Source organism: Aulostomus chinensis, chromosome 3, assembly GCF_037954235.1.
Source record: "Aulostomus chinensis isolate RoL2024-O1b breed Wild chromosome 3, RoL_Achi_v1.0, whole genome shotgun sequence".
Lineage (NCBI taxonomy): Eukaryota > Metazoa > Chordata > Actinopteri > Syngnathiformes > Aulostomidae > Aulostomus > Aulostomus chinensis.
The window spans coordinates 22,004,517-22,076,605 of NC_141322.1; the positions used below are offsets into that span (position 1 = coordinate 22,004,517).

A 72,089-nucleotide genomic window follows, 5' to 3' on the forward strand; every position below is an offset into this window, starting at 1 on the left:
AAAAGCTGAAAACCCACCATATCCTCCTTCACGTTTGGACACAGAGGGGCTGATAAGTTGGATGCACTCTACAACTTCACCACAAGATGCCACTAAATCCTACACACTGGTCCTTTAGCAAAGTTGGAAAAAAAACAACACACTTTTAAGGACAAATACTTCCAATATTCTGTTAGTCATTTAGTCCCAGACATGTTCGTGCATGCTTCAGGGAAATCTGTTTATCTGCCATTTACCGTAGGTGAAACCCGTAGACTGAACACCCGGTAGCAACACAGGGATTATTCTGTTTGCAGCTGTGATGCCCTTTTTGAGGACACTGACACTAAACCACGAGCTTCCTCATCTTAGGGACATGGTAGGCGGCCATGACTAGTTCTACACCATATAAAATGTTGCATTATCTCAAAGCGTTTGTGCCAGTCTGAGGCGAATCATCAAAGACACGAGATCCGCGGTCGACTCTGACATGGTATCTTGTTTATGCTCAACTCAGTGTAGCAGCCATCGAATTCCACTCTTACCACCATCCAACGGCATCCATAAACACACAGTTTGTTATGTTCATGTTAAACAAACTGCTGTTGTATTTGAAGTAGAAGACAGTGCGTGATTTCATGTGACAGCAACAAAGAACGAAGCGCTTTATTGGTTTTTCAGTTGCGTTTAATGGAAGAGGACAGGTGAGCTCTGCTGAGGGGTGATAAGAGCCTCGGGATGTACAGACCACAGGTTTCTTTACATATTGTTTATGGAGGATAAAGGAGCACTGTTTCCCAGATGCTGACGAGACAACCGCCATTATCAGTGCTTTTTCATGTGCCTTGTATTTTCTGCTTATTAGTTTCTGCTTCCTTCTGACTGCTTCATGTGAGATCACTCTCATTTGCAGACTTTAGTTTGTCTGCTGTAGGCTGGAGGAAGGTAAACTGTCCACCATCTCTATGCTGCTGGGACACGAGCCAGGTTCTGATCAATCGGGTCTGGGTCGCGTGAAGGCCCGTTACATCTGAGGAACTCAGGAAAACATCACTGATGATGCGTCCACAGGTTTGCAATCTGTCCTCGGTGATCGAGCTAGATTTATCCTCATTCTTTCCATCACTTTCTCCGGTGTCATGTCACTAGTTTGTGTTTGTATCCAGCGATGTTGTTACTAAAGATACACAGAATCCATGGCAGTGTGACAGGGATGTCACCCACTCTGCCTCAGATCAATCCCCACCATCTCCACCTCAACCATGTCACCCACAATTGTGCCTTCAGCAGAAGCCTGTTGATGGTGCAAGGAATGCAAATACCTTTTTATTTATCGAGCACCTTCTCATACGGAGGTCCATCAAAGTGCTTTTCGAGCCACACATACGAAAGCAGAGCTTTGAATAATGAAATATGCACTTAAATGCGGCTGTAAAATGGATACAATCTGGGCACCACACAACAGCCGCGAAATGACTCGTTTCATTCGGAATTTGATCCATTCCGTCTGATAACATTGAGATATTCTAGAAGAGCCACATGATTAAATGATTTATCCACATTCAGAGGGCTAACCGGAAGTAACCAGCAGAAGTGTCTGGGAATGTCACCGCGGCACAAACTCCATGCACTGTGAAATTCTGTAAGATTTATCTTGCAGCCATGAGCTAATGAGCATTTGTGAGAACTTGTTTGGCGAAGGTTTGACTAAATGAGAGTACAGACAGGTTCAAATCAAAGTAAAATTGAAAACAGATTCATGAAATCCTGTAGGAATTGTTTTGGTTTTTTGTTAAACATAGTTACATTATAAGAACGTCCAAAGGGAGCTGATCCAGAAGTTTGCAGTATAATGACTGAAAGTCACTGTTTGGTTTTAACTATCGGCATCGGCAGCTTACCGGTCCTTGCTGATCTATCTCTGATAGACCAGTAGGGCGATTCCATTCTCTCCACAACTGGAGGTCATTGCAGCAATCTAAGACCTCAGTAAAGAGGAAACGTTCACCGTTACTTCTCTCTGACCAATGGAACTGTCCTGCTGTCGTTTTTAAAATCACAATTCTGTTTTATTATTATTATTTTTTTACCTCTTCCCGTCGTCCTTGAGCAGCTCGCCCTCCCTCTGATACCTCTGATCTCCTTGTGAATCCAGAGGGAGCTGCCCTCTCTAAGTGGCCTTTGGCTGCGTTTGATCACGGGGCTGAGTTATAGACGTCTCCGTGACTCATAACTCAGATGCAGATGTCAACATAACATATGTTGTTTTTCCTCTCCCCTGCCACACATTGTGTGCGAAAAATTCATGATATAGGAGATACTAAACTTATGTGATGTCTTGTGCTCCAAAATAGTGGTTTTCGACATATTTGGCTCAGGATGTGGGAATCTGACATAAAGGACCATTGCAAAAAAAAAAAAAAGAGCGCTTCATTCATGGCACTTAGGCTCTTGATGGTTTTATGAAATGGAGATTTACGCTGTTCTGTTGGTGATTTATTCAATTTTCCTAACCAGCTGTCTCACCATTGCCTGACTTTATTTTATTATGCCTCTGTGTTTCTTATTTGAATGTACATAATAGAGCCAGGTAGGTGGAAGAGTGAACAGCAGGGGCTCCAGCCAGGTTCAAACCCAGGCTAACTCCTTCCAAATGAGTGCCGGTGAATGTCTTTGCTTTTTAATTAACCAAGCGTCACCCTGTCATAGCAACTGTTGGAGCTCCTCCGTGTGCCACCATGAGATAGATATCTCAAACCATCCTTCTCTAAGCAAAATTACAACACAGACCGAGCACATTTCATGCGCCTGCACTATTGTGAAAGAATCCCATAAGGAAGTGATTACACATCTGGGTAATTCTGAGCAGATGAATGGACGTGGCCCTCTCTGAACCTTGATACAAGGTAAAAGATTAGGGCTTTATACACTCAACAACTTCCCCTCAAAAAAAATCTCTGGGTGCCACTTCATCATGGTTTCCTCTCTTTTATTACGTACAGAAAGGTTTTGCATAGTTTGGTACTGAACAGAACTGAGGCCGGCCATCATGAGAAAGAAGCAGCTTGTGGTTCATATATTGATGTAAGAGTATAAACATCTGACTTCTCGTCAACGAGGAACAGAACTTGCCTTCAGCATTAATATTCTCGCAAAATAGAAGAAAAACTTTAGGAAACTATTGAATTAGACCCACGAATGCTTTTATTTTTTTGCAGTTTAAACAAGAAGGGATCGTAATGGATTCAAGTGCTAAATTGTGCAATACCTGTTTCATGTTTTATTTTGTATATTTCACTACCCCCCCCCCTTCCTTTTAGCCCCTCGGAGAAATAAATAAAACGCCTGATTCTCATTTAGCTGCATTAATGGTTTTGATTTGAATTTTTTTTTCATTTTGTTTTGTTTTATAAAATAACCTCACCAAGAAGTCTGTGACAAACAGCTTTCAAAGGGGCGAATCGGCTGTCTCCTTATCTGATCCAAAAAATAAGCTCCTTTAAAAAAAACAAAAAAAAACCAAAAAAAAAACTTAATCAAAATATATTCCACTCAAAACAAAAAAGCGTTGTCTGGTTGCATTAACCACCCTCACCTTCTAAAAGATAAGTACACTGTTGAAATGTAAACAAATAGTGTTTATATACACTTAATGCCTGTACTTCTCACCTTTGTTCGGCTCAGAGGAAGATAAAGCCTAAATTGGAAATGCCTCTCTTCAAAGCTGTTGTTGTTTTTGTTTTTGTTGTTGTTGTTTTTGTAATTTCTTTTTGCTTCTCAATGTGAATAGATAAACAATGTATAAAGAAAAATACATGAAAAAAAAAAAAGTGTTCACCTACAAGCAAAAAAAAGAAACTTTGGTAATCGCCTTAACACATAATAAGAGGCTATGTAGGAAAGTGTTTGAAGACTGGTCCTGATCAAGATAAGATTGGAGACAGTATCACACCAGAGGAAGTGTTTTTCTGTCTGGAAGGAATCAACTGATGGAGGGGGGTGGGAGGAGGAAAGGAAGAAACGTTAGTCGCCCACTAGTGGACGTGGTGCTGCAGTTTAACTTCTACCCCAGTAGCTTGGAAACTTTTTTTTTTTTTTTTTTAGTTCTACAAGAAGATGCCTGATGGTGTTTGGAAAAAACAACAACAACAACAAAAAAAACACCTTTTAACAAGAGGCTGTTTTTCTTTACTTTCTCATCGTTTATTGAAGACTCATTAGGATAATGACACACCTTGAATATGTAAAAGCCAAACAAATATATATTAAAAGACATCACTCCAAAATAATGTAATTTAATCTCTTCCATATCAAACTACAGCCAAGAGTTTTTTTTTCTTGCAGCTCTAAAATGGTCCTGCAGGTGTTTCTGTTTCTGAGCGAGAAAAGATGCATGGAAATTCTGCTTTTATTTATACTATAACGTTGTTGTTTTTTTTTAATGTAGATGAAAACTGTAACAGCAGCTCCAGTCACTGAAAATAACTAAAAACAAACAGTTTTTTTGAGGTCATCCTGTCGCTGAGATTTTACCTACAGGTGAAACAAAAGCACACCTGTGACGTTAAAACTCCAACAACAACGTGAATATTTGTCTTCACGCGCCTTTCTTGTGGGTGTAATTCATAATCAGCTGCATAACAAATGAATAGCAGGCTAATAATCATTAAGTGTTGAACCGATGATATTAGCTTTATTTGCGTGTCTGCTTCTACCTGTTGGCTTCGCGTACAACAATAAACTAACAAATAAATAAGGGGAGAAAAAAAAGGGATAAAATATCCTTAAATTATATTCTTCTTCTCCATGACAGAAATGTGCCATTGTTTGGTGTTCCACATGATTGATGCTTGACTTAATCCAGTGCTCTCTGCGCCTTCCCAGGAGAGCGACTTGCTCTCTTTGTGCCTCTCTGTCCCATGTGAAGCAAACCGCAGCGGTGGAGTGAGGGTCATAGCTATTCGGCAGGGTACCAGATCCTTCCCACCGGCACATCTGCATGTGAAATCGCCATTTCACCCCTCCACACTCCCTAATTGTTGCTAAAATTATTTGTGAAATTGCCTTCCACCAGGAGTGTTTTCCACGGCAATTGTCACACGATTTTATATGCACGGTGGGCGCACACAGTTGACACACACGCACCTCTTCTCTTCTATGTGCGGCTTCTACTCCTTCTCCTTCTTCTTCTTTTTTTTTTTTTTTTTTTTTTTTGGAGGGGTTATAATAGTAGCGCATTATTTCTTAACAATCACCCTTCAGCGATTACTCTTGCGTACTCCAGGGAGAGAAGTCAACCTGTTGTCATCAATAGCGGGGTCGATTCAAATGTTGTAATTACCACAAAGAGCTATAGAAGCGATTTAGATGTTCATGCTGCGCGCATTTAGTTAATTGAGAGGTTAACGAGCCAAAGGCATCTTCCAGCCTCACCTCCGACGACGCCTCAGCGCAGCTTTAGGAGCTTCCTCAGTGACCACTTTGACCGCGACGATGACAACTTCACTATTTTTTTTTTGATTCGAAAAAAATCAAGACATTTTTCAATCGTTTTCACTCCGTATTTGATTATTTACTTGTAAACGATGCGCAGTTTTATTATTGTTATTGTTCTTGTTATTTATTTTTGAACAATTTAAGATTATAGGCTTTTACTTTTTAAGCAAAGTCACGGCTGATATATATATATATCTCTATATTTCTTGGGTTTCTCTGATCAAACAAATAGAGAAAGAAATTAAGAAGTTGCTGGTCTTTTTAAAAGCCTAAATATTCTCCAGGTTGGAGCAGCTGGATGTCATGGAAGCGCACCTCTTTTTCTTTTTTCTTTTTTTTTTCGTTTTAAAGACGGGCTTTAGAATACCATTTAGATATAATACATTTTGAACTGGTCCTGCTGTATTGGGTCTTAGGAGGAGGGGGGTTAGGGGGTGGGGGGTGGGGGGTCAGCGAATTAAAAGTGGAATGTGCTGCTGTGATTGGTCGCTTGGCTCCTGGCTAAACCCACTCGCTTTCATCCATAAAAGAAAGGCCAGGGAGCCTATGGGAGCGCTCTGCTGTCTCCTCCTCCGACATGCACGAAAGTTGGCCACTTAAACTACTTCCAACCAGCCAGGAGACATTATACTGAACCCAAACTACACCAAGGGAAACGAATAACTGCATTTTATCAACCACAGCTTCTCAACTTGAAGTGCAGCTGCTCCTTTTCCCCTCATCACAGGGTTTTCTTTTTCTTTTTGCTGCCCCGTTGTTTTGGTTTTTTTTTATTGACAAATCCATCGCGTCAGAGGAGAGCATCACTTTTATTTTCCAGGAGAAGAAGAGCTAGTCTCCGTCTGGGATTGGGATTTGAAAGATTGAGCATCTTTTTTTTTTTCTTTTCTTTTTTTGAGCATTTTTTTGAAGACATTCCGTGTATTGACTTGGACTTTTGTGAGTAGCAGCTTCGAGCAGAGAGCGTTCTGGTGTTGAGCGAGTAGCTGAAGAATGGCTACTTTACCGGGAACAGTGCCTAGGATGGTGCGACCTGCGCCCGGCCAGAACTACCCCCGAACCGGCTTCCCCCTGGAAGGTAAGGCGGACGACAACACGTGTCTGAACTTGTGTTTAACTCTGTCAGCTGGTGGCATGATGCTCGCGCGCGCGCACACGCACACACGCACACACAAACACACACACACACACACACACACACACACACACACACACACACACACACACACACAGCAATTTGTAACGGCGACCTGCTAAGGTGCGTAAAAAAAAATACACCCGAAACAAAAGGAATAGTGGATACAGAAAATCAAGCCACAGCTTTTCGTTTTACCTCATGATTGTGCTTTAGTTCTGCTTGGTATTTTAATATCTGGATTTATAGGTCCAACCTCAAGGCCCTTATACCAACTCTGGTTTATTTTATTTCAGGCTAAATTCAGAATTTATTTATTTTTTTATTTTTTTTTGCACAACCTGAAATATTTATTTTGATTATACTTTTTTTTGAACATATAAATGGATGTTTTTCATGGTTTTACTTTAAAATAATAAAGAAACAACATTAATATAATTGGCCTTGAAATATAGTATTTAGTTAAAATTATTTTTTTGCAAAAAAATCTCAGCCTGTGACAGTAAAATTAGGTCACACCATAGAGGACGTAAATGGTTTTTTTTGTTTTTTTTTTTAGAACTCGTGTCACATTTTACAGGTCCAACTTTGACTGTTACACACTCAAACACACACACACACACACACACACACACACACACAACCACCCCCCCCCCAAAAAAAAGGGAAAAAAAGCAATCTAATTGTTAATTTGGTCCAAACTTATAATGCCCACACTCGAGCTGTCTGAACATATGGGCGGAAAAAAGATCACTTTGTATTTGCATGCATTTATGGGACCAGTTTTCCCATTACACCCAGTTCGTGCTCAAGTGGTCTGAAGTGAAATGTACAAAAGCCACGTAGCTCGCGAGTTCCTGGAGCTGCGGGATTTGTTCAAGTGTCCTGCTGCTGGAAATGGCAATAACACACACAGCAAAGAGAAGGCTCAAAGGATCACATCAATATTTGTACAGCATGACTAGGAATAATCAAGGTGGGAAGTGTCACTCTCTTTAGTGTCTCTTGAATATGAAATTGGATCCTGAAGTGGCTCGGATGCATCCTGTCAGCCAGACTGACGCTGGCTACATTTGGAACGATGGGAATAATCCAAAAAAAAGAAAACTCTAATATGATAGTGCGCGTCCTTTCAGAAGCCAGCAAGGCGACAAACGTGCTGCTATTCATCACCAACGCAATAAACCGCCGCTTCATGTGAACGTGAGAAGGCTGCGTTGTTGTTGTTGTTGTTGTTGTTGTTGCTGATTGAGACTCTCGTTGTTTGCTGTGGTGCAGTATCCACTCCTCTGGGCCAGGGTAGGGTGAACCAGCTTGGCGGTGTGTTCATCAACGGGAGGCCCCTGCCAAATCACATCCGACACAAGATCGTGGAGATGGCCCACCACGGTATCCGACCCTGCGTAATCTCACGACAACTGCGAGTTTCTCACGGTTGTGTCTCCAAGATCCTGTGCCGGTACCAAGAGACAGGCTCCATTCGTCCAGGGGCCATCGGAGGCAGCAAACCCAGGGTGAGTGGGGTCCATGAACCGATCGATGGATGGGTGGGTGGAGGCGGGAGGAGGTGCAGGACTCCTGGATTGTGTGATGACGGTGAAATTGATGGATGAGGGAGAGAGAAACGGAAGTTTGACGTGTGTTAGAATGTCGTGTGTAGAATGTACCGATAATAATATCAACAATCAGCACATATTTAAGTGAAACCCGCCTTTTTTTAAACAAAAACGATGAAAATACGCCTGTTCACGAACTACTGTTATTTTTTGACCAGCAAATCTTATTTTCTAAAACTTTGATTTAATTTTAGTTTATTTGAACGGATGATTTTTTTTTGCACAATTGCATCAGAATTTACTGTAATTATCTTTCATTCAAAGTGCAATTTATAAACTTAAATTGTTGTTGATTTTAAACAGTTTTTGAGGAGTTCAGTAGAGATTAATACGGCAGTATTAATACTGATTCAAAATTGTGTATTTTATCTTTTGCTCTATTGTTTTTATAACAATATTGATATTTGTTCACCTTTAGAAATAGCAGATACAAGCCTGAAATTTACTCTCTTTCCGCCTCCTGTCTCGTATTTCTCTCTTTCTCTCTCTGCCTCTGTTTTTTTCTTTCTCACCATTCCAAACTTAAAGCAGGTGGCAACTCCTGACGTGGAGAAGAGGATCGAGGAGTACAAGAGAGAAAACCCGGGTATGTTCAGTTGGGAGATCCGGGATAAGCTGCTGAAGGACGGGGTGTGCGACAGAAGCACAGTTCCTTCAGGTGAGGCTTCATCTGGTAAGCTGCCTTTTTTTTTTTCTTATTACGAGCGAACACTGCAGTATCACTTCTGAGCATCCAACACCTTTAAGCCCCATTACTGATAATCAAATGTTTCATCAGAGAAAAAAAAAAAATCACCTTAGAATATCTTTTTTTTGGGGGGGGAAAAAATGTTCCTTTGGTGGTCAAATTGAATAATTTGTGTTTTTTTTTTTTTATTTCAACGCAGCTGCTTCATGTGAAACTTTATTTTCAATTCTTGTGCTATTTTGTATCCTTCTAAAAAAAATGTATGATAGGATTATTATGGTTCTTTTATGGGTTTTAGGGCTAATCACCCATTTACCTTTTTGTTGCCATTAGTGAGCTCCATCAGCCGCGTTTTGAGGGCCCGATTTGGCAAAAAAGATGACGAGGATGACTGTGATAAGAAGGATGAAGATGGAGAAAAGAAAACAAAGCATAGCATCGATGGCATCCTCGGTGATAAATGTAAGTTAACAGCAGAAATATGGCCCTGTAACTCATTTTGTCGATAACTTGTACATGTCTGAAGGAACAAATTATTACTACTATCATTATGATTGTAAATGACAGGCTTGTAGGCAGGAAGCAAATGTTTGAAATAGACTTCCTACTTCACGTCCTCTTGGGAAATTGTCCCACATCCGAGCTGCAGCAGAGAATTTATTCCTGCTTTTAACTCCGAGCCAGCAGTTGTTCATTCACTCAATTATTTATGAGAGCCTTGGCAGAAGGTATTTAACTGCAGAAAATTAATGTGTGTAGCGAATTCCGCCTCATTCATTCATTCATTCACTCATTTAACGACCTCTAAACGACAGCTGACAGTTGACCCGTTTCACAATCGATGTCACTTCGCTGACATTTCACCACTTGTCAGTTAAAGTGGAAATCAATGTATTATTTTATTCATTTTTTTTTTTGCTCTATTAGCGAAGCTGCGAGGAGCTTTGATGCAGATGTTCTCTGCCAGTGTTTGCCAGCAAGCTTTGTCATCAGAAACAAACATTCACATTTGCATATCAAATTTAAATACGAAAATAAAGGTAAAGTCGTGGCTTTAAAATTGGAATATTTCTATACGTTTGCCTTGTTCAATTTCTTTAATATGGGAGATTTAGGCTGAATTTTTTTTTCTTTCCACAAGGCAAGTTACTGATTTAATGATGTGACTGTTTGTTTTCATCGTGGCGAAAAATAAACGCCCAAATTTGGACTTCGGCGCCCCCCCCCCCACACACACACACACACACACTTTTTTTTTTTTTTTTTTTTTTTTGCTGGTTAAAAAAAAAAGGTCACTGCCAAAAATTTGTCAAACTTGAAGATGAACCTCTCTCCCCTCCACTGGTGCTGAAGTGAAGAGTCCGGTGTACAAAAGCAAATCCTGGAAAGCAGAGCAGCGAGAGGCAAATGGGCGCCGTCCATTCTCATTCAAAAATCTGGTAAAAGAGAAAGAGAGAAAAGTTTGGACAAAGGGCAAGAAGACACATAAAAGGAGATAAATTATTCAGTACGCCCCGCTGCTAGATAGTTTTGTAATTTAATATAATGGCCCGTTGGAGTCGTTGATAGCGTGAAAACACTCTCTTCTCTCTGTCACGCCACCGCAATTTCTTTAATGTTTGAAGGAGAGAAAAAAAAAACGTCACCGTTTCGTTGCAAATCTACAAAAATGACCAACATTTGCGTGCGTGTGCGTGCGTGTGCGTTGAAGAGGATAAAGTGACAGTTCGTGAGGTGTTGACTGCATTATCATTTGCATCATTATTGATTTTCTGCAGTTGGTACAAAATAACCAAGACGCTTTAATGTTGTTTGTCTTGGCGCTGCTTGTGTTTTCTATTTCTCTCTTCTTTTTTTTTTTCTTTTTTTAAATTGAGAAGCGAGTTGCATCGCTATAAAAAGAGACGCAGCCTGTGCAGTTTAGACTAGCGACATCCGGATGGCATTTAATAATGTTAATACTTATTAGAGTAAGCACTGGAAACGATGGTTGCTGAATAGGTGGCTGTGTTCGTGCCGGGTGTAATAGCTCGCAGGCATGGTAAGAAATGTATTTATCCCCAATCAGCCTCTCACTCTTCGAGTTTGAAGCACAGCCCTTATGTGGAGAGGGGTTTTAAAGCAGATTAAATAGAGCCTTTTATTTCTTTTCACTTTCATCTCAGAGCGGAGCTCACAGTGGCTCGCCCTGGGCACAAAAATTCATGAGATTTTTTTTTTTTTTTTTTTTTTTTTACGTTTACTTATCCAGATTTTTAAGACTTTATTTATTTATCTATTTGTTTATTAGGCCCGTGTATTTGCTTTTCTCAAAGGTTACATCACGGATTTATCCCAGCTCTAATCTAGCTTCATTAAATGTGTATTTAAACTGGTAACACGGTGTTGTACTTTTTTTTTTTTTCTTCCTTTCTTGCAAGCTGAGAGAGATGAAGTGGAGCAGCCAGTCTGTGTCCTGGAAATAGTTGCACCTTTTCATCTGCCCCCCCCCCCATTTTTCCCCCCCTTTTTTTTTAAATTCTAGTAAATGTTTGTAACCTGATTTGAGATCCTGCATGAAACAAGTCCCTCAAACAAGGTTGATCAATTCTGTACCGAAACGGCATCAACGCGGAAATGTTGCACCACCCGTGCGCAAACTGGGCCATTCTTTTTTTCTTTTTTCTTTTTTCTTTTTTTTGCTCCACACCGATCAGAAGGTGAAATCAGCTGTCTGGCGTCCATCTGCGGCTCGGATGCGTCCTGCCTGCACGTCAGATCAACTGGCGACAGGCGATGGACACTTCAGCAAATCGCCGGATTACCGGAGGTCCTCAATCTAATTAAACAGATGCCAGGTGGGATTATTTCCGAGCATCAGGGAGGGAAAGTGACAAGGCGGCAGAGAGGTGTGAGGCAGTCAGACATGCGAGGTTAGAGCTGGTTTACTCTCAGATATTTAATTTAGGACGCAGAGCAAAATGAACATGATGCGCAAATTGTTTTAAACATATTTTTTTGGGGGCGGGGGGGGGGGGGCGTTCTCTAATTTTGGTTCCTACCTGCAAACTGCAGAGGTGGCGTTCGTTCCTAATTCGTTTGCGTTTAAAAAGAAAAAAAAAACAGAAAAGAAAAGTGATGCCTATTAGTTTTATGAGCTACAACCACGTTTAGTTCCGCAAGGAAACACAAAACGGTGGAGCTGCTGTTATTAATGACTCGGCCTACTGTGGTGAAAAGCTGCTGCTCCACGTCGCAAACACACATGCGCGCACACACCCCGGCTGCCTCTAAGTGTATGGTAATATAATGTAGCTATATTTCGGCTCTAAAGCCGTGCTGAATGAGAAGGACAGGGGAATGAAGCGAGAGACCACTTCAAACAAATCCATCTGGAACAGTGAGAGAGAGAGAGAGATTCAGTGAAAGTATGGCGAAGTTATTTAGCTATTAATAACGTTTTTCCTCAGGCATTGAGAGTGACTCCATCTGCACTTTCTCGCAGCTATTTGGCTGGGTGGAAATTGAGGGAGACCCAAATGTTGGGCAGAGATAACATACCCATCATAGCCCAGACCCTGCGCTGTGCTTCACTGCATTAAACTCGGATTAACCTCCCCTGTCCCCGCAGCCACTCGAGCCACATTTCACTGGAATTTACATTGGTAGGCCTACACTCCTTATAGAGAGGGCACAGACACGGCACCAACCATAATAACAATAATAATAATGCTAATAATAATAGTAATAAAAATAACAATAATGTTCGATTTATTCGTGGTAAAAATGAACTAAATGATTCACATGCATAGCATAATTCCATTTTACAATTGGGGTAATTTAATATCCAAACCAAATATAAAAGTATTCAGAATATATTTTGCCAAGACATATTTTGATGTAAAATAATTTTAGCGGGGAGAAGAAGCAGTGTTGATTTTGATTTGCAAATTTAAAAAAAAAAAAGAATGTAAAACGTAAATACGGTTATGTATTTTTATTTAAACATATATTCATAAATAAATGAGTGTGGTTTCATCGGCTGTGCCAGTCCTGGTGTGGCCCCCATGGCGGTCGTATCGTCCCTTCTTCTCTCTCTGTTTTGAGTGTCAAACGTGTCAGTTCGGTGCTCTATGAGCGGCCCTAACAAGTGTTCAAGACTAAAAAAAAGAGGCCATAACGCATCAGATAAATCTATATTGATGAGGTCGCTCCCTCCATATTGGCCAGGTAACTCTTAGGTCGTTAGGGAAGGTGTGTTGCTATAGTAACGACTGTACTTTTAACGCTTTCTCTCTCTTCAGAGGTCCTGAAAGAACCAGCCTAGTTTTTTTTTTTGTTTTTTAAGTTACTAACGGTAAAATGATTTTTTTTTAAAGTTGTTTTTAGTTGATACAGTTTTTCTTTAAAACGCCATCAATTTCGCCCCGCCCATTTGATGCGCAGGCGTAAAGAGAGAACTTTCAAGAATAAATGCATACCAGCCGATGATATTTATGTCCTTTCTTTCCTTAAAAATTCTGATTAATTTAACAAAAAGAAGAAAGGAAAAAAAAAAGAGTGTTACATTTCGCAGTTAGCAAGTATTTCATCAAGGTAACATGGTGCTGAGGAAACATGCGGCGGCGTGAAAGCGAGCACCCTGGAGCTGGTAGGCCTACCAAACCAGAGTGACATCCGGAGCTTAAGAGTCGACGGTATTAGCTCAATAAGAGGAAGAAGAAGAAAAAAATGGAGTAGGCTTAAATTCATTCTGTGATGGCATTTGACTTTGATCACATCAGAAATATTCATGGGGGCACAAACAGTGCTCTGCCACCATTCTCCCGGCTGACAGTGATACCTCTCAAGGCTGTCTATTAATTAAAGTGGCGCTTACCATGTGGGACGAGTCCCTATCTGGGCACAAAAATGGTTTTTCCATCTCTTGTGGGGCTCTTGAAAAGGGGCAATCTTTCCTCTCCAGCTTCTTGTGGGAAATTTAAAAGTGTACAGAGGAAGACATGGGGATTTCTAGCTCATTTATAAAGACGATTTTATAATCCTTTCCTGCTTAATAACTTAAAAGGATTCAATTTCTCCCCTCATTTATGGGGTTATGATCACACATTGTTAGGCGCAGATAGTAGCATTTCAAGGTTAACATTTCCTGCTCGGAAATATCAGAATATAAGCTGTAAACCCATAGGTGCCCTTTGTTTAGCCTGCAATCCCCCCCCCCCCCCTCCACACACGCACGCACACACACACACACACACACACACACAAATGCTGATAGGCCCATTTTAGATGTTGTTACTATTAATGTGATAACAACGAAGCAGCCGAGGAAGACCGAGATGATAAGATGCCACCGAACATTCCTCAATGATATTTAATTATAGCATATAATTTCACCATCGAGAATTAAATTCAGTAGGCTTACGCAGACTCTGAGGATTGAGTGTCTGGTTGGGGGTCTCAAACCATACGAGACAAATTAAAGAGGAAGCGTTGCCCTCCAGGTATCCTGTCACAACAGTAGGGCGCTTCATTTCTCTCTGTTTTATTCCGCCAATTTTCACTACGGGGCTCCGCGCAGCGCCCGCAGGCCTGCGCTCCTAAAAACACACAGAAAAGTCTCACATTTGCAGCTCCTAAGTTGCGTCTAACACACACACACACACACACACACACACACACACACACACACACGTATATATACCCCCCCCACACACACACACTCACACACTCACACACACACACACACATCTCTCATGTGCGTCACACTTTCAGCAGGTCAACAGGTGGGAGTATCAGTGACTGAAGCTGTAGATTGAATCGCGTCTCCAAAGTTACCAGTCCGATTTATTCATCCCTGAGTAACATCACTTACCTCACCAGCAACTGAACATTTGCATTGTGACAGATGTTGCCAGTTTTATTTGTATGTTCATCCTATAATGCTGCAGTTATTCTACTGGACGTCATCTCGACGTAACGCTGGGTGTTGACGCTGAAGTCAGAGCAAGATGTATTTAGCGTTTATTCTGGCGTATTTTGCTAAGAAGTATGAACATTTTTCTCTATATAGTACTATAGCAAAAAAAACATCATGTTCCTTAAATTGCTCACCGATACGCCAACATTTTGAGCATTTTTTTACATTATTTTTTTTATTATTTTTTATTATTATTATTATCATTATTATTATTATTATTGTTGTTGTTGTTGTTGTTACATCGCTCATGTTGTTACGTCACCACCTTCCTGACGCCAACATTTACATTTCCACTTAAAGCGTTTAATGCCCACCCCCCCAGCCTAAATTGCCGGCGCTTTGTTAGCACTAATGTTTAATTGGCTGGAAGAAGATGAATGAGGCTGACAGGAATCAGCTGTCCGCAGATTCCCCCTGTGAGTCTGACTCGGAAATCATAACCTGACCAGCTTTTCCTGCTCTGAAACCAGCTCGTTGAACTTGTCACATCTAATTAGGGTGTTCACAAGCGCCGAGTGCATCGGTGGGAAACAGTAGGTGGTTGGTCCGGGGCAGCCAATAAGGCCTTTTTGGGTCATATGGTGGAGGGGGGGGGGGGGGGGGGGTAAAGCAGCGTGTTTGGATGCTGTTGTTGTTGAATTGGACCGCTGCGGGCTTTTATTTCTAAGTAGACTCTCTCTTTTTTTTCCCCTCCCTGCTATTACATCAATTACGGCCATCCAGTGGGCTAGAAAGGCCGGCCTGCCCGGACTCTAGCCTCTTGTAATTGGGTATGAAATTAATTAGAGCAGACATCGATTAAAGACTTTTAAGTTTGGCTCATTTTAAAGGTTTAAAGGTATAACAGTGGATTAATGGCTTATAGCCAAAATTATATTTTATTGCAGCCCATCACTTGAGCTGCCTAACAGGTGTCAGGCAATCTTAGTAGAAAAAAGAAAAGACTTCTTCAACATTTATAGTTTTATTTAAATATTCTTGACTAATTCCTGTAGACTCTTCAGGGATATTTTGCAGAATTTATTTCATATTTAATTAAACGTCTGCCTCGTTTTACTCAAATAGCTGTACAAAACACATTTTTAAATATATATTTCAGCTTGAGTTCTGCCTTTTGTGCAAATGCAACAGTACAATTGTCTCCTATTCTCATTTTAAAAGCCACATTCTCTTTTTATTGAATTCTTTTTTTTTTTTTCTTGTATTGCTACAAAAAAAAAACCCTCTGTGATGTCTGACAGGCTGCTCTGGCCATTGTTCCACCAACAGCCACTAGAAAGGGACGAGAGAAAGAAAAGGGAGGAGAAAAGGCCTTTCTCTTATTTTCTGTCTTCAGACTTGCTGCATAGGCTATTCAGCCAAGTTGATGAACTCCTCCAAAAAGTTTATTAAGGGGTTGAAAACAATAAGAACTAAAGCCTTTGGGTGCCCAGGCAGACAGTTTATAAACTAGCTGCTATTGTGCCTCAAAGGCAGATGCATGAATACTTTTGAATAGGGGCCTTCAAACTGACACGATAAGGCTGGACAGCAGCAGTTTTAAAGGGAGTGAGGGTGCTTCTGCTGCAGCTCAGATCTCTGCTTTTTTGCATTAATGTACATCTGCAAAGCAAGGGGGGGGGGGGGTTACTGGGTAGTGTCTGTCATTGCCATGCTGATTTTCCTTTGGGCTTTCTACTATATGTGTGCATAAAAAACTTTAAAGTGCATTTGGTTTAAGCCCTTCTGTAGAATCACAGTATACTGGCACCCGATCCAGGAGTCTGTCCCTCTGAAAGCAGATGTCCTGCATTATATGTTATTTATATATATTTTGGGTGTGTAAATTGCACATGCGAAGACAGCGAGCAGAGTTAAGGTTAAGTTAAAGCTGAATTTTCAAGTCTCACGGATCATTGAAGCACCAAAGGGAGACACAAATCAAGGCAGAAATCTGTTGTGTGTTTTAGCAGGGCGACGTGGACTCACTGTTGATATATTTTTGAATGGGACACACTGGTTACGCGCACCCAAGAAGATACATTATTCCCCTCCTTTTCAGTAAACAATAGACTGTCACTCTTTATCCCTCTTCCCTCCTCTGTCCCTCCCTCTCCAGCTCTCTCTTTAGTCCCTCTCAGTCTCTGGCTCTGTGCCTCACAACATCAGAGGGAGTCCAGTGATTTGTGACCCCAGCAACCCACACTTAATCTCGCTAAAGAGGAGGGGGGGCATCCAGTTTGCAGCTTGGCGGGCCCCAAATAGACCAAGCCTGCTCTGGCAGGTGTCAACATTAGCAAACAATTGGTCCCCAGTCCCATGCCCCGTACCCCAGTGCGACACTGAACCTAAACTATTTGAGGCGCGCTGAAAGGAGCCACATAATAGAGAATGTGGAGGGGAGGAGAGGAGGGGGAGGACAAGGGAGAGATTACACTCTCAGACAGCTATTAGCGGGGATGAGGCTTTTTTAAACAAACAACCCCCAAAAAAAGAGAAGACGACGATCAATACTGTGTTAGTTTACCAAGTGGAGTCATTATTGTGGCTTTGGAGTATTTATTTTCTGCTCCATTGTTTTTCTTGACTTCTCAAAACATCTGTGGGCCGTATTGGCAATCCAATCTAGTCTGGAGGGTGGTGTGGTGGTGGTGGTGGTGGTGGTGGTGCTGGTGGTGGTGGTGGTGGTGGGGTGTCCCGGGGAGGCCGATTTCTTCTGTCTTCTTCTATGCGTTAGTCGCGGGTTTGCTTGCAGTGGCCAGACCCTTCATAGATTTGTTGTAATGAACCATGATTGGTGAGTATTACCTGGATAGTGGACAAAGAGTGGCCCGTCCGGAGGGAAAACTACACTCAGGGTTGACAGGATTGCAGCAGAGGAAATGGGAAGAGAATGAGTTGACATGTTGCTGCGCTCAAGTGTCTTAACAAGAGGGTCGATGCGTTTTTTTTTTGTTTTTTTTTTTAAAAGGCCATTTATTTATGTCTCAGTGCTGATGGCTAGCCATACCACTAGGAGAGACAATTGTTCCCAGTGGAGGAAGATTAGTTCGGAAGATTTTAATGGAAAAACCTCCGGTAGTTATCAGAGAGGAAACTCACTGAACAGACAGTTAAATCCAGGTAACGTCCTGTTGTAGTCACTGTACACACCGGCGTCATCGGAGGAGCTGGCATGATTTCGCTGCTATAAAAAAGCTTAATTACGTGACCTCATGACCATTACAGACAATGGTGCCTATTGTCGGAAAGTACCAATAACAATGTCAACCAGCAATAAAGTGATTGAGAGCAGACGTGGCACTGAGAAAACACAACCTGGAAAACAAGACGCACTCACAATATTATATTACAAAATGACTGGGGTTTACTTTCTGTAACTTAATGCTTCATATTTTTCTTTTGTCTCGTGTAGGTGAATTGCCGAAGACAACATATATGAGAGATTATTCTGTTAACCGTATCGTTCCGTAAAGCCCGGTCATTCCAACGAACGAGTTGTTTAGCAGGAAACTTAAAACGACCAACTGACGGATCAAGTCAGTTAAAGACGTGAGAACTTTGAATTTTTGTAGTGTTTTATACAGGTTGTAACAGTCTCACATGAATGAAATCAGCAGTGTTAAATGTTCTTCTTCAGTTCCAAATTTGATACTTTGTAAAATGTTCACACACACACACACACTGCAACATACACATAAGAGCCCTAAAAAAACAACAAACATTTGATAACGAGAGAAAATTCTTTATGATGATGCTGAATGACTATCAGGTTGACCTCACGGTCTAATTAGGACCTGCAACCCTCCCATTATGCAGATCAGTTTTGTCCGAAAAATGACAATATTCAATATTCAATATTTGTCATGGGCTCAGCAGGATGTAGATACGCTGCTGTAGATTGAGGAAAATCAAATATACTGCATAGTTCCACTGAAGTTCTCTGCCTGTCTGAGGTAATCTTGGGTAAATTTTAGGATGGACAGCGTAATAATAAGCAGGACCTCTGGCAGAAAGGGATGTTTGTCTTGGTGATTAAGCCATAGTTATTGTAGCAAACAATGAAAATGAATGTTTGCAGAAATGAGTGTACACTACATCAGGACCTCTCAGGCTTTATTATGGCCATGATAAATCAGATGAGCCGGTCAGAACCACATAATTTATTGAAAGACATGTAGTTTCCTCCAATTCACTTTGCCAGCTAGGGTTGTCAAACTCTGACAGCTGGCACAGATCACGACAGTGCGTTGCATTATGACCATCCTCTGGTTACCATGGAGCTGCATTTGAAAAGACAAAAAGCATTTCTGGCTAATTTTATTACAATACAGGAATAGGCCACATAATGTGCAACAATAATCACGTTTAGCACAGTGCGCCCGTGCTCTCCCTCAGTGATGAGCGAGGAGCATTGACCATGGTCTGCTAGTTTAAAAATCGCCATTAGCCTATGCTACTTAGGGCCAGAACATTTCACATTTTATGCTCTTGATCTGCTCCACCACTGAAATATTCATTTGTTTTAATTGTGCGTGTTTCTTTTTTCATAACTACAAAGACAATAAACATGTTCCCTAAGTGTTGCAAATCAGAAATGTGTTTTTTTCCCACCAAGTTAAAATGAGAAAGCGTTTGTCCAAACAGTGGGGTGGAGCTCCTGTCCTAGCCGACAAAATAACAACTTCCAATGTTGTCCCCTATTTTCAACTAATGGGCTTATTTCTGCATCGTCAGTCATTCTCTCCTTGGGGAATATGTAGTCTCAGAATAAAACGCTTTGCCACCGTGCCACATTACAGCCCTGCAAAATGGAGAAATTAATGCCGAGCACTGTAATGCTTTACTATGCCCAGAAAAAAAAGCTCTTTGTGGAAAAATATGAATACAATTGTTGAATATGAAGGAGGATCTTTGGTTTGTTTACTTACAGTCCTCCGTGCACAAACGCATTATAATATAGTGGAATATATCCTAAAATAATACAACTCCACACTGTGAACGACAAGGGTTTTTTTTTTTTTTTTTTTTTTTTTTTTTACTGCATTTCAAAACATTTTGTTTCCTCCAGTTAAAGGGATGATGAAAAATCAGGCTGTGCATGAATAAAATATCATTCAAGCGTATGTAACGCAGCGTCAATGCTGTAACTGTAAATGTAGCTTTACAACCTTTAGTTTAACAGCCCATTATGTCATAGTCGAGGACTTATTCATGTTAATCCTACCTTCTTTTTTTTTTATTAATCTAAGTTTCTTCCATTCTTCACAACTCTTCTTTCCCAGTGTCCTCTATATCTCGCAAACTTTTCCACAATATTTGCTACCCAGTCTTGTCCAGAAAATTAGAAAACTTCCCTCGGGCACATAAAATTGTCCAGTGTGCATTCCTATACTGTGCCCGGTAATCTCTCTTTGGCTTTGTTGAGAAAATGATTTGTTCCTCCAGGAGACCTCGGCTCATAGCCCTGATACGTTACTGTTTGATTTCCTGCATAGGTTTTTAGAGCTTTCTGCTGGGGGACCGCAGCTCTGGCTCCAGTGCCATTTGGCAGAGACCCCATAGACTCCTTTTTACTCTCTTGTGCTCTCTGTTAATTTCATTACTTTCGCTGTGACCTCAATTAGCGATGACTCGAGCTCAGGCGGTGACATTCTGCTCAACAGAAGAAGAAACCTGGAGTCTTAGTGGGGGAGTGAGAGGTGGCAACAGTCTCTAACAAAGTTGTATCCTCGGAAATCTTCAGGGGTTCGTGTTGGATAGTTTCTCCTAATCTGGCTTTGTTCTAAAAACAGCTACTGAAGGACAGGATGTGAACTTTATATAAGTACTTTCACACAGTCTCATAAAATTCTCCCTTTTGCATTGTCTGAATGTTTGAGACATCTCTCCTTGAAACAAAATATTGAGTGTATGAATATAATAGTTGGCTACTTGTAAAAATAATCTTTGAGAAGCATAGGTAAGGCATGTATACAGCCAATAGCACTCACAATATCGTCATGTCCTCGTCTTATATTTAAGGAAAGTGAATCCCACCCTTCAAGTTTTCACACTCGGGCAGCGCTTAGGCATGGGGAGTCAATATGTCAGCATTTATGGATGCCCTGCGGAGCTGCACAGGGCTGTCAGGCCCCTATTCATGCTCTAATGGCCCCCTGAGGAGCTCGCCTCTCTGGGCTGAAAAGGCCGGGAGGCCCAGTGGACGCCCTGTTGTTGAAGGTGAGCGTGCGCTCTCATGGACGCGCCGCGCCTTCATCCATATGACAAGAGCCATAAAAGAGCATCGCTCTCACTGCTTCACCCTCTCTGTCTCTTCTGCTTTCTCTTGCGTCCCTCCCTCTCCCACTTTCTCCCCACCTCAAACACAGAAAAGGGGGCTAATTGTTTGTTGTGAGAGCCAAAGATTATAGAGCCTCCCATCTTTCTTCCTCCCTTGCCTTTTTCTCCTCTTCTTCCAGCCCCCTAGTCTTCTTTTCTAAAGAATGTGATTCTGTCGGAGAGACAAGAGAAGAAAAGTTTTGGAATTTTACTCAGGAATGTTGATGTAAAAGAGGCTAAACTGGCAGTGAGAGGTGGTGGAGAAAAAGCAAGGTGGGCTTTTCCAGATTTTCCAGGTAGTTAATAGACGTTTTGAACAGCTTTGTCTTGTGTTTAAAAGTTAAACAATGTGTGTAAATGCTGCTGAAGTTGTGTGTAAAAGCAGCTCCCTCTTACAAGTGCTTTCCTCTCTGACTCGTCCCATCTCCCCACTTGAATCCAAATAGATTTTGGGACAAAAGCCCTTGGCCCCCAGCCACCCGCCAGTAAACGTAATTGACTTTATAGGCATGAGACGAAGTTGAATTCAGTGACATCTGTCCATAAAGGTGAGCTAAGTATATTGATTCAGACTTAATAGTACGTATAGTTACATTTCTCATCAAGATTCTATTTCAGCTAAATGTCAAATTACAGCGCCCAGAAGGTCACTGGTCAGGAAATTGATGATGCATTTTAGAACATGACCAAACCAAGTAGAGAGTTCTGTTGATTTTGCCACAAGTCTGTTTCACAAATTTTTAAGTGTATTTCTCTGAACCCTTTAATCTAATAGACGCTCTCGTAGCGAGGCTGTATACTTGCTTTTGGAGTTCTGTTTGCCACTTGCAGGGAGATAACTAAAGGAGAAGATTATTCATAGAGAATTTGTCTTTAAACCATGTTGGTTATCGCTGGAGTCTATCTTGTATTCACGTAAGGTTCCTATCTCCGATACATCCTTCGGTAAATGCCTTGAATCACATGCCTCCTTTAACTTGGCAACCCCTTCGGGATGAACAGGCAAGTGCGTTTAACAGAGATGCTGCACCATTCTCACAAAAATGCAAATTGGGAAGTTGTTAGTTATTTGATGTTGCTGCACATCGCACCCACCCCCTCCCCTCAAACCCCCCCACCCCCCTCCCCCCAGTCCCCCGCCCCCAAAACATCCCTCCACTCCAGTGTTGGTGGTTGAATCGCACGCAGTCCCGAGGACAGGCAGGGCTGTTTATATGCAGGCCTGGAGCAGGGAAGACAGCACAGAGACAGATGCATGTCAGAGATAGCAGATCCCATCTCAAGCAGATGCCTCTTATCACAGGCCTGTTTGCATAATTAGGCCTTTTGATATTCTCCCCCTCTGACTGACAAAAAGTATAATTGCAGCATCAACTACGACAAAAGGTAGGCACAAAATAAACAAGTCAACATAAATAGGGAGAAAAGATGTGGTGTTATTTTTGTCCTGTGGGAAAAAAGAGGGAGGAAAAAACCCACCATTTTTAACTAAATCTGCTGTCAGTCACAGTCAACTGGTGTGACTCGGTGCTCACAGGCTGGTCCTGTGAATGCCTGCAAAACACAGAGCGTGAGGCCTGATTGTAATTATGCTGGAACTAATATGCTTTTCAAAATGAGCCATTATGAGCTAATGCTGCACTGCCAAAGCCCTGTCTGTTTTTGTCCCTCTGTCTTGGATAGTTTGCAAAGGTATGGCTGATATTGAGGCCACGGGTTAGAATATCACAGACAGTTTGACGAGGATGAACTAATACTTGTGCTGCTCGCAGGTGATGAAGGGATGAAGTACCTGGCGCCCACACTACTGAAAGATTTATGTCCCTGCTTGTAAGATGTTTATTTTATTATTATTGCATCAAATTTTTGTTTAAAATGTGGTTCTTTATGGCTTTTGTCATACGCCTAATATATTTGATTGTCTTGTTACTTAAGGATGGAAATATACTGTAGATATAACCCACTTTCATAATTGTAGTTTACAGGATATTTTATTGGCGTATTGCTTCATTGGCTAAGATAGTATATCCCCTTTTTCCTCCATGCCGTTGTTTTATTTCGCTCATCAGATGTCCTGACATCCTGCTTGACACGACATTCATTGCCGTTCCATAAATCTATAACCTTATAGATCACCTGGTCAATTGCTGGCATTGAGTGGACAGCTGCCTGTTTAATCAGCATTACCTCAGAATCCCGAGGGTAAAGGTGAAGGACTGCAGGAGTCTGAGGTTTTTTTTTGGTGGGATGGATCATGAGAAGGGAAGGGGGGGGGGTGTTTGAGGAATCAGGGTGATGAGGATCCCATCTGGAGCCAGAGGAGTCTGTCTAGGAGGTCAGCGGGAGAGCGTCAGAGAAGAGAGCAGGCTTTAAACCTTGTAGTAACCTTAAAACTATTAAGTAGCAGCCCAAGTCCATCAAGAGCAAGAACTTTGTTTTATCTAAAAGGCCTGGCCAGAATTAAAGTGTCATTATAGCAAAGACACAGCAGGGCCAAGGGATATCTCCACATACGCTAGCTGAGAAATGAACTCCAGTTCATCACTGCTGATATCAGTTGTTATTGTGCAACTGAAGTTTCAATCAAAACTGAATTTTCTTTTTTCTATCAGCAACTGAAACAGTGTCAATAATTCTTTAAGACAGAGAAGCAGCATGATCATAGCAGGCTTTAAACACGTACTCTCCCACGCCATTTCATCTGGTATATTTAGGTTTATGTTGGTTGATTTATTTTAATGGTCATTTAGAGGTTGTGAGTTGGGGTTTAGATGGGCTGCCCAGCTTACAGTATTTATATGAATCAGGATTGACAAAGTATTAGAAACAGCTCCTGCTGCAGGCCAGCACAGTTGAATAGCACCACAAGGTTTTTCTGCAGAGGAGCTTCTCACAAATGAAAAAGATTTCAATCTAAATGAGAATAGTGGGAAAACAATTTAAAGAAAATAACAATAAAAATAAAGTCACAGCATGATGCAGGTGAATGTATCATTGGTTTAAAATGGTAAAGAATGTCTTGATGGATTAGTATGTTGTATTTTTGGTACATCTCATCAATCTTTAAAACATTTCTTATACCAAAACTATCTCCTCCCCAGGTCATGACATTCATTATAATCTTAGGTAGCTTTAAGTCAAACAAGTCCCAGTGTTATTTTTAATCTTAATCAAGCACAAACAAAACAACACATCAACCTGATTAATTCCTCATTAATTCCTATACTGACTGTGATTTTAAATCAATATGGGGGGGGTTGGGAGGGGGGGCTACGAGGGCCCCTGGAGGAGAGTACACGCCAGTAATCGTGCCCAGTGGATGGCACATAATTAGATTTTAATTGGACGATAAGTAATGAGACGAGGCATGAGCAGTTCATCAATATCCCATGAACCCTCGGAACAGAATTACCACTGAGGTATTATATAAAGGTCTAATCAGAATGTACCTTTTTGTGCTGAGCGGACCGTTAAGACCTCCGCAGCCCTGCGGGAATTTTGTTTGCTCAGTGCTATTTTATCTTTGACTATTAGCATGAGAACAAGAGTGAGGGGATAAAGAGACACCACAGTTAAATGTTAATGCGTCGTTATTCCAGTCTGAAAAGTTTTCAGGCAGTCTTCTAAATCATCTTCGCAACATCACATTTCGTTTTACATCAGAATTCAGAACAGCAGTGTATTTTTAGATGTTTCAAGCACAATCCCATTGGCCCCATGCTGCGTGTGCCATTTTTCCATTTTCTTACTCATTACAGGCTGAGGTCTTGACCTTGTGCTTCTGGTTCATATGCGAGAGCAGATGTGTTGGCTCTGGAAAGCTTCATGGCGAAAGTCATTAGCTTGATTGTGTGCTAAATTTGACCCTGATCGCTCCAGCAGGTTACTTGTAAATTCTGAAAGAACCCCCAAAAAAGAGAAGAGAGACGGCAAGGAAAAGAAAATAATTTGAGGAGGAGAGGACTTTTAGTGTCTTTCTCCGAGCCCCTGGAGTATGTGTCTACACTGGCCCCCGTGTCTCCCAGTAGGACACAGAGGTGACTTTGGAAAGTGATCTGCAGACTGCAGGGCTGGTCTCAAGTGTCGTCATGGAGCGTTACTGGGCAAATGGATGTTCGCATCCTCATGAAAACCAACAAAGGGATATGTGGTGTATGTACATATTCAACTTTGTATGTTCAAGGGTGTTCTGCAGCAGAGTGAGCCTCTGCTTCAAGAATCAATCTTTATTAAAAAGGATAACACTGAAGAATTGATTTAATGAATGCGGCCTCATGTCCTGCGGCCACATGTAATCCGCAGAGAATCATTGAGCATGAGCTCAGGGGGACAAAAAATGTTCGTAGAAGACTCATAGAGTGGCCTGTAATGATAGTCTCCATATAATCCCATAATTCCTTGTTTAATTAAACTCTGGAGCTGGCCTTGAGACTCCGCCAGCTCTGTTGCTCTTTTGTTCTCACAGTTGTTATTTGGAGGCTAGGTTTGAGTATTCTTTTGTCCACTTATGCTGGGAGATTGTAGTGGAGTGAGCTATAAACAGAGATCTGGGCAGGAAACAATGAATTAGATGGTAGCAACTCAGTCAGGCGAGACATTCAGGTGAGCTTTGTAGTTTTCATTTTAGCTGAATAGTGAAGGGTCTCTGTCAGACGCAGAAATCTCTTCATACACCCTCTTTTTCAATATCTTCCTTTATTTTCCCTCTCCCACACTTTCTGGACTGTGCATGATGCAATCCAACTAGGCCTGGAGCAACACTGGCACGTCATGCCGCCTTGTCAATGTCTCAATGAGGAAATTATGAAAATATGAATTTTGTGACATGAAATGAAAGGGGCCATGTAGTTTGAATAGACATGCAGAGGAGGTGAAAATGATGCAATTTTCTAAATTCAGTTATAATGGTAATGTGCAATGGTAATGCGTATTTGCTGTCAAGAATTTCCCTGTCGGCCTGGATTGTACAGCTTTGTGCTGTATCTATATTCCTCGAGCAAAAATTCAGCTTAGTTGAATGCCTAAAAAGTAATGTAAAATATGTTCTAATTCATTTAATGACAGCAGATGGAAACACATGCCACTGAATGGTTGCAGTGTGATATTGTGTTCTATTTTATACACTTTGGCTGTGCTGTGTGTGAGCGGCGTGCCCTGGGCCAATGAGAGAGAAAAGCAGGGTGAAGAGCAGCAAGGTGGCCTGTGCAGATTAACCCCTCTACCCACCAACTCCCCCGCTCCCCCCTTCGCCCTCGGCCTTAACTTCCTCCGGGGCCCCTCTCAGAGGCGGGATTGTGTATAAGGGCCTCTTCTATATTCAATAAATATCCACAGATTAAGATAATATTCTTACAGTTGTATATTGAGAGAGGAGTAGCTGTCATTTGGATCCTACATCGCCTGTCCTCTGCTGAGAAAGCAGACAATGCTGTTAGTTCTTGATTAGTTTCGGCTCACATTTGATGCTATTTACTATAAACAGCATTCAGTTAATTCACGCTGAAGACTCCTTAACTTGCTTTTTAATTCCATGATCACACAGATGGTGCTCTGTCCTTTTCTCTTCTCCTCCCTCCACCCCCCTCCACCTCAGGTAACCGCACAGATGACGGCTCAGATGTAGATTCGGAGCCCGACTTGCCTCTGAAGAGGAAGCAGAGGCGCAGTCGTACCACCTTCACCGCCGAGCAGCTTGAAGAGCTGGAGAAAGCGTTTGAAAGGACACATTACCCAGACATCTACACCAGAGAGGAGCTGGCCCAGAGGACGAAACTCACAGAGGCCAGAGTACAGGTTAGACCTGCAGAGACAGACACATTTCTCCGTTTCATGTCGGTTTAAAGACGAAATAAATTCTCTCACTCACCTCTCATGGAACGGACACATGCATTCATCCCATGCACTTCCATGATATCATGAAAATTCTGCAAAAAAGCTCTCCAGAAATAGAGCGCTAAGTGCCGCTCTACTGTGGATAAACATGTTCTGATTCACGACTATTGAATTGCCTCCATTCATGACCAGAAAATGTGGGATCCGTAACAGCGAGTGAGCAATCCACATCATTTATTAGCCCTGAAACTGGACCCTGCTACTTCCCAGTCAGTTCCAACTTCTTCGCTGCTTTAAAACCGTATCATAGGACTGCACAGGAAGTAGTGCTCGTCTACTGTTTTACAACAACTTCTCATGCCCCCAATAAAACAACGAAATGTACAGTATCAAGGTTGTATTCAGGAGGGGAGACTGTCAAAGTAGATGAACGTCCTATGGCTTCATTCTCTGGATTTCTGTCGATGGTTTATGAAGAGTTTAAGCTGCAGTGACAAATAATATAATATCTCAACACTCTGGTAGAATCAGTACTCTGGTTGTTCAGGAATCAGAGGGGAAAATGGTATGAGAACATTCTCCGTTACGAAAGTTTCACTGATTGTTCCAACCAACTTAGACATTCTTGGGAATAAGACTCTTGAATTGTAAAGTAGCCAGTAGACTCCAGTCACCAGTGCGGAGTTGAGGAGTGGCTGGAGGTGAGTGAGCCAACGTGTGTGCTGGAGTTAAACTGGCCAAGTGCCTCGCGACACTGTGCGGGGATGACTCTTTTTATACGAGACCGCATTAGAGTTTTGACCTGAGAAGCAAACACAACATTTCCCTAAACACGCTCCAGTCCTCTGGACTCACAGTCACCTGATAAAGGTGGAATATTCCTCCTCTTTTCCCACAGTAGTAACATGTTCATCTGTAAGGAAGATTTAAACCTACTGCACCGGGTCTCTGCCTTCATGTTTGATCTGACAAAGATGCCCCCCATCTTCACACCTCAGACCCTGGAACCTGTCTGACAGCTCGGGTGACTTGCAGCTGTATGTAGGAGGGAAGGAAAATATGTACAGTAGAGTTATAGCAGCAGCTGTTCTTTCAAAGATGGAGAGAAGGAGGGAAAAAAGAGAAGAGAAAAGGGGAATGCATTCCTGATGGATTTCTCATTTCGGCCTTTGGCCAGGATCTCATCCCATCACTTTCAAGCTCGCCGCTGCTTGTAAAAACCTCCACATATCACACAGGGTTCCTCATCCTCTCCAGGGACCCTATACCCCGACAACAACATTAATCAATCAGCCACTGGGAAGAGAGACAGAGAGAGAGAGAGAGACAGAGAGAGAGACAGAGAGAGAAGTGGTCTGGGGCACCCCTCTCCTCTTACCAGAGTCGTTCTCACTCCTTCTGAACCCCTGAAACTCCTCACCGCATGCTAAGTGTTCATCACAGTGCAAACATGCAGTTGGGGGTAACTGATTCCACACATGTCTTTGTCCATCTTTAAACCCCCCAACATGCAAGCATGTCTTATATGCCTCAGTCCAAGAAGGAGAAATTTATCTTATGTGTTTTTATGAGATGATATATTTGGTGTGTGTGTGTGTGTGTGTGTGTGTGTGTGTGTGTGTGTGTGTGTAACGAGACTTAAGGCCAGTTAAAATTGGGACAAAAGTCAAGTCTCCTTTTTGGTAAAATACACCTTTTTGGGATCCTGATTCCTAGAGATGATTGTCATCATTAACATCCCAAAAGTGGCTAAACATGTGTCATTTTAATATTTGGGGATTGAAATGTAGGACTCCAGATATTTTCATGGCTGTTTAAGGTATTTTATTTTACTTTCAGCTGTTCAGGTTAATGTAAGGGGCACATTTACCTCATCTTCCCTACAAAGATGAGGTAAATGGGGATAAAAGGAGAGCAACCTTGAAATGAAAGAATATGAAATGTAATATGACACATTCTGATAATATCTATTGAGAGAAAAAATTCAATTTTAGAGATATACTAAAAAAAAATCATTTAATTTACCCACCGACTTTAAAAAAAAAAAAATTATTATTTGCTTAAACTTGATAGCAAATTCAAACACAATGCTCAGCTGCTGCGACATCCTGAGAGGGAACTCCATGCCTGACAAATATATCCAGACATGAAATCAGGACGGGAGAGAAAACGAAGTGACTTTTGTCTGTTTGCTGTTAGATAACAGATTTAAATGATGTCATGTGAAAACTAAAGAATTTGAGTCACGCTATAATGTCTTAATGCTGTTTTCCTCATAATCTAATTCTTAAAGGCTTTGAAAAGCTAAAAAGGTCAACTTAAACTTAATTTTCCTGAGAAGATTACAAAAAAAGAAGCTCTGGCAGCCAACATAAATAATGCCCACATTTGCGGTGCACTTTGGCGTTTGAAGACCTCGTAGTTTCATTTATTTGAATGCGCGGCAAAGGGGATGAATCCTCTAACGGACTATCAATGACCCGAACACAATTAAACAAATAATAAACAATAAACAACCAAACGGTGGTTTAAACATGAATTTGAGGGATTGTGCATGTGTGTTTCATTTGTACCACGGTTTCACCACCAGCTGGGTTTTCACATAGGTGCCCAAATGGCCCATCACAGGGCAGGAGAGAGGAGACCCTTTGGCCTGAAAGCAAAGCTTCTCTAGCACAGCTGCAATGACGCATCTTCCAGATGGCGTTCAGAGACTAATCTGTGCTTTGGGTTGAGAAAGAAACTACAGGCAGGGGGTGTTGGAGGGGATACAAACTCGTATTTTACTTGACATTGTTGTCGACAGTCGTGGTTAACTGTTTTGCATCCGTTTGTCATTAATCGTGGTAATAATCTGGAAAGTTCTTTTTTTTTTTTTTTCGTTCTCCAGCGAAGGTAAACGTTGGCTGCCGGGGCAACCTCCACAGCTCCGTCTGCGTTGTAAATTAAACTGATTCTTGTTGAAGAGTGTTTGGCTTAGTAACCTAAACTCCCCACCTCATAAACAGAGCGAACTCCCTCGTGTCTGCCCTTGCCTGCCATTTTAAGACCCTCCAGCCATCCATCTTTATCAGCCGCTGCCCCTTTCAGTGAGGCTACCAGCAATCCTTCGCCACCACGAGCCTGCGATGGTTTTATCACCCCAACTGACAAATTGTGGGATATGATCCATATCTCTCAACAATTAGTTCCAGACAGTCTCGGTGGGAGGGGATACTCCCGAGTCTACCTACAGTATTTTCTCCACTGATGCTTTGTGTGCTGCCACTTTGCATCTGATGACCCAGATGCTTTTAGATCCTTCAGAGAGCACGTGTGTCCTCTGAGGAGAGGACCAGGTGGGAGCAGCCGTCATCAGGAGAGGCTGCAGGCCCCAGCACATGAAGCAGATCACATACTCCACTATAGACTGATGTTTTTAAGAGGAGGACTCCTGAGTCTCAGCCGAGGCTCATCAACTCAGCATGCTGCCGCCGACTCACTTTACCAAATCTGCCACATAGATCCTCTTTCATTGCCAATAAACATTCTGCATGTAGCTATTATAGTTAGTGGAATCTAATAAGGTATAAGCATTGCTTTTTACGAAGCGTGCAAATCAATTTGGTAAAAAGTTTCTCCCTTTATCTGGGGCTTGTGCTGGCTTGGTGATGCGTGGATTGAAGTGAGGAAAGAAAAAGTGGAATGCCCATATAGCTTCATATATACAACAAATTCACTACAAACACGCATGTGCACAAGTAAATTCCCTCTTATGTTGTATGTTTATGTCATTGCTCATGAAGACATAAACCAACAGGATACATCACAAAGTAATAAACCCTTTTTTTGATTGTCATAATATCAGTTGCGTACCAGCGGCAAGAGAAAAAATCACAATGGAGCCGAGTGGTGACAACCAAACCCAACAGGCAACTGTATTCCCGCCAGTATGGGTTTATGTTTCATAAAGGCATAAATAGGATTTATGTAGATTGTCGGGGAGAAATTGTTGCAATGCATCAGTGTGAATGTTCTAACACTTTCTTATTATTAGAATTTAAATGACTTTGGTACAGTGCTTCTGTACTCCTGATACTTATCAAGTTAATCCCACTCTCCTCTCAAATTCACACTCCTAGCTACTTTAATTAGCATAGTGCCAGTCTGGAAGGCAAGCAGGGAGGGAGAAGGAGAGAGAGAGAGAGAGAGAGGGAGTGAGGGAGAGAAGGAGAAAGAGAGAGGGGAAAGAAGATGGGAAGAAGGAGGAGGAGGAGGGGTATTGCGTGGTATGAGACAGAGGAGCATTTGTATGTTGAGGCTGGTTGCATCACCCCTCTGTGTTTCTGTGGATATGAAGTCAGCAGCACATTTTGTTTTGTCATTATCTCGCCTCTTGGTATTCATCTACCAAATGTTGCAAATTGGCTCCTGAAAGGCGTCACATATTCAGTACTTCTCTTTGACAAAATGATTCATGGAGGATTGACTGAACAGGGAATTTTGAAATATCAGTGATCCTATTTAAGACAACAGCACAGCCACGTTTTTTACTGCAGTGCAGTGTCACGCATGTACAATATTCAGAGTGTGTATTATCTTTGATCAAAATGCCACTTGATTGCTAGGAATCGATTATTTTGGCTGAGATTGAATGGGAGATTAGAGGCGATGAAGCGAACCAAACAGTCAAACTTGAACTGGAGACGAAAACGCTGCTCGTGTAGACGCTCCACTGGTTGTGTTGTACACTTCACCCTTTCTCCTCCTCCTTTAACCAGTTCAATTTCTTTTGTTTCACAGGCAGAGTTGAGCTTGACACCTATAAATCAAGAAGAGACGTCTTCCACCCCCCCCACACACCCACACCCCCTGTCCTAAAAACCTCCTCCACAACCAGTCAAAGATGTAGTGCAGACTTGTCCTGTGTTCTAGATGCAGGGAAACCTTTTAGTCCGTGAAAACGAAAAACAGAAGTGAGCCACATGAATTTAGCTGCACACTTGTAGGTAGATAGGGAGACATGGAGGAGCGCCGCGGCTCTCTGTGCTGCAGAGAATTAAACCGGATTGGAGAGAGCAGAGGAGAAAATGTGGTCCAAGGTGACTTTGTGATCAGGTTCCAGAGCGCAGCCTCAAATCCTCAGCTTCAGGCTGTGTGTTAGTTTGTGTAAGAGCGAATGTGTGTTTGTATGGTGTTAGAGTGTATGGGCCCTTGTTTACTCTAGTCTGTGCTGAGAGTCACTCCATCACTGATCTTCTCATGTCGCATTTAGGATAAATTGAGCTTCAGCAAGTTTAAAATGTAGTAACACTGAAGGAAGCTCGCAGTCTTTCCTCTAAAGTGTTTCGAGCAGCAGGAATTATTTTGAAGAATTTTCTTTTGTAATTTTCTGCAAGAACAGTTGGTTTTATAACAACTAATACCAAGTTAATATGATGCTCTGTCCTTTTTCACAACATATTTCTAATGCATGAGGGTGCAAAACACAAAAGGCGCATGAAGAAGGACAGAATGTGTAATGTAAATATATGCTGGAGGAACAGATTTTTACAACTCTTTACAACTGGTTAACTCTGCCACTTATACAAGTGTATTGGAAACATCTAAGTCAAGCTGACAGTAGAAGACGGTGTGAAAAGACCCTAAAGGACAAAAAGAAAGTAAAAAGTGACTTCAACGTATAAGTGTCTGCCATGATGGAACACCTCCTTCCTAGGATTCGATGACAAAGGGAGAAGGAAGTTAAAGTGAACATAAAAGAGGGTTGGGGTGAGTGGATGAGGTCGGAGGTGAAGTGGCACTGTTGGATGGGGTGGGTGAAGGGGAGTGTGTGGAAGGAAGGGGTGTACCCCCCCTCAACCCGTGCCCCTCCCCTTGGCCAGGCAGCTGTTTGTCTGGCCCAGTAGGAGCTTAGGACAGACCTTGGACCACGCTCCACTACATCCCAATAGAAGACGTTTGACTGTGGAGCCGTACAGCACATTTGTTTTGGAATAGCTGATTGAGGTATTCAAACAGGCTCTGTAGAAGCACTCGGAGTGGAGATAAAGATTTCTTGTTGGTTTTCTCAAGCGGCGGCACAGTCATCGCCTGTTGCATCACATTTTCTTTTTTAGCAAGCGCTCACGTCTAAACCGAGCAAAAATCAGAGGGTCTTTACAGACAGCGACTGTGTGAGGAAAGAGCCACATTCAAATTAAGATCTCCATTTGGACTGAGATCCCTTGTAGGCCTATACGAGTTTATATGTATGTTTGTGTGTACAAAAAGAGGCAGCACCAAAAAGCAAGAGTATGTCGCGGTGTAAGTCCCCTTGAAAGTGTCCCTCTTTAAGACCTGTTTAAAAGGGACGCCCCCTCTTTGTGTCCACTGTTCTCTGTGGCGTATGGAGGCGCTTTTGTCCCCCTCTTTCATGTGTGCTCACAATAGCCCAGGCCGTTTGAAACACAACAGTAGATGAACTGCGCTGACAGTGTATTAAACTCTGATGAATTGCCTGTGCGAGGCATAGATCAATGTCCTTCAACCCTTAGCACACAGTGAAGCCCGGGCCTTGTCTTGGTTAAATGGAACAGGTTGCTGGCTCTTTTCAAAAGCCCTGATTATATTCATGTTTTGTTGAAGCAGAAGCCTTTTTAAAATGTGTAAATCTTCGCAGTTCAAAAGAGTCCTATTTTGTCTCTTTCATTCAGGGAATTGACATTGTGTGTCTGCGCCTTGCTGCTGCTCATTTTGGGAGCATTTTTGTATCTGCAGCAGCCTTAGAATTCTGTCTAGACTCTAGTTGGAACATCTTTCTTGATTTCTTTAAAAAGCGACTACATATACACAGTGTCGTTTACGGGTTAGTGTCCCTCCAGCAGAAAGGTCCAACAGCTTCACAAACATACCCGAGGTGTGTGGTGAGGAGGTTAGTGGCCTACCTCTGACCTTTAAATGACTTCTTCCCTCTGAAGGGGGCTTTAGGGCAGCCTGTTTACACAGATCACAGCTTCAGCCACTTAAAGAACAACAGGGATGGACCACTGAGCCTCTTTGGCAGCTCCCACAGGGACTACGCTCTCCACTACCACCAGCATACCACTCACACTTAACAGCAGATTAATTACAGGTGGCAGGAGAAGGCAGACAAGACTCGACTGCAGCCGATTGCATAAATGGAGTTCATGAAAACGCCCAAAATTGGATGTTTCATGAACTTTGTTGTGAGCTGACCTGCGCAGTAAATATCTGAGTGCAGCAAACTCTCTCTAGAGTTGCAGTGAATTTATATTCAAAGAGTTTGTGTTTTGATTTCAGGTGTGGTTCAGCAACAGACGGGCTCGGTGGCGTAAACAGGCCGGGGCCAATCAGCTAGCAGCCTTCAACCACCTGCTTCCTGGAGGATTTCCTCCCACAGGAATGCCAACTTTACCCACATACCAGCTCCCTGAGTCCAGCTACCCCAGCACCACACTATCGCAGGGTGAGCCAGGCAACCAGTCCCATCAAATTCCTCCATCAGTGCTCTGAACTCTTAATTTAATCTAATTGTAGTATATTGCATTAGTGTTTTTATTTGTGGTATGCCATCCATATTTCATGTTAACTGAATTATAAATTATATATGAACCATGTGCAACATATAAAACCCATGCATCTACAATCACATCTTTGTCACAGTGGAGTAAAAACAAGCTTTTGCCAAATTTCTTGTAGCAGAAATGACCCGTTCTTGAATTGCACAATACTTTTTTATGTATGAAGAGATATTTTCTTCTTAGTAAGGAATTTGCTGAAGGACAGTTATTGGATTATTAAGTTGGATGTTGTCTCTGTCAAACTATTATGAGGTTCTTAGATGGTTCCTGTTTATAGCTTCAACTCAGAGTTTGATGCTTGTTAACCCTGTATGTGATGTTTTCTTGGCTATCAGAGGGCAGCAGCACGTTGCACAGACCCCAGCCCTTGCCTCCATCCTCCATGCACCAGGGAGGCCTGAGTGCTGACAGCAGCTCTGCTTATGGCTTGTCGTCCAATCGCCACAGCTTTTCCAGCTACTCCGACACTTTCATGAGCCCCTCAGCATCCAGCAACCACATGAACCCTGTCGGGAATGGGCTCTCCCCGCAGGTCAGTGCCAAACGAACTTTACCTGTTTACAACGCTCCTTTATTATGGCAATGTTCTTCATTCTTCCCCTCCTCTTCCTCCCCTCACTTGTAAGAATATGTAATTGTATTCCACCGAAATTAAAATTCCAAAAAAGCATGTTCAGCAAAATAACTATCAGTGTGGGCTTTTATGTTTGCCTTCCAAAGCCCTGGATTTATTTTAGCTACTCTAAATTGCTACATTTGTAAAACAATTGGATTAACATCAACAAATTAAAATTCATCTTGATAGCGCTGCAAGTACTCAAACAGCGGTTTTCGACTTTCCTGGGACATGTAAATCCTGCGCGGCGCAGTGAGAACACATGCAGATGAAATAATTAGCTAAAGCTTATAAATGTAGACCCATAATCTTCTTCACGTAATTGTCTGCAACTGGAAGACTCCAGTGTTTTGTGAGATTTTCTTCATCTCTTTTCTGCATGATGTTCAGGAAGAGAGGCACCGTTTTCTTTAAGTTTTATTGCAGGGTTATAATGCTGGTCTGGTTTTGCTCATAGAGGAGCTAATAATTTTCTTTGCTTTTAGTTTAAAATATATATATATATATATATATATATATATATATATATATAAAATCTCTACTCTACCTATATTGCTCTTTGCAATCTTACTGTGTGATGTTTCCTTCCGTCTCCAAAACAAAAAAAGCCTGGATTTCTCACGTTAACCTCTTTGGACACTTCCATTAATGAGTGCTTAAATGTGACTCTATGCTGAGGGTTAAGCTTTAAGTAGCACAGAATGAAAAATGATTTGTATTGATGCAAATCGTGTGTACGGAGTGAATTATACACAATTACCCATCAATACTGGCCAGTCTTGCCCACCCTCACCGACAAGATGTGGTTAACAAGCAGAAAATAAGATTGAAATGGTGTGTAAAGAGTTGAAAATGAATTTCAATGCTGCATTTGTCCACAATTACCCTGTCGTTCACATGTGTTTTATTGGGAGTTTTTTCTTCTTCTTTTTTTTTCCTTCAAATATTTCTCAAAGCAGATTGGAAACATTCTTGGTATTACCCTCTTTTTTTCAAAGAAGAAAGAATTAAGGATTTTGTGACAAAAAAGAGATTTTCTCTCCTGCTGGAGCGACGGAGGATAACATGGAGGCTCACAGCGTGTTTGATTGTTAATCGTGGCACAGGGGCTTTAACTGCTAATGCTCTCACTGCAAACCTGCAGAAAAACACCAGGAACATGGACGCTTTTTTTTTTTTTCATTAATGGTTCTCTCTAATACTGGCATGGGGTGCACTGTCGCTTTCTCTCGCTCTCTTCACAGGAATTCAAGAATGTGTTGGGATATTAAACATTTCCTGTCATAGTGAGGATTAGGACAGGAGCCTTTGGGCAACTGTACAGCATGGATTCTCAGTTTTCAATTACTCTATCAAGTGGGTTTGATGAAAGTCGTTTTAAGAACCCACCTAAAATACACTTCATTGGTCTTTTCTGCCTTCTTATTCATTTATTTATTTAAAAGTTCAAATGTGGATTTAGTATTTTCCCTCTTCGCCAGCGCGTATGTGGATGTTTTGATGTGTCATGTTTGGACTGAAATGTATTGAATGCATGTGGAATGCTGTGTGGCATTCCTATGAGTCTCAGCATGGAAATGAATGTTCCCACTGACAGCAGAATCAGAGTTCACACTCTGTGGTGCAGGGTCCTGCTGGGCTGAGTAGCCCCCATCCTTTCTCTCTCTCTCTCTCTTTCTCTCTCTCTCTCTCTCTCTCTCTCTCTCTCTCCCCCTCTCTCTACACAAACATGCAGCCATCCAAAAAAAACCACAGAAAACTCAAACAATAAACTGGAATTTCAAGTCAGCAAGGTTTGACTTGGCTTGCATATAAACAAATTTCTCTTAAACAGCAAGTCAGCTGCCAGCGTTGGAAAGTTATTGACACACATATGACACCTCACAGTTTATTTTTCATGATTTACAGCATGTTTTCACCCTCCTGTTTCCCCCTCACCCGTAATGGGAAAAAAAAAAAACGCCACACAAAGAGACTCTCAATCGAAATGGAAATTAGAATTTGATATTGTAAGTTACAGACAGCATCTGTTTGCAGGAGATATGCTTGTGCATTGGTATGTGCGAGCTATTTCTTCAAGTGTCTGGCATCGGTGGCCTAGCCGTTGCTGTAAAGATTGACAAAAATTCTCTGATTCCCAGTAAATGGGCTGCGGTGGCGAGGTGCCAAGTCTGTAATGGAATCCTGCAGCGTTCAGCAGTCCCGACAGGAGCTCGCGTCCATCCCAATCCCATAACCTATCCCGACAGCACACATTTTCCCATTACAGGCGGTGGAAAAGCCATCCACACAGAAACTGGTTGCTGTCATTGTAGGATATACAACATGTTTGGCTGGTTTGAAGGAGGCAGTATATTAGAGCTGGTGAGACTGAAGCTGTGCATGGCTGGGCAAAAGGTATGAAACCAGAAGTGTTATTTTGTTGTTGGTCTTGTTTCATTTAGAGGCACAGCAGGTGCTGGAAAAAAGGAAAGACAAGGGCAGAGAGGACGGCATTCAGCTATCTTTACTTGAGGAATTAAGTTTTTTCATTCTGCCCTTTAAAATTGTTGATATCCAACTGGGAACTCACCTTTGTTTCAACCTTTTAAATGGCCGTCCATATACTGATAATTTAACGTACCTTGAGAACTGACGGCTTAGCTCAGGTCATTCCCTAAGGAAACAGTATATTTTCAACAGAACCTGGCAATATTAATCTCTAAAGTCCTTCACTGCACTTGCGTGGAGACACTTTGGCTAAATTCCTCATTATTGCATGACAGGGACACCTGCTGGGAGAGGGAAGAAAACAACTGCACTGACGAGATGAAGCCATGCAAGCAGCTCAGTAGCTGCACAGCTTAGGTTTCACTCTGTGAAGACATTCAAATACCAGGGAATAAAGACAACAAAAAGCATTTTGAGTGCAGAATAGAACTGGGATCTGCCTTGTTGATTGCGATGTGTTGCATGGGAGATTTTATGATGGGGAGACATGCTAGAGAGAGCTCAGAAGGCACACTGGGTAGAGATTATATTGCTGTTTTGATCAAGGAAGTTCACAAAGTTTTGTGTGGAACTTTTTCTCTGTTTTGCAGTTTTATGAAAGTGTTGTGTGTTTTGGAATGACAAGGATGTGTGTATGTGTGAGTGTGTGTTTGTGTGTGTGTGTATATCTGTGGAGGGCCTTTGGGCTGTGTGAGTGGGCTGGGCCTACACACACACACAAACACACACACACGCACGCACGCACACACACACACACACACACACGTACACGGGATCAGAGGCAGAGCGGCTCTCACCCCTGCCTCCCTTTGATCTGTGTCCCCAGGCCTGCCTGCCCGCGCTGCGCTGCACCGTACCACGCACGCTGACACCATGCTCACCAGCGACTCCCCACAACTGTCTGAGAGAGATAAGCCAGGGGAGACTCCAAACTGTGCTGCTGCTCTTCCATTAGCTAGCGCAGACGCTTCTTTTTAAAACGGGATGAATTATTTTTAAGAAGCAAGCTCTGCCGCTGCCAAAAAAAAAAATGGAGAGGGGAAAATGTACGGAACAATCTGGAGCTCTGGCTTCATTCCGCCTCCCTCCCTGACTTCTAACAAGACATTCTGCACCTGAATACCAATGAGAGGGGGAGATTCATGTAGTCCCCCACATTATTAAAACTTGGGCATTAAGCTTCTCACCGGGCACTGTGTCAGCTGGCAGGCTCCACTGACAACAAATCAAAGAGGATGAGCACATAGCCTGCATTCATAGCTCAGCCACTCGCAGAGCAAGAGGGGGAATACACACTGGTTAATTAGAACTCCCATTAAAACAAATACTGTTTCAATTTGGCAAGTATAAAAAAAGATGTAAGAGGCTTTCAGAAAAAAGAGACCTGCTGTTGGCAGCTGCCAAGAAAATCTAGGGACTGTAAATCATATCCACTGGCTATACTGTTTCTGCAAAGATTATTAGTGTTAGCTGTTGTTTTGCAACACTTTTGAACTCTGAGGAAAGATTCTCCATCTGTGACACCAGAAATGTACATCTGCACACACCGAGGTTCGCCTGGCTTCATCTCCGACACATCTCGGGTTCTCTTACTGCCGGCACACACTTGGATCGGGACATAGGACAAATCATTGATTCTTGCTGCTAAACTTGCAGATTTACAGCACTTTTAATGTGCCACTCATCATGGTCATAGCGTTAGTAGTAGTAGCTGAGAGCAGCTGTATACCTGAGCCATGTGTTGCTCGCTCCAGCTTTTATGTCTCATGAGCAAAGCGAGTGAAGCCATTTTCTTTTCAATCCAAAATATTTTTGGTCTGAGCTTTATGTATTCATATTCTATTTTTCACCTACCAACCTTCCTTCCCTCCATTTGGCTTTTTGTCATCCCATGATGCCTTGCCAATAGTGCTTTGCTCTCTCTCGCTCGCTCTCCCCACCTTCCTCTCTTGCTCCAACTCTCTCCCCTGGAGAGGCGGCTCTTCTCCCTACGCCCAGATGAAAGGCTATGGCGGACAATAAAAATGCTATTTAAATGCAAGGGTGTTTGTGTGCGGGTGAGAGATATTTCCTGCTGAAAGTGAGCTGCTGCATCCTGATAAATAGTAAATATAAGGGAATGTGATTTACATTTATCTTGCAGAGGCAGCCAATATGAATTTCAGTAAATCCTGGAAGATGGGGATTTAAGGAGAAAATGACTGAGACTGATTCACATGCTGTGTGTCCCACGCAGTTGAAATGCCTATAAGGTGGAGAGTGGTACTGCCTTTATTAAAGTATAGGCACACACATCGATCTTATCTAAAATAGCTATTACACACAGGCATACACTGTGTCACATCTGCAGATATTTCCAGCCTCCTTCAATTTGAAGGTGACTTGTATTTATTAATAATAATGATAATATCCACTTGTCATGGCAGGCTGTTTGGCAGGTGAAGCGTCTGTGGGGCTGGAAGGGGTGACCTATCTCTCTGGGGGTCAGGGTGTGTGCATGTGCGTGGGGGGGGGGGGGGGGGGGTTATGGGATGGCTGGGGAAGAAGTGTGTGAACCTGCCCTGCTAGCCGGAGGTTTGGGATGTTGTCTAGCTGCATGTGGTTCCTGTTAGTTCCAGATGCCACTCTGACAGGTGCATAGCTGTGATTAATACTCTCTCTGACTTCTTCTCTCACCCACATTTTCTCTCCCTCACTGTCTCTTTCTCTGCATGTCCCCGGTTGGTTTCTAGGTTTCGCTTCACTTCCCCGTCTTTCATTGCAAAGTTTACTCACACTGTTTCATGAGCATCAACTGGCAGCATGCTTCATTGCGTGTCTCGTTGTCTCTCCTTCCTCTTTCCTTCTGGCAATAAAATGAGACTACTGGAGCTGGTTTGGTCCTCAGCTGGTCGTCTCATGCAGCAGCTCGCCCCTCTCAGTCTCCAGCTGAGAGCTATTTCACTATTTATTTACATGTAATTATGCCTATGAGGTGCAGATATTAACACTGTCAAGAACAATTTGACCTGACATTTTTCACCAGACCTGGCCCCTGCTGTTTTTAGCAAACAACCCCCCCCCCCCCACACACACACACACACACACAACCCTCATGTCCTCCTCCACTACCTCCTCTTCCTCTCCCGTTTTCTCCTTCACTCCCTCAATCCGCCTCGCTTTTTTTCTGGAGCTGCTCCCTCACGCACACGGACACACACACACACACACACACACACACACACACACACACACACACACACACACACACACACACATGCTGAACCCACTCTCCTGGAATCAGAAAATCTGCCGTTTAATTTAGAAGAGGCGTCGGTGCAAGGTGCCGAGAGTCGAAGTGTGTGTGTGTGTGTGTGTGTGTGTGTGTGTGTGTGTGTGTGTGTGTGTGTGCGTGCGTGCATGCGTGCATGCATGTGTGCGTGTGCACTTTGAAGGGGCCTCTCTTGTTCCCAGTGGCTGAATCCATCCCATAGTTACTCAAGCATATCACTAGCAAAGAATAGAGGATTGCTCCCCACACATTCTCCAATTGCAGTCCAATAGACGGCATATTAACCTCTGGTTAGTGCGGGGCCAACTTTATAGCTTATACTGTGGGATGTTTAAGAGGGAGGGGGCCCTCCTCTAGTGTGAACAGCTGTGCTTTCTTGGAAGCTCAGTAAAAGAGGTCTGGGGAGGATTTAACTTGACTAAAATTCCAAAAGACAGAGAGAGGGAGAGAGACATAAGGTGTGGACAACCTTAAAAAATATGCATTAGACAATAGTTATTGGTTGCGAGTGCAGTTGGAGCGGTAGGAGCAGAGACGGAGGATGGCTAACGTGCAGTGAGGAGTGACAGCTTGTTCCAGTGGCTGCTAATCATCCTCATCTGTGCCTCTTTTGTCAATGCCCACATTCTGTCAGTGCCAATCAGCCACTTAATTGAACACAATTAGCACCCCACCCCGGCCGCCCCATACGCACCATATTCTTCAAAGGCCCATTTCTCTGCCTCCAGCGCCAGCACCCCTCCCTCCCATTTTACCTCTTATTCTGCTTCTGTCTCTTGATCCTATGATGCTGCTGGTGGAGGACACTTTTCAGTTTTTATTAATGTGCCGCAGCCAATTAACGCGGTGGCGTGCAGGCCAGAGCCCATCATCTGCTGCCTGCCACCATCCCGGCTCTCTGCTGTGGCCCCACACCACCCCTCGCGCCACCTCCACCGTGACCAAAACGCTTTAATTCAATTTATGCAATCACTGTTATTTTTAAATAGTCATTTTGTCTGCTCAGATGAGGGGCCTTACTGCCCGCTGGGCCGGCCCTCTCATGTGAGGGATGGGGGAAGGGTGGGACGATGCAGGAGCAGGAGTTGACTGACTTTGGTGGGAGGGGGGACCTGATATTTTCATTTATTATTATTGACTACTCTTTATGAGCTTGTTTTTTTTACGTTTACATTTTATTCAAGGCAGTGAAAAATAACATTTCATTTTGATATATTTTAAAATATCAAATTTTGGGGTTTTTCTAAAAGTGCCAGTTTCCAGACACTGGACCAGTGGGTCACCAAATTAAACGCTATTCTCTCTCTGTAATCACAGCCTCAGGACTGGCCTTCACGTATTGATCTGAAATTCAGTGTCATCACTGCTGATCTTTAATCATTCTCCGCTGAAGCCCCTATCAGCCAGGCAGATCTGCTAAGGTGCAAGATGCTATTCTGCACCACTCAGATAACTTACAGGCATTTGGAGTGCTCATTTTTCCCTGTCTGCCCCGCTGACCTCTGCCTAACTTAAAGGTACATCTTGGGGGCATTTCATTTGGGCAGAACGGGGAGCTATCGGTGACAGAGGAACTAATCCAGTCTTGCGCAGATTAAGAGTATTTGTGGAGTGGGGTGTGTTGGCGCTGGCGCCAGGAATGGAACAGAAGGGGTTCCTATCAGCTCTCCAGGCAGGCTAGCCCTCAGGCCAGTGCAGTCCTACAGGAGTCTTTGTACTTCCTAAAGCCACCACTTTCCTCTCACTCATTCGATATCACTTTCTCTTCTGCCCCCCTCGCCCTCTCTCTATAGGCTATCATATTTTCACTCCCTGTTTCCTCTTTTTTGCACTTGTGAATTTATACTGTTTTGAATCCTCTACAATATGTTGTCAGGTGCTTGAATAGAGGACAAACAGTTGTAATGTGATTTTTTCGCAGATCTTAGACATATTAAATCCAACCTATAGAACATTCTAGATGTGATATTTGAAGATTAATCAAGAATCCAATACCAGTCACAAATTTCAGTTTCAACATTCGCATCACTTACGCTGTTGATGTTGTCCAGGCTCTTTCTGTCGCTTCCACATTGTTGCGCTGTAGAAAGAAATCCAACAAAGAGAAACTCGTCAAACATTCACTCAGACAAAAAAAAAAATGCAATATGACTGTTGAAGAAATAAGGGAGGTATGAAAGCACCTCTTTTTGTGTCTCAAGTACACTATTTATTTATCTGAAAGGATGCACATTGTATCAATTTACAATTCCCCATTCACTTCGCCACAGGCTTGAGGGCTCAGAAGTTGAGAGAATTAATTACTTTTTTATTATTATTTTTAAAGTAATCTATCTGTAGAAAGGGAGCATGAGAGGGGGGAGATGGGGTGGGTGGGGGTGGGTGAGCAGGGAACACCCTGGAGCATTGTCCTTTAAACTGAAGTCCTGGCTCACATTATCTCCCAAACCAGCACTCACACAACGTCAAACAACAAACGAACTCTAGGCTGCTGAGGACGAGGGATGTGAGGAGAGGGAAGGAGATGATGGGAGGGAGGGAGACGTGGAGATGATGGGAGGGAGGGAGACGTGGAGACAAGCAGGCAGGAAGTGTGTAAGGAAAGGGAAGAATTTGAAAGAAAATAATCAGATTAGTTTTTTTGTCAACTCTTAAAAGTTAGGCTTTACATGTATATGTATATTTTAGACATTTACTTGACATTAACTGAATACGTAAGAAAGAGGAGGACAGAGGAGGCTGGAAGAGTAAAGACAATATCACCAGTGTTCCCATTTAAACAGGTGGATGGTTTAGTAAAACTGTAAAACGTCACATTAACACATTAAAATTTCTCAAATCGGGGTTTCAACGTACCAGATTCCCTTTACACCTCATAATTGCTGTCGATACAACAATGTCTGTCACACAAAATATTTTTCAATAATTCTGTGTGATTTCAACACGCTCATCTTAAGGGGCAACTTTTATTTCCATGATCCCAAGCTAAAGTGTAACATAATAATATTACGCTATATTAACATTACATAACAAAACTTGCAGCTGTTTCATTAGGTATTAAAATAACACAAGGTTCATAAGCATGGCAAGACATAAAAGTTACTAAAACATGATGTGATATCTTCTTAAACTGCATCAGACTCAGTCGTGTTTGCTTACCAGTAAAGACAACATCTCCCATAATCCTGCGCTACTTCAAGGAGACATCAAACCGCCCAGCTACTGGGGAATGTTCCCAAAACATTATACCAGCAAGTACGAATGATGTAGTGAGGAAAATGTGTAAATCCAACGTTCAGTGAAAGTTTCAATGTTAAATATTTACCAAGACAATACATTTTAATAGGGGATATTGCTAAATGTTTGATGAACAAATATTCTATAATCTGTTGCCTCAATACGGTAATGTCTCCAAATCATCTCGAAACACCCTGCCATTGTAAGAATGTTATAAACCAAACCTTGTTCGAATCTTTTAAAAGAATGCTTGTAGCTTTCAAAAAAGCAGCTGAAAACATCACCACAACAATGCATGTAATATCCTTCATTTAGAACCAAAACACAAGGTCCAGATGCGTAGGTGTGTCATTATTGTGATCGACAGGCTTCTAACGGAAGGAAATACATGTTAAGCAATTTTTGTATGGTCAAAAGAAAAATACTGTTGACTCACAACAAACCAGAACGTGAGGAGGATGGAGGAAACTATGGAAGGAGGGCCACATCCTCACACTGATAACACTTTGATTTTCAAGAGGCTGCTGATCCATCCTCTTTCACTAAAATAGCAAAACTGCAACCGTTTAAATGATAAGACATCATTTTCTTTTGAAGAACTTTTATGAGCATGAATATTAAATGGGCCAATTGTTGGCTATTCTGCTTCATAAGGAAACGATGTAATCACGCTTCAATTAGCCAATGACTAAAATGGACTAACGTGCCCTCCAGCTGTGTCTCTCAGGACACTTCATAAGTTACCCCACCCCTCCCTTTTTTTTTTTTCACTTCCAGCCATCTCAAACCGTCAAGATGTACTGCTCTCATCCTCCTGAGTAGTTCAGCTCCATATGTCGGGGAGCATCACATGTGTCCGGCATGAAAACGGTCATGAATCTCCTTCTTATGGATACATGTCACATGCTTTGTGTGCAGATGTGGAGGGGATGGAGGGGGGTTCCATACTGATAGAATTAACATGTGGAAATGACTATTTGTTTTTTGATGTGCTTCATAATTCTTAGTGGGGGGGGGGGGTTCTTTTTTTTTTTTAAAGAGGATGATAAATTTTCAAAATATGGTTAATGACCTATCTGGGATCATCTTGGCTATCATTAGTGCATAATTTGTGGACTTTTTAGCTGTTAAGTGTGAGTACATGTGTCTGTTCATGTGTGCATACATGCCAACATATGTCGGTGTGCATGTATCACCCCTGTGTAACCACCTCCATGATAGGCTAATTGGTTTAGCAGCCAAGAGGCCAAAGGCCAGTGCAGCATAGCAAAACTCAACATGAACCTGATGTTGAAAGGAAGGATTCCTTGCTATAGGAGGGAAGCATGTGTCTGACAATTCCCTTTTTACCACCCCCTCCTACACATGCGTGCACACACACACACACACACACACACACACACACACACACGCGCGCGCGCTCCGCTTTCCCTTTTCACTTAAAAAATTGCAGCAAAAGAAAACAAAATTCTTCAGTGTTCATGGCCGCTGTGCTTCAAACCAGAGTAGAAGTGGAGGTAATCTCTTCCACTTTAACACATTTTGAGACCTTCCTCTGGCGAATGTCACATGCTATTACAATAATCTAGAATATTGAATTGGAAGCTTTATGCACTATGAATAATATACACACTGTAATATTGAGTGGAGCCCTAACCTGCAGTATCAGCGGGCCTCTCAGTAAGGTTTGTGGAGCCTACTTTGTGTGAGGATCTGAGGGGATCATTTACCAGTTCCAACTCCATTACTATTCATGAGATGGGTAGGCTAGGGGCGAGGGATTAGGGACTCCCTTGGTGCTTGTTGTGCTGTAGGCTCGGGCTCAGGCCTCAGGCTCTGGGACAGGGGCTGTCTGGCACGGATGGTGGGTCTATTATCACCCTGGGACCCTTCTGTCCCACAGCAGAACACTTACTGACAGCGCCAGCTAATGGAAACAGTCTCTCTTGTTCCCTTTCTCCCTTTTTTTAACCCCATCACCCTCCTTGTACCCTTTGTATCCTTCCCCCTGCTCTTTAAAAAAAGACGGGCAAGTTTTTCCCTTTTCCTATTTCAAAGTTGAAACGGTATATTTATATTGGTATCTTTACCGTGAAGTGCTGGGATGGCACTATATTCTCAGAAAAAAAGTACTTTCCCTCAACTCTGTCAATGCTTTGATCCTCAATTTTCCAAATTTCCAACATCCTCCGTTCCCCTTCACCCCCAGGTGATGAGTATCCTGAGCAACCCCAGCGCCGTGCCCTCCCAGCCGCAGCACGACTTTTCCATTTCCCCGCTGCACACCAGCCTAGAGAGCTCCAACCCCATCTCGGCCAGCTGCAGCCAGCGCTCTGACACCATCAAGAGTGTGGACAGCCTGGCTTCCTCCCAGTCATACTGCCCCCCTACCTACAGCGCCACCAGCTACAGCGTGGACCCCGTCGCTGCCGGCTACCAGTACAGCCAGTACGGTCAGAGTAAGTAAACATTATATTTTTTTGTCTATGTCTTGTTGTGTGAGTGAGTGAGCCATTTATAAAAATGAAAGCAGGTCATTCCTATCGTCCTCCCAAGTTGTTAAGAAGTGATGCCCGAATGAGCTTCCTGACCTTTGCACCCTTCTCAGTGGAGGCAGACACGTGCTCTTGATAAAGACCCCCCCCTCCCTTCATCCCACCAACGCCACCACCGCCCTCCTAGAGAACTGCCTTAGTCACACCCCTCTCCACTTGGATGGGAAAGAGGAGAGGGCCACTTCAAAGAGCAGTACACCCTCAGGGGCCACAGTGTCCTCTTGCCCACCTCTTTCACTCTCCCTCTCTCTCGTCTCAAACACACACACATACACACACCCTCGGGGCAGGAAAGAGTTTGCTTTATTAGATTAGCATAATTGACTGATGCTGTCACAGCCTTTCATAAGAGGTAAAATGAAGCACACTTCCCCAACAAGCCGGCCAGCGCAAGCTATCCCACATTTGTTTGTATTTACTTGCAGGTTCTTGCGGTGATCAGATGCATTGTGTATCTGCTGGTTGTTGTAGATATGCGTGTGTGTGTGTGTGTGTGTGTGTGTGTGTGTGCGTGTGCGTGTGTGTGTGTGTTTGCGTAATGTGCATGCATGTGCGCTGATGAGAGCACGCGTGCCAATCCATCACGTTTGCATGTGCACACCAGTGTTTTGTCAGCAGCTAGAAACTGATGGCAGTGCGGATGTGAGCTGATGTGAGGTTAATTAAGATGGTGATTGAGCACAGTAGATGGGTAATGAATGGAGGAGAGAGGAGAGAGCTGCTGTCTGAGGATGAAAATGATCGGCCATGTGGAGTGTGGAGGGCATGAAATCAGAGATGCCAAGTGTAATGAAGACTGGCACATAGAACACACACAGGGACCCGTGTGAGTGACAGCATGGAGACTTTACCAGGATGCACATGCTCCGTGCCAGCAGCATGCCAACCTCAGACAAGGGACAGGGGAGGGGCTTTTTATCTTTCACTCTCAGTGAATTGTTTTTCATTTGACTCATTCACTTCTGCCACAACTTGTTTCAGCCTTAATCAGAGGAATGAAATGAGAGTGAATAGGACATATGTCTCGGGAATCTACCACCTGTCTGTGTGTAGACTAATGTTTTGTTTTCTCTCTGTGGACGCAGCTGCTGTAGACTACCTGGCTAAGAATGTCAGCTTGTCCACCCAGAGGAGGATGAAACTGGGAGACCACTCGGCCGTGCTGGGACTGCTGCAGGTGGAGACGGGACAGGCCTACTAAAGCCCTCGGGACACACCCTGCACCTCTCCACTCCACCCTCTGCCACCCTCCTGCATACTCCATCAAGTGTGGACTGCAACTCTCCCGCTGCAGCTATGACATCAGCGCTCTGTGTATCAGAGGAAGTGATGCTTGTGGCTTCGACAAGGCTCTGCAGCAACGGGAGTTAAACTGTTTATTGTCGGCCACCGGGCGGCTCTCCACACTCCCATGCCCCAAACCTTGTTTTCCAAGAGGGCCAGATAGGACCCCTGACGACCCGAGGGTGGTCAGCTGCCTCGGGTTCCTCTTTTCACGGCTGCAGTCCAGCACACATTTAGAGCCATCACGTACTTTGACCTTGCTGTTCATAGTAGTTACAAAGCCAATATCATTTGAGCGACTCTTCTTCTTGTTCCTTTTTGATATTGTTAAGATTATTGTTGCTGTTATATGATTCTGGTTCATGTGATTTATGTTGTTCTTTGATTCCATTCGTATCTCTTTTTTCTCTGTTAGATGTCGGTGTGTAAAACACAGTGGATGACAGTTTGGGAGTCTGTTGCGTGTGCATGTTTGCGTGTTGGTACAGTCGCACAGAGCGGATGATTGTTTTCCAAGCTGCTGTTCCTCTGTGTGTTCCCTGAGCTCCAATGTTTGTGAGCGATTTGACCTTCCCACTTTCATATTCGTCTTGACATTCCTAAAGAACTTGGCCACTCTGTGGGAAGTCTGGCTGGAAGGATTCTGCAGGGAATTAAAGCAGTCTTCTGGCGGCCAATAGCTTTCCCCCCTCTAACCTCCATCCCATCCTTAGCCGTGGTCCATGGGGAGGGGGGTATTGTTTGTAAAAACAGGATTGGAGAAATTAATGTATTTTGTTTAGAAATATGGAGGGCTAACTCAATTAGCCCCTCCACCCCTCCCAAATCTCATCTTCCGGAGAATCCTGTGTGACTTAAACAGTGTAAAGCAGATTAAATCACACAAATATAATGTCAAAGCTAATTCACAGTGACCCTTCACATTAGCAGCCAGTATTTCTCTTTCTATTAACACATTGTGTAAATGCACCTTCACTTGTTTTGTTTTGTTTTTCCCAGACTTTATGAGCATTCCATCGAAACATTCCAAAAAGCTCCATCTACAAACATATCAGCATTCCAACGCTTTCTGTTATGAGATTAAAAAGCACACAAGCTGTGCCATTCACATGCACTCTGGAAAATCATATAATCCAGTCAGTTGTGAAAGGGCACAGGTAACACCACTGATTTGCCACCTCTCTGGTTTGGGCCCGCTCTGATCTTTCACTTTCACTGAAATGTACAAAAAGAAGAAGAAAAAAAAAGAATAAAGAACAGTTGATGTGATGCATTTGTGCAGCACTCATAGAAGACTTCCTACATGATCCAGGACCAGCTGTTCCCTTAAGATGTGTCTTTTGTTTCCCCTTCTTCTTCCTTTGGGATGACAGAACTTTATCTCCATAGAAGGATCTGGTCCTCAGTCACCTTTTACAATCTGAAAACTGTACAGTAGCTGGAGCAGACTGTGTATTGTTTGTTTATAAAGAGTATGTTTTATACTAAAACAAAACTATGTTGAGTGGTAGGTAACCAAGGGATCTGTGGAAGTGGAAAGTTTCCTTAACTGGCTTGTTTTCTGTTGGTTTTCTTTGAAATGTATTTAATTGAGTTATTTGTTCTGGCCAGAGAGTTTCTGTTTTGGGCCCAGGTACAGATGACAAATGTGTATAAATTAGGTAAAAATGTTGATTCCATTGAAATTGTTCAAGTTAAAAATTGTATAAAAGAGGATCAATCTGAGCTGGATGGAAATTGAAAGCTCGGAGACACAGATAGACTCCCTGGACCCCTGGACCGCTGTATATTAGGAGCATTTGGAGGGTGTTTTTGACCACCTGATCTTCCGGACTGATTATTATTAATACAGACCAGACATGACTGGATCATGGACCTTGCACACTCTGCTGTGGGACTCTGGGCCAACTGTTCAGCATGCTAACAAAGCTGGTGAAGACCGCCTCTCTGCTCTGGGAAAAATGACCTGTTTGAATTGTGGACCAATACTAAGACTTCAGAAGAAAAAGTGTCGCTCAAAGTAACTCTGACTCCGCACTGAATCGCAGCAGTTACATCTGCTCCGCTTATATTCACTCGTGTATATTTTAAAAAGGAAGAATTTTAGAATTGTCTTTAGTGTATCAAACCCATTTCTAACACTTGCGTCAATAAACATTTGGATATTTAAAGCATACAACTTCTTACCCCCCCCCCCCACCCACCACCACCACCACCACCACCACCACCTCCTCCTCTCGTCTGTTTGACCCTTAACCTGTTTAGTTGCTTTCTGACATCTGTGCTTTGCTTTACTCCTTTTTCTGTTCCGCATGTGTGTATATTATCATGGTATAATTTATTCTGCTGTATGAAGTATTAGAATAGTGGGAAACTTGTATTGGTATTTACTACCTTCAGCCTGTTGGTGTGTTTACTGTAACACTGGCGTAACTGTTATCAATTAAAGATCCAAAACTGATTCAGACATTTGTCGCTCTCGTTTTTACCTGTTTTTAAGAATTGATTCGTGAAACTAGGAGCTCAGCTGGCTGCGTCCTCTTAAACCTGAGAGAATTTTCTGCTCCGCCTCTCTGTGTCACGTAAATCTTAACAGTTTTTTGGGTGTGGAACTGTTAATGCAAAACAACTCATTTTAAGAAAAAGAAAATGCTTTTACTGGTTTTACTTTTACAATTTTCACTCTAACTAAAAAGTATAGATTGATTGCTGCGTAATGGAAAATAATTGTTTGCAGTCCTTCATTTGTGCAGATTTGTACTCGTGTGTGTGTGTGTGTGTGTGTGTGTGTGTGTGTGTGTGTGTGTGTGTGTGTGTGTGTGTCCTCCGTGTGAGTACATTATTGGAGCCAGCAGGGCCACCAGTTATTGTTCCAGTGGTGATGATGGGATTAGGGAGTGATGAGAGTTCAGACGTCCCACACAGACACACTCTCACAGAAGGGCCGACCGAGAGTGTGTCTGCTCGCAGCTGTAGGAAGTCATTCATTCTGCCTTACTGACCAGCAGCTCTGTCCGCTCACTCACAGGCCGGGGGAATGTTGTCTGCAAATCTCCGCGGTATGGTGTGAATGCAGGAGGAATGGAGGCATCCACAGTGCCTTATATTACATGTCGGAACAGTTGCGCTCATGAAGGTTTTTTTGTTTGTTTTTTAACCATCATCACTTCTGGAGGCATGCAGAACACGCTATGCTTACGTACTGATTTAAACTCATTTCAAACATGTTGAATATGTCAGCGCAGCTATAAATTGTCTATAGATAATCTTGTGTAAATGAGTAGAGACTGTAAATCATAACCAGGCTGCTGTGTGACTATTTAGATTTATATACCACAAAATAATAAACAGCATTTTATTGTTCATTTGCAATTAAATGAAACTAAGTAAAGGCATCACTAATCACAAGTATTAACATCATTAACATCAAATTGTATTAGGAGATCAATTTGATGCTAAATAAAGTATCTGAATAAAAGCTCTATTTAGACCGAGGTAACTATCATTCACATTTTGTTAAATATTGAGATTTGAACAGCTCAGCGATGTGTTCATAGATGCAAAATATTTAGTATTCCCTTTGGATTCATAGATTGAAATCAGCTTCAAACTGCCGCGTTATCACCAGTGTGTCAGTTAAATCTGATGCAAATGGAAAATTACATTCAATGATTAATTACACAGATTTTTTTTAGAGATGTGTTCCTTGGTTCTGGTGAGGCATTTCAATGAGGCAGGTCTATATTTTCTATATGAGTGCAGACCGAGGTTCTCGTCATTTTTAAAAAATTCGGTTGAATGGTTCTTCCCCTGCTTGTGTCAGCCCTCATATATTCCTCTAAAAGTTGGTGTTCTGGTTGACCAGATTAGACCTTGGCATGTGCTATGGTTGTCCCCTCTGCTCCAGCTTGTCTCCTGAGGTGCTGGCCCGGGAGTTTTGTCTCTCTCTCTGGTCTGCCTGTCACTCAGACTGGACGAGGTGGCGGCTCAGGCGGTGGTGTGTGGGAGAGCTTTGTGACACTTCCCTCATCTCCTCCTTTGATCCCCTAATTGATTGACTACAGGAGCAGAGGATAAACAGAGCCCACAAGAGCCGTTTCCACTTGCCTTTCTGGAGTGGTTTAGATAAAGTGCAGAGGCCCCAAATCTTCGATCCTCCTCTCCACTCTATACGGACATACGACCATTGAAGGTGGCTCTGTGCCACGGTGGCTTAGCTGTGGGCTGTGTCCTCATGGCCCGGGGTTTGCGTACTGCCCCTGTGCATAAATGGCTGGCGGTAATGGGTTTGTTTAGATCACAGGGATGGAAATGAAAACTCCTGAGCCTCGCTGTAGAGACCAGGAGGCCCTATCGCTCAGGAGGCAGCGATAGAGAAGTCATAGCCTCTGCCTGGTCATACTCACTCTCAGAATGATCCATGGAATAGAGGCTCTGATTCAGATCTAATTTAGGCTCCTGAACCTGGCCTTGCTCTGATAAATAACCTGCTGAGGAGTCAGAGGAAGCCATGAAGTGGGAGAACACAAACAACTAGTCAGGGCCCTCTCCCGGTGGAAAAACAGACCCAGAATGTCTCTGTCGTAAAGAAAACATGTGTTTGTGTTTGAAAACATGACTTTAGAATGATTTACTGGATTTGATAATTATATTCTAATTTTATAAATCTTTCTCCAGAAAGGGAGTTCAGAGCCGTGTGCAGGTATGCTAAGAAATGATTAAGAGATGCTCTGGGGGTCCTGGTTTTATTCTTCGAGATTATGTGTCACAGGGAGTAAAAAGCTCCCAGCTGTCGCCATGAAAGCTCTTACAGTATAATAATCCCCCAAATCCCGTAATTATGCCAGCATATGCCATGTACCTGAGCCTCAGCTTTGTGCTCGTCACCTCCAGGATCCCACAGACGCACAGCTTGCTGTGCATATATCTACTTCCCAACTGTGTGTTTTGCATAGAGAGGAAATCTTATTTTCAGAACATTTTGGGTATTTTGAATTTCAAGGTTAACCCTCTCAGGTATTATAGATAGATAATCTTTCATGTGTAAGTAAAAAGCAGAAGCTCAAATAAGGTATTGTCATAGCTTAATGTCATCTTACCAAAAACTGTGTCCCAATTATAAAATCTTTCACCTTTATTGCAAATGCATCAGCTAACTTCAGAAGCTCAATCTGGGTTTATACGTCCAATACGGAAAAGTGCACACACACACACACACACACACACACACACACACACACACACACACACACACACACACACACACACACTTCCCTTAAAGCTGAAAGGAGAAAAAAAAGTACAAGTAAAGTTGTAAATCTAAGAAATCGGAGCAAGATAAAAATCACTGTGAAGCCTGGCTTGATTTACATTTAAAATCTGAGCAGTGCTCTCAAACTAATTAATATTAATAACAAAAATGGAAATGAGTGCAGTAGCGGCCCTAAGTGAAGAACAAGCTGGGTGCATTCAGTCAGGAGATTCATATATAAGCCCTTTCTCAGGAGAAGTGGGCTCTAAACAGGCGTGACGGCAGGGCATAGACCGCCATACACAGAGACAATTTTTCTAGATAATAGCCTATCACGCAGGATACAATTTAAATTAAAAAATGCAATTTTCACCTTGAAATGAACAAATGATTACAATTTCTATACAAATTAAGGCATCCAGGCTGTGCCTCAGTACTGTGCCAAGGCCATGAAACCTGACATAATTACCATGAAATACATTTTCAAATATTTGTATTTTGTCCATCGCTTTAAAACATGCCACTCTGCCTTCTGTTGGTTTGTGATCTCACCTTCTGGGGGAAATACATAAAAAAGAGAGAAAATCATCAGAGATGAAAAGCTCTTCAACAGGAGAGATAAAAATGTGGAGAAAAAAAACAACCTCCCATACACACAGTAAATCAGCGCAGCTCAGCTCAGCGGCCCCTGGAGCTATCTCTAAAAGCCAAATTACTGCTCCTTATCTGAGGAATCATATCTACTAGTTATCTGCTCCTGAGTTAGGCTCCCCTCTCTCTTGTGCCTTGTGCTCATCGCCAGAAATGCTATTTATTTGTGATTACAGACACTCTTTGAATAAAAGATGTTTGTGTTTGAGATCCAAAGTTCTGGCAGATTCTGAACTCTTCAGATTCTTCAGAGAGAGGAGTATTGAAGGCAGAACACCGTATTTGGGCAGGGTTGCTAGGGGTGGTCTGCTGCAGAGACAGGGATGAAAGTGTAGCCGATGGGAAATATGAGACAAGACCTCAAACTTCTCTGACACTTCATATCACTTATGCTTTTAGAAGGGGATTCATACTGAGATGAGGTGTCGAATTGACTTTAAATGCAGAACCTTATGTTTGAAGCACACGGAGACAGGAAGTTCTGGCATGTATTTTGTAGAAATCTGCCAAACGCTGAAAAAGTTTCAGGTTAGAGTTTCTTGACTCAAAGATATTAGTGCCCCGACTGTGCAGACACGTACAGAAACTTCACGATTATTGCAAATTAATGTAGTAATTAAAAGTCAACTTTGTGTTTGCATAAAACTGAAACATTTTTCAAATACTTGTAATAATCTTAAATAACTACAAATTTCAGCTTTTTATCATTTATCTACTTGAGTCTGATAAAGACTGAGACGTCAGACGGACAGATTTCTCTCTTCCTACTTCTAAATTTTACAAACAATCTAACAACTCAACAGGATGAAGCTCTATATCAAGACACACGTCCTCCAATCACAAACCGGTAACTGAACTTAGAACAAATTTAAGTTTTCGGACTCGGCACTAAAACAGTCAACTTATTAAGATAGTTACCTTCCTCCTACCTTCCATTTCTTACCTTCTCTCTCATTTTCCCTCCATCTGTTGAAGTCCCTCAGCCAGAGAGGCGCACATCAGATTTCAATAGTTGACCTCTTAATGCTGAGGTCAGCGCTGCACCGGCAGCGATTTCACACTCAAGATGAAAGGGAAATGAACACTGTGGATGCTGGGGGTGACATGGGGCCCTGACCAGCTATTGCCACTCTAACCGCCTCACTGCATTAAACTTGGAGCAAAGATGAGCCAAGGAGGAGGTGCTCAGATTGAGGTTTGCCACCTGTGTAACAATGGTCAAAGTCACTGAGCAAAGACAGCTATGTGGTGATTCTGGGATGCTGGCAGTCTGATAACGGGTTGATTATTGGCAGGTCTGCAGAAACACAGACTCCTCACGTCACTCTACCAGCTACTGAACCCTGACAGATTTCTCCCTTCTGGACCCAAGTCTCCTGAAGCTCAGCCTCACGGCCGGCTCGCCCTGTTACAACTGCTGGTAATTGGTGCATTTCTCTGAGGCCATTATTGAATGAACAGTGAGACAAGGCGAGCAGTGAATGGACAGTTTGGTTACACCGCCATGAGGCTTGAGCTCCTCAGAGTAATGTACCGCTTAAGTACCTGTCAGCTTTATAAAGGAGGGAGTAGACTGTGTAAATGTGTGTGTAAATAGAGTGTCAGATCAGGACCCCAGGGAGTGGAGGTGGGGAGCATGCATGTGTGTGTGTGAGAGTGTGCATTCTCTTTTGTTCACCAATGCATATGTGTGTGTTAGTGTGTGTGCATGGGAGTGTCACAATAATGATCGTTTAACCCTCCTCAGCATTCCCCAGGGCTCCATGTTCCCCCCCTTTGACTCTGCAGTGCTCCAGGCTCTCTCTCCCTCTCTCTCTCTCTCTCTCTCTCGGTCCCTCTCTCTCTCTCTCTCTCTCCCTTTCCCTCTCTCTCCTTCTCCTCGCTCTTGCCTTCTCTGTCTGCTCCTCACGGCTGGGCACAGTTGGGGAGCAGCTCTTTATTCATTCATGAGAGAAGCACCGGATAAATAAAAAGGTTCATTACTGTGCTAAAGTGTTACTAATGACATGTACCTGCCACTGAGCACCTCCGAAAATCTAATGTGACACACTAGAATGGAAAATCTATTCTGCTGCACCAAGGCCTCCAATGGCGCCAGCACATACTCTATGGAAATTTCTCTCCGCTTGCCCTCCAATTGTGTCTCTCTAAAACCAATATTTACAATCCCATAGCCATTATGTCCTACTACGCCCTCTGCGCTTGCTGTTGCGACCTCCATATTAGCTGAAAATTGGACTTTGCAAACTTAGCAGGGGAGAAGAGTCTCTTCTCATAGATTAGAGGGGGCAGCACCAGGGGACTCAGCATGAGGTGAGCAGTGCCTCTCAACTCCCCGATGGCTCAACAACACCCAACAGTCAAACACTGATCAAATATCAGCTATTAGGTTTACCTCAGGTGTTTGTGTTGAGCCCCTTCAGATATGAGTTCTATTTAAATAACAGAATGTTCCGATTAATTCTGTTTTGTTGTTTTTTTCCAATTGAGTGTCGTTTTAAGCAATGTATATTGTTTTGTTATTATGTAGGAAAAAACAGCCAGATGTGCCTTTAATTGATGATAAATTTCTATGATGCCTGTAATGTTGACGTGAAGACTGTTCAGCTTTCATGTTTGTGTTTAAATATTAGGAAAAGATGAGCAATGTTCATTATTTTTGTCATAATTGTACCAAAGGTACCACACTCAGATGGCATAATGATTTAGCAATGCATGATATCTGATACAATATTTGATTTTTTGATATACCATAAATGTTTCCCTGAAAGCCTGTCATTAGTTATTTAAGGTTCTAGCAGGCTACAGCTTTGTTAACACTGTTAATAAGTTAAAAGCATGTCCGTACAGAGTGTCATTATAGTTATTTTTGATTTAATATCATGAGATCTAGAGTTATCTGGCAACCTGGCATTCTTGTATGTGTGTGTATATATATATATAAAATTATGATTTGGTGTAATTTCAATTAAAAAGTAAAATGGAATTAAAAATGTTATAATTTACATAGAGATATAAAAAAAAAAGCTCCAGGCATACACATTCTGATGGTCATTTGCTGACAAAGTTCATTTTCCTGCAACTTTAATCAAATCTGGAAACAAAATATTCTTTCTTCGTTTTTTTTTTCTCCAGCTTTCAGTGTGTAAAAACACAAAAAAAAAATCAAATCAAATCAAAAACACACAAAAAACCCATTAACAATCAGAAAAGCAGAGCTGGCTGCAGAAGCCTGTGACTGTTGGTCAGTTGGTGGGTTTGCCGAGATAAAGAACTTGTTGCATCTCCGCTCAGAGTTCCACATGTGGAGACCATCCGAACGTTCTGCCATCTTACGCAAAGAAATGTGCAGAACCGTGTTCAGAATGCACACTGTTAGCAGGTGGATGCACTTTATGTTCCCGTCACATTAGCACAGCCATTTAGTCAAGCTGAGTGTGCAGCGTCCCAGCTAAGTCATGCATTTTAGTCCTGATCATCACAAAGGACCTAGCGGGTCTCAGGATGGGTCAACAACAACAATATATTGTCTATGTCTGCATGATAACCCTGATATTAATCATAAAAAGGATTTTAAAAATTCACAATAATGTTAATAATATGCATAATGTCAGTCCAGTGTTGGACTGGATTGTAGCTTTGGACATGTGGTGCATTCTACTACATGTCAGAGGTAAATAGTTACAACTTTGGCACTTCCCACAGCCAATTTAAATGTGTTCCAATGCAGCTGATTACACACACATGCACATACACACACTCACACACAAATCAGCTGAATGGAAAAAAATATATAAGTAAAACCTTTCTGAAACCCTCAGCTCTCAGGGCACTGCTGTGATTGCTCTGATGTCAGGGCGATGAACTTTGGTTTGACAGATCATGACATTTTTAGTTTGAGTTTTGGAAAAAATAAAAGGGAGGTTGAACACAAAGGCCACTAGCGTCTGTGACCAGCTCCATTTCTAGCATGTCAAGCCCAGTTTACATGTTGCAGAACTTGTTGGAACTTGCAACTACTTGCAGCGTACCAGTGTAAAACTGCTACTGGATGCGACTGGATAAGTCAGTGTATCATTTATCGTTGAGCTGAGTTGAGTGGAGCTGAGATGGGAGTTCACGCCGCTGCAAGTCACCCTGCACCTGTTTGTCTGGTTCCAAATCTGAGGTGTAAACTGGGCTAAATAGGCTTGAGTCATTGCCCAGTTCTGTACCTGCCAATACCACTTAATCAGCTGCATCTGGTCCAAACTCAAACAAATTAACACTTAAATGCAATTAATTTACATAAAGGAAACAAAAAAAACATGCAACAAACACATTTTAAGATGAACTTGTCTGATAGCGTTACTAGTATCTTTCATTTGTTCTTTTAATTTCTTTAAATGTAAATTGCAGTTAGATCATTATTGTGAATTCCATTCTTCTGATGAAATCAGGTTTAGTTACCAAAAAAAAGAACTTTAATTTTGAAATTAGGGAAACAAGTGACCACTTTAATACATTTTCCCTCATCTGACAATACAGCAAAAGGTTAACTTACCACCTGACCTATAGGAGAAGAACAGGAAGTGACAGAAAGAGGAGGATGCTGGGGTCACAGGTTGATTTTTTTTTTTAAATGCTGTGTCAGTTCCACACTCCAAATTATGTGTTTGTCTTTCGTACAAGACGCAAACTCAATGATCATTTGTCTCGTGACAAATCTTTTTGTTGACTAAATATGCTCTCTTGTTCTCTCACAGACCATGTGAGTCACAGTAATTATCTTCCCTTCTGATGCTTCCCAAGGGTCCTATAAACCACATTAGCCACTGAAGGCAGGCAGATCATTCAGGACCCTCCTCTGAACATCACTCCACCAAAGCTGCTACATCCAAGATTTGACACTACTGGAAATGTTCAAATATAATGTGCCTTCTTTGCAGGAAGTTCGTGCATGTAGAGTTAACTTTTATTTTGCTTTATTTTTGGTGAATTTCAAACAATTTGTTATTTAGTTCCTCTGCTTCAAAAATGGTAAAATTAGGGCTTGATTGAGAGTGCAGTTGTTGCACTGTGTCCTCTTGAAAAGCCACTTCAGTTCCTTATTCAGCAGCCTGTTCAGTCAGTGATTGACTTTTTCCCTTAACACCCCTGCAGCAGATGAAGGGACAGAGCTTAAACCTGTTACTGTCAGCTTCTCACCTGGATCATAAGAACTCCTGCTCAGAGCATGCAAACCAATATCCCCCTATTCTTTGCTCTGCCGCCCAGGATTCACAGCAATAGCTTTTCACAAAGACCAGGGCAGAGCGCACTCAGTGTTATCTTATTGAGTTACCTGTAGCTAAGCTCTGAGCGAGCACACACAATGGCAGGCAGTTAATGACAGCGTAGGGCCTAACCCCTTGTCCCCGGCCTTTCCCTGAGCCTCATTTCCGCGCGGCGGCTGCCATTTCACAGCTGTTAGCCACAGACTCTCTTTGTCATGATTAAGGACAAATTAATAGATGCCTCCTGGTAATCAGCTTTCATTAGAGCTGTCAAACCGTCAGTGGCGTTCACTCAGTGCGCCGGACACGGTGCAGTTCACCTCCCAGTTGAGAGACACTATAGTTGTATGTGTGCGGCTCTGGCGCTGCCTCTCAACTGCTGTATTTGTGTGCTTGGTGTGGCTAAAGTGTGGGTAACCAGTGCATTAACACGCTCCTTCGTGGCACAAGTGCTTGTAGTTGGTGCATTAACAGTGCTCCGTGTGGAGCTGCAAGATGGAGGTCATCGTGGGAATGACATAAAGAGTAGTCTTTCTGCTGGGTGTAATTGGCCCCAGCATGCTGAAAATGGACTGTAAAATGTAAAGGGGGGGGGCAAATAATTGATTTTTCCCCAAATGCAGAATCCAGGGCAGGGCTGTTTAGTGAGTAATTTACAAGAGCAGTTCAGCTCAGGCTGACTGGCATATCAGTTGAAAGTTCCCAGGGGCGCGGCAAGAGATAACACACCTGAGACCCTGGAGCAGATGGACAGCAGTCACTGTGCTACTCAGAGGGCAGAGAGGATTCACATCAAACTTACCTCCACACATCCATGTATGCAGAGGGGATGTTCCTGGACACCTACACACACACACACACACACACACACACACACACACACACACACACACACACACACACACACACACGTACTCAGAGGATGATGGACACAGGCTATTGTAGGTAGAAATAGACTCTCTACTCTCACTCTGTCCACCTCTCTTTCTCCATCTGTCCGTCTCTCCTCCCTCCCTCTCTCTCTCTCTGCAGCATTTCTGGAATTGATGAAATAAACTCATCAGACTTCCAGCAAGTTTGGCATTGTGCGAGAGAGCTGAAGTCATTTCAGTATGTAGATTTCAGACTTAAACCCATAACCGTGTTGCATGGTGCATGACCACCCCCACCTGCTGGAGAAGGAAGGCTGGGGTGTGCATGATGGGATAGGGATATCTGTAAGACAGGATATAGCCTGGCCTTCGGTATGTTTAGTGATTTTTCTCCACTACAGCCTAAGGGAATTAAGACAATAGCCTTATGTCAGATAGCATAATCTAGTGAAAAAATGGCATTTTATTTGCTGTGCCAAAAATGGGCTCAAATACATGTGTAAGCTAATTGAGAAGAAGCCGCTGCTTAGCCATCTGCATGGGGGGAAATTGGTTTCATCTTCCATTTGGGGAATTTCTTGTTAAGTAATCAGATAAATTACATTTGGATAGGAAGAATTCATGGATGTCAAGATCTATGATCTCTGCGATGTGACTTGATGGAAAACACAAAGACGAGCTATTGAATTGTACCAGAAAGTCATTGCTGTCAAAAATGTAGATGAGCCACCTAGAGCCTGCGTATTGTCTTCGTAACAAGCCATTTGTATGATGCACAGTCAGTGCTCTTCTCCTTCTTCTGTTTTTTTTCTTGGTAAATTGCACCAAACAATGTTCAAGATCAATTCCAGCATCAAAAACAATGAACACAAATCCCATTTCTTCAACCCATATTGTGCTGTAGAGGGCCCCTGTGTTTGCATGAAGGTAATTATAGTGGGATTTGATGTTGTGGTGTGCCCAGAATTCTCCAGCTTTAGATCAGGCTCAGGGTGCTCCACCCCATTAATACTCCATATGGGGAACCCAGCTGTGATCAGAATTGGAAGAGCGGGAGGGGAAATCGATTTCATTTGCAGGATTATTGATGTAACCGAGATGCCGTTTGTATGAAACATAAAGTCTCATTTCAGAGGTTATGGATAAAACTGGATTGAGGGGCTGGGTGTTTGTTTTATTCAATGAAACATTACAGAAACAGAGAAGTCAATATACACACTGGTGTACAGTCCTCACCCGCATTGCACCACATTAAAGCTAAAGTTTTCTTTAAGTTTTCTTCTTTTCATATCTACCTGCCTATATAATCCACCAACATTGTGGTAAAAGGTGCAGAAATGAATGTTTGTGGCTTGACAGATGTTTGGTGGAGAAATAAACAAAATACTGCTGCACTACATGAGGTTTGAAATGGGGTTAAAAGCAAACATATAATGTTGGCAGAGAGAACTGACCTGGCATTCAGCCTTTTTCAGCATTTGCCAAACCCCCCCCCCCCCCCCCACCTGTTCCCTACATTCTTTAGGAGGCTTTGTAAGTCCGGCTGATGTGCTGGCGAGGTGATCACCCATCCATTAAAACAGTATCAGACTTTCCCAGGGTTCTGATGGCCTGACAGCTGGATCTTTCAACTGAATCCATCCTTCTCAGTGAGACCGCGGTGCTCACTCAGACTGTTCCTCCTTCATTTCTTCCTTCTCTGTGCTCGGTGCCAGACCATTGTAGTTCCCACATGTACGAGAGCAGCAGTTGGAGTGATGGCAAACCAGATGGGAAAGGCTTTTTTCTCTCTCTCTCTCTCCTTTTTTTGGGTTCACAGCATTCCGCTGATGACAACAGCAGGGTCAAGACAAGGTAAAGTCATCGATGAAACATTTAGATTACACTTACAGAGACAGAAATTCTGTCTATGGGCACAAAGTTGGTAAATAAACTTAAACTTGCTGCAGCATAACCATATGTGCTGTCTTTAAAATGCTCTTAAATCCTCATAAAGTTCTCCATCAAAGACTTTCAACAACTGGTGATTAAATTAAGGGATGGAGGCGTTCACGGCCGGTCTTCCCCGACTTACTGTCCTGGTAGAGCAGATGTTTGAGCATCAGTGAGATAGTGTAAAAGCAGGCTTACATATGTTCATGTCACCATATCGTTACAACTGGAGGAAGAGGTTATGTCATCGAGCCAGCTGGCTCTAATAAAGTATGTTTCAGCATTGTGTGAAGACTACACAGCAGGGGTGGAGCCAAAACTCAGAATTGGCTGCACCGTTTAGCTTTGGGTTTACGACACATTATAGGCACTTACAAGACAGTCTGTCATGAATGAATGTGACACATTTTCAACTGGTGCAATGGTTTTGACGCGCGGTTGTCAATCTTCCACTTTTGTTTTCAGTCACAATAATTACAGGTTGTTGTAGCTGATGAAGGAAATTGTAGAATTCCATTACAGAGCAATTGTATTTTGACAGGGAGAAAGCTGAACCAGGTGGGGGGAAAAAAGGAGCCATTTTGAGCGGCATGTCTGTGAGGGGCCGGTGTTTTGATACGGACCTGTGCAGAGTGAGAGGGGAAAGTGGGCCCCTGTCTGGGAGAAAAGGCTGAAGCTCTGCCATGGAGCTTAAGTCTCCATCTAGCCTAATAAAAAACACTTAAGCCAAACAGGCCCCTCTCCATGTGTCTGATCCTGGGAGCTACCTGCAGGCCCTCCACAGAGCACATTTAATAATGGTGTCCACCCCGAGCAATAGGACTGCAGGCTTCAAGATGTGGCAGCAGCGCCGGATTCTAGGAAGGCTGAGGCCTGTAGGGAGTGTCCCTGCACTGTCACAAATAGAACGGGGATATCATGTTTTCAGTAACTGTTTGCAAAAATTTACATTTTGTTTATTTGTTCTCATTCCCTTCTTTTTCACCCGGCCTTTTTAAGGTGCTATTCTTTGATGGTTTGTTTTTTTTTGTTTTTTATGAAAACAGGTTGAAGTGGTTTTCTTTTGCCACAGTAATCCCTGTTCCTCTTCCACACAGTCCCTGACGTGAATGAGCGGGAACGTAATGAAAGACTTTTGCTTTCGACGGTGTTAAAGCAGAATAAAAAGTGGCATTTTTTATTTGTTTTGCATCGTGTTGGATTCTTGGTAATGCAGACAATCAACAGGGTAGAGGAGTTAAGTGCATTATAAATTACTGAGAGGGAGCCACCTCGCTCTTGGAGCTCATCCTGATGCTGCTGCTGCTGCCACTTTGGGTTATGTGAGGAGTAAAGTACTTTAGCAGAGACCGTGGAGCTGCTCCACAGCACTCCTTTGCATATCAAATAAACAGCGAGGCATGATGGCGGTGCCAACACAGACAGCTATGTTATATGTGGACGCTGATGCACACGCATACGTCTATAAAGGTGAAGTCTATTGAATATTCCCTGTGATCATTGTGACGTCTGATTTTGAGGAGGTTTGTAACGGGAGTGAGGAGTAGGCCTGAGTAGGCCTTTATGCTGAGCTTCATTTAAAGCAGGTGACACTTTTGATTTGAGGCTTTGCAGGTGAACATGGTAATTAAAACACATTCGCAGGAGATTCCATAATAACACTCGCATTGAACCTGATCATTCACACTTTTAATGTTTCCAAATTGAATTGTGTTGATAAATAAGTGTATTTGAAGAGTGCATTCTTTCATTTACAGTAATAAAAAAAGAGAGATTAGGATTTTCATGCTGAAATCCCATGTTTATAGTCCCCTTTTCTGTGTCCTCAATCCGTAAGGTGGAGATCCATGACTCTTATTTTCATAACAAAGCGTCCCACAGTCCAGCAAACAAACTGTTGTATGGATGTACTATTGATTTCACATTCACATGTCTGGACTTAAAGGGACTATGGGATTGCCCATGAATCCCAAATCTTTGTGCTACTCACAGTCTGTCAAGTTGACATCCACTCTCCTCTGTAAACTGGCAAGATTATTCACTCAACAGGATCTCTCTCCCTTTCATCCTGCAAACTACAGGCCAATCCGGCCGCTGACAGCCAAGTGATAGCATACAGATGGAAATGAAGGAGAGCGGGGGAATGGTGCTGTTTGTCAAACACTGGAGAAAGCTTCTGGGTTCATGGAGTAGACTGCTGTGCCAAACCGGGTCCTCTGACTCTGGCTTCACTTACTGAGAGGTTTCAGCACCCGAAATCTTTTACTCGACACAGCATTAAAACTCAATATGATCTGATAACAGCAAGATCTGTGTTGTGTAGTCAAAGAAGAAGATATGACAGCTCAAAATCCTACAGATGTATTTTATTCTGACTCAAATGACCTGCGATAATAATAACGACCTGTCTCTGAGATATTTCACATTTGACACTATACAGATGTAAACCAACAGATATATATATATATTTATCTTTATATATATCTATATCTCTAAATATATATACACACACACACGTGTATGTGTGTAATTTTCAACGTATAGAACCCTTTTCTAAGCAGGATACAGGAAGAACTTTGAGGACATGTCATTCATGTCAGGTTTTTACTACGTACAGCCACTGCGTTGATAACAATCATATAACAACTGCACCGGTCTCAAAGACTGATATGAGCAATATGTGCTGTGAAATCTATTTCCTCCTCCTTGGACAAGAAATTCTTCCCTGTAGTCCATCAAGCAATTCAAAGAATGTATTCGGCCCATTCAGTCATCACGTTGCCTTCTGCTCGGAGAGGATCATTGTACTCTCTCTGGATCTCAACTCACAGCAACTGGAATGAAGCCAATTTGAGCTCCTTTTAAGATAATGCAAATAAATATCAACCATGATTTGCCGGTTTTATTTTTATTTTTTCATATAACTTTCCTCTTTTCACTCCCTTATCAGCCCACAGAGCGTTGCTGTCTTTCTTAAGGGTCGAATGAAAGGTCTCTCTTTTCTTGAGAATCAAGGCAGAGGAGAAGCCTGGTCCAGGACTGATTCATGTCACACACACTGGTGGGATTTTATGCATAGATAATTGATTGTCGAAGCAGCATGGTCACTGTTGGATCTTGATGGTGCTGCCGAAATGTCACCTTACTGATGTTACAGCGGCAGCGATATTAAAAAGGCTGGTCTCAAAGGCTTCCATCCAAGCACACTCCTCTCCCACTGTGTCTGAGAGAGACAGCACTGTTTGTCGGGGTTCTATTTCAGAGAAACAGATCTTGCATTCGCTGCGTTATCTGCACAGGACAGTGCACCGACTTCCAGAAGTGCTATTGAACATTTCCAATCATAGGGATAAATCACTCTCCGTTTTAAGTGGAAATCAAAAGTGTGGGAATAGTTAGGGAAAAAGACATAATTGAGATTGCATAGGATTTTGTCTCCTTCGGAAAGTAAAAAAAAAAAAAAAAAAAAAAATTATAGTCCGAGCTGCAAACATACCCCATGACAACAATAAAGAATCCATCATTTTAGTGGGAATGTTTTCATAGCAATTGGAAGAATTTTTCAAGTAAAATTGTTTGGAAATGTTGCAGACATTAAGTCAGATAATGCAGTATGCATTTATATAAAAAGTAGGGGATTACGTGAGTGCAATCCGGTTAATTTTAGAGTTAGGCTAGTATACCAAAACCTGAGCAGGGACTATAAACTGTATTAATCTTGAAAGGCTTATGCAGGTAAAAATAGACTACACCTGCATGCCTTTTTGCCTCTATAATACTTTGCAGAGGGAAACCATTGAGCATCCATCTCCATTACCAAGAATTGGAGAAAGGATATTTTACCATCCATGTTCAGAGTGGTTTCAGTGCATTATACAGAAAATGAAATACAAAACTAAGCGATTCAGATGTATGAACAGGAGACACGTGAACAGGATCTGTTTTTTTATTATTATTTGCAGCACCTGTGATTGTGATGGGTTGCTAGAGTATATATGAAAAACTAAAAACTCTATATTCCCATTTATGATTAAACAATGTTATTACAGACTTACAAAAAAAAACAAAACACTAAATTAATATGTCAATTTTTATGTTCCTCAGCAATGTCATTTCAAATGTAGGGTCTAATGCTATTTTTTTTAATGTGTATTAAAAATAGGTTTTGCTCCCGATGTTAGGGAATAGCCTTCTACTTATTGTGCGTCTCTGACATACTGAAACCATCTCCAACTCAGCACTTCCCCTGATAATCAAGTGTGAATGAACATGTAAACTTAGCCAAGTATTAACAGAACTTGGCCTTTCTTCCACACACAACAGTTCATGCTGCTGTGTGGAGCTTGGATGGCGTGACAGAGGTAAAAGGCAAACAGCTTGAAGAGTGAAGAGGACCCAAAACAGACAGGCGGGAACAGACCATAATGTTGGGCGAAGGCTGCTGCTGCTGCTGAGAGGGGGGAGAAGAGAACATTAATAGCCACCATATGTCTGCATATTCTGGGGTCTCCAGTGTGAATTTCATTGCCCAATGTACAAAATGGACCATCTAAAAGATGTGTGTAATGCGGCCTGAGACAGCTACTGTGTGAACTGCTACTGCGTGATCTGTCACGCTGAGGTTTTTGAGGAAAAATGAGGGTTGCAGCTGTTTGGTTCACCTGTCCTGTCCTGTACACGGCTCTCCATCAAACCAGAGCTACTGTCCTCTCAGACCTGCACCATAAACATGTTCTTCCACAGTAATCTCAGATGTTACACTTCCTTTTAACACGGCAGAATTTTCAAAACCACAGGTTAAAGAGACTTGTACGATGATATGGTGTTCCATTTGTAGCACGTAGTTGTTGCAGAGGAATCCATCGACATACTGTTAAACCTTTAAGCGTTGTACTGTATTAAACCACGTTCTGCACAGCAAGAGTCACCAAACCCATAGAACCATCGGGTTGCTGTGAAGGCCAAACCTCTTCATCATGGGTCTACTGATGCCATTTTTCAAGCGCCTACTAGTCAAGAGTTGTAAATTTTTTTCTTTTTTTTCTTTTTTTACTTCAAATGTTTGGCAAAAAAGCACAACATGAGTATGTGATTGAATTAAATTTAACTGTTTTCACATATGTTCCCTTGTTTAAGGGGGGAAAGTTACTACAGCACTGCTTAAGCCGTGGATTATCTGTCTGCGTCCTCTGCCTCTTTAGCATCAACATGAATTCACCCACTCAGAGTCTATCACACTTCCACAGAGCTCCCTGAGAGAGAGCGGACCTTAGGGAAACCCAAGTAGGGAGGTGGGGGGGACCTCAACATAGCAGAGTGGAGCGGAGCAGGGTTGTGGTGGAGCCCATGGGCATGGCCTTCTCACTCTCTGGCAACCACTTTGTTAGGAACACAACACTAATCCTCCTTGTGTCTTTATTGCCCTCTGTGTAGAGGAGCAGGCCGGGGCTGGGGCTGGGGCTGGGGCTGGGGCTGGGGCTGGGGCTGGGGCTGGGGTTTGGGCTGGGGGGAGCACCGCTGCAGGGCCAGTATCATCAGCATTCCTGTTTGAAGATAGGCCATGCTGTACAGCATTAAGGCATCTAATGGAGGCAAGCTGAGAGACACTCACTGTCTCAGGGAGTGAAATAGTATGGAGGGGGGCATAATTTGAGGATAGGCAGATTACTGCAACCAGAAATGACTGTGGGGCAATTCTGGTTCATGTTGTTACACATACTCAATCATCTAAACAACACATTAATGTGCTGCTTTAATTTGTAATATTGCCTCTGTGGCTGAAAATAATTTGTCATGCGTTGGATTTGTTGGAATCTCATTTTGGATGATTCTAAAGCCTTTAACACAAATTGTTTAATGAATGTTGAGACTAAATGTGTCTTTGTTCAGTTTAACTATTTCGTGAGTTGTACAACTGAAAAACTTAAGATGATTCCACAAAAAGACAACTGATTATACTGTAGTATTATTTACAAAGATTGTTGGGGGAAATCTTTTCTCACAGTTGGCCCAACTCTTGATAGAGCCTAGTCTTTGTCGCACCCACTCAATTGGCGCCATCATGTGTCCGTGCAGGGCAGCAGACTGCAGGTGCATTAAATTCAATGTCACCTTTTCTCTCCGATCTCCTGACTGTCCCCCAGCTGTCACCTGAGCACTTGGCAGCATAAGGTATTAGCATCAAGATGCAATCCAGATTATATGCTTGTCACTCATTCAATGCATCTGGTGGTTTACAATGTGTGAAACCGACACAAGATAAAGCCGGAGCACAGATGGGAAGATAAAACCCTTCCAAATATACATCAGTGAAAATCCTCAATGTTGCTATTAGATCACCAGGAGTACATTTAACAAAGGTTTGACCAAAATGAGTTGAAATGTAGCAATGAAAAGAGTAAATAAAGGAAAAATTTTAATCTCTTCTTGGAGAGGAAAATTTTCTGTACATCCATTTTGAATTTTGTAGCACTCTTTCTTACAGAGGATCTGAAACAGGGTTTGCAGCTGTATCTCAACTGAACAGAACCTCTGCTTGTAAGCTACATCCATATTAGCAGTTTATTTCCATGTTTACACCGTTTCAAATTCTTTGCAATAGTAACAGGATTACTTTGTGACAAACGGTAATTTGTGGAATTCCCTCATTTCAGTTGGAGGATTTTCTTTTTCCTCTGTCCCCGTCTTATAAAAAAGTATTGTGTATTCTCGTCTCCCCGGAGGTTTGATTCCAGAAACCCTTCAGGTTTTCGAGCAGACCTCTGTGAGGGGCCAGATAAAGCGGAGCAAGGCCTGGTGTTGCAGGCATGAGGGAGCAGCAGAGAAATAATAAGAATAATAATATAAGTCAAACCACTGATGAATACTCTTTTACTGCACAGAACGATCTCACACATCCCAAGATGTGAGACTTCCACACTTTACGATTACATTCTGCCTTACAAGTTGCATATTTCCACTTTTTCCCTAAAACGTGTCTACATACTGTACATTAAAGCAAGCCTTTTCCAAGCCAAGAAACTTTAAAATGTGAATTATTTGACATTCTAGATTTTATCCTCGAGAAGGAAATAACAATATCTGTGCCAACAACCCTAGAGGTTCTTACCAATGATGTAAATCTTAACAAACTGATCCCAGATATAATATTTCATGTAAAAGAGACATAATTCTTTAACTGATCAACACTATTTTCAGTTGGTACTTAGCCTAAATTAATAGTGTATATTTTGGAGTCTGGATTAATCTACAGAGAAAATGTTTACAGCGGAAGGCTATGGACATATGTGACCCCCTACAGCACTGTGGCTCATTCAGAGTTTAGCCATAAATGGAGAGAGAAATGAATCAATGATTATCCAGTTCCTTATTTTTCAAAGATTGTTTTCATTCATGAGGCTTGAACATTGCTTGAGATGAGGAAATTAAACCCAGTGAAAACAGTTATATAACGTTCAGTTGTTGGTGAGATCCTTTGTTTCCAATGACTCTTACGACTGTGTCAAAAGTCACTTTGAAACATTTCTTCAGTGTGATCAAATGCCTTATGATTACGTGCTGAAAGGAATTAGTAAATGTACATTAGTGAATTAATGTATGGAAATGAGCTTGAGTGCCATCGTGGGTCCAGTTCAGTTGATCCCCAGCTGCATATCTCGGTAATCACCGCTGCCTCTTGGATTCACTCACAGGCACGCAATAGGCAACCTGCTGCCAGCACCCCGTATGCTTTTGTCTAATCAGGCGTTTCACTGGGCTCTACTTTGTTGCACAAATATGAAAGTAAGTCTCTGCAGCAGAATGCACAGAGGCACATTAACTGGGACGCTAAAGCCCCAGTCATTAAATCCAGGATTTACACTGCAATATGAATCCTTAACTCTCTTAAGAAGTTTGGTGAAGAAATTCCCAGAAAGATCTCGAGGAACTTGGTGATCCCACTGACCTGCAGCTTTATTTTGTTTTCAATACCACAGTCATTACTTTGTTAAATTAGCTCGTTCAATTACACCTCTCAGTGGATGATAAGCCTGTCATTAACTTGTAGGGTAAACGGGCATCTGTTTGTTATTGTCTCCAGAACGTTACGTTGTTTAAAGTAAAGACTGTGGTGCGTGTTCATGTTGTGTAATGTTCTGCTAACTCCTTTTTCAAGCAACGTCTGTAGCTGAATCTTTGGTTTATGCCGCCACCTATTGGATAAAAGCATGTGCTACACGCCCATAATATGCACTTTGGATTCTTACCTGTTTGCAGATTTAATAAGTAACAAACCCACTCCATCAAAGACGCACATAGTTAGGGTCATTCTTTTAAAGAATGGTAGACTGGAAGCTCATTTACCACACACAAGTATAAATTCTTATTTCAATGTTCTCACATATTGACAAGGACACTGTTTCATCTAACATGGTTACACAAAAATGAATATTTCTATTGGTGTGGTGACAACAAAGTCACATTCTCATAGAATATTACAGCAACATAACTGAGTCAATGGCCTTAAATCGCCATAGATATTCTCTCAACAAGTACTCAACAATGAATTGTATTAATGAACTAGAATTTTTGAAGTAGTGTTTTCCATCTGAATACATCAAAAATGTGGGCACACGCTTCACATTGGAAGTACAACTATAATTGTCCATCTTGTATTTTGTATGTTTACGGCAAAACACACAGGATTCAGAGCTTCACGGCACAATAGAAAAGCTGAAAACGATCTAAAATCCATGTGGCAAACTGGGAATTTTGTTCCTAGTAGGAGGAGGGGAGCATGGATTGGTTTATGAGCTTATGTGTGACATTGATTTTATTGTCCTGTAACCTTTAACAGTCTTTCTTTTCTTTTCTTTTTTAATCATGAAGGATCACATTTATGGATGCATGGAGCACTGTCGTTGAAAGGGGGATAGAGGGACACAGTCTGGCAACCTCCCTGCTGTCACAACCTCACCGGAGTAAAGCATGCTAGCTGTAGGCTGCTGAGGAGAGGTTGCGCACTGAAGTTAGCATCATTGCGTCTTTGCTCGTTGCACAACTGGAAGCTCAACCATGGCAGCAAAGAGAGCGTTAGTAATCCTGTCCACGGGTGCAGAGGAAATGGAGACTGTTATTCCTGTGGACATCATGCGAAGAGCCAAGGTTTGTCACTTGTGTGCGTGTTAGCGGTTAGCTAGCTAGCTAGCTTATGAGGACTTGCTGTAATGAGTTCACCTGCTTTAAATCGGTATTATTTTTCATGTCAGTCAGTTCAAAACACTTTTAATAGCTGCGTGTCTCGTAGTTCTCTGCTGCGGTGATAATGGTGGAATGGGACTTTTCCCAACATGTTTACTCAGTTTGGACCAGTTTTATTTAAGTGTATTAATAACGTTTATTTTGCGTTAACATTCTTGATGATTCCTTCTGTAGTACAGATATTTGGCTTTGACTCAAACTCTTAACCTGGAAAGTGCGTGTAACCAACGGTCAAGTTAAATGTCAAAGTTCAACGTCACCTTACAGTCATGTTGGAGCCTTCAAAATAAAAGCCCAGTCAGCAGACAGTCATAACTCGTGATACCTATGCTATATAAAATAATAATAATAATAATAATAATAATTCCCTTGTCATTTCATTTTGCCCAAACCTACTCAAATATGCAGATTGAAGTGACGCTTGCAGGACTGAGGGGCAAAGAGCCAGTCCAGTGCAGCAGAAATGTGGTGCTGTGTCCTGATGAAAGCCTGGAGAATGCCAGCAAACAGGTTGGCCTCAGCATCTGAAGCAATGGTTTAAAAAGCCATAATCAATATATTTATTGTAAATGTTTTAGAGTATTTAGCACCAGTAATCAAACCGAACAGAATGGCATTGTTCAGCTATTTCAAACCTTGTCAGTCTCAGTTTATCATGGTCTGTCTCTCAGGGCCCGTATGATGTGGTTCTTCTGCCAGGAGGAATGCCAGGAGCCCAAAATCTGGCAGAGGTGAGAAAAACACAGATTCACATGCATGGTAATAGTCCAGGCTCTTGCATTTTTCAGCAGCCTTTTTTTCCCGTCTGCCAGTGTTCTTTTCTTGTTATTCGTTTTTCTGTCCTTGTACACACTTTTGAATGCAGTAA

At 42.4% G+C, this 72,089-nt stretch overlaps 2 protein-coding genes and 1 long non-coding RNA gene across 6 annotated transcripts in view; all 3 read left to right on the forward strand.

Moving 5' to 3' along the window:
• The window catches only part of LOC147268264 (uncharacterized), a 13,323-nt gene extending 12,947 nt beyond the window's left edge, over positions 1–376 (forward strand). The window contains exon 4 of the long non-coding RNA XR_015112307.1: positions 1–376. This exon is cut by the window's left edge and continues 32 nt beyond it. This is a non-coding gene — a long non-coding RNA (uncharacterized LOC147268264).
• A 5,636-nt stretch (positions 377–6,012) lies between these two features.
• pax7a (paired box 7a) lies at positions 6,013–50,489 on the forward strand. Of its 4 annotated transcripts, none has more exons than XM_086199697.1 (9): positions 6,013–6,553; positions 7,889–8,124; positions 8,755–8,899; positions 9,248–9,376; positions 26,767–26,966; positions 34,287–34,452; positions 34,903–35,099; positions 46,391–46,640; positions 47,822–50,489. In XM_086199697.1, the coding sequence occupies exons 1-9, from the start codon at positions 6,469–6,471 to the stop codon at positions 47,935–47,937; spliced, it is 1,524 nt and encodes a 507-aa protein (XP_086055823.1). In that variant the 5' UTR covers positions 6,013–6,468; the 3' UTR covers positions 47,938–50,489. The 4 variants fall into 4 exon arrangements, with proteins under 4 accessions (XP_086055823.1, XP_086055824.1, XP_086055825.1 ...); XM_086199698.1 differs by having other exon boundaries at positions 8,755–8,884; XM_086199699.1 differs by lacking the exon at positions 9,248–9,376.
• A 20,420-nt stretch (positions 50,490–70,909) lies between these two features.
• park7 (parkinson protein 7) overlaps positions 70,910–72,089 on the forward strand; it is a 5,490-nt gene continuing 4,310 nt past the window's right edge. The window contains exons 1-3 of the mRNA XM_086200821.1: positions 70,910–71,125; positions 71,630–71,731; positions 71,893–71,952. Coding sequence (XP_086056947.1) covers positions 71,036–71,125; positions 71,630–71,731; positions 71,893–71,952 — 252 coding nt within the window. The 5' untranslated portion in view covers positions 70,910–71,035. The remainder of the gene's footprint in view (positions 71,126–71,629; positions 71,732–71,892; positions 71,953–72,089) is intronic.

Excerpts from the sequence above, each read along its gene's own strand:
- pax7a (XM_086199697.1), top strand. The coding sequence starts at position 6,469 with ATGGCTACTTTACCGGGAACAGTGCCTAGGATGGTGCGACCTGCGCCC. Across the intron at positions 8,900-9,247 it reads TTCAGGTGAGGCTTCATCTG|TGAGCTCCATCAGCCGCGTT; the intron begins GTAAGCTGCCTT and ends TGTTGCCATTAG. Across the intron at positions 9,377-26,766 it reads TGGCATCCTCGGTGATAAAT|GTAACCGCACAGATGACGGC; the intron begins GTAAGTTAACAG and ends CCTCCACCTCAG.